Raw genomic sequence first — 72,089 nt, 5'->3', positions numbered from 1 at the left:
AAACTGATCCGGAATGAGACGCGCAGTGGTGAGGATTGTATCCAGGATCCCTGGTAAGGTGTACTAGAACTGGAAGGTGGGCCGACCGCGTTGGCCTCTCTAAAGGAGCTGGGTGTCGTGCAACCCAATTTTGCCGCAGGAGCCTAAGGTGGCGCTGCCAGTCACAGCGGGGCCTGGAGACCGGTCGGGTTCCGTTTATAGGGGCTGACTTGGGAGTGGTGGTGCGACTATTTCTTCATGATTTTGTGGCGTGTGAAGCGAGGCATTATTCTGTGGATGGCTAGATGTGGCGAAGAGTCAAGGCATTCGCTACGGTGTCAAATACTGCGAAGAAAAAGACAGAGTTGTGGTTATTTGGACCGGAGTGGAACGTCTCCCCGGCAGCACACCAATGTCGGTCCTACATTGGCCTAACATTTGCAAAGACCGGCATCAATATTGGACAATATTGGAAGCACTACCGTTTACAATGTTGGCCCAGTGATTGGTGCCAATGTTGGGCCACTGTGAAGCCATCGTTCCAGCCAATGTCGGCCCCATCATTGGTGCCAATGTTGGGCCATTGCTAAACCATGGTACCAGCCAAAGTGCTCCCACATTGGCGAAGACCGGCGTAATATTGGACAACACTGGAAGCGCGACCCGATCCAATGTTGGCCGTCATGCTGATTTTTGCCCATCGTTGCACTCGCCCAGCTTTTTGCAAGTGCACTCGCCAAGTTGTTTGCAAAAAGGAAGGTAAAGAGACACAAGGGATTGTTTTGAAATCTCCTAAACGTTTATTACACACAGTTTATTCTGTAGACAAGCACAATCTCAGCAATTTGTAATATGTGAAAAGGTACTACTCAGCTGTGATACAACTAAGAAGATTGCAAAGCAAGCAACAACCGGGGTAATTCTTGCGTAGTGTCCAGTCTCCCAGCAGCTGGCAGAATTTTTTCCCCAAAATTCTACCACTAGTCGTCCCTCATTGGCGGTGCAATCAGTTCATCGAACTACATTTCATAGACAGATCGTTTCATCAACACGCGATGTTTCATAAAAAAACTCAAAATATGTTTTCGTTTCTTCTTTTTTTGTTGTTGCAATGAACCGCTTCAGACTTAGCATGAAGCGGCGTGAAAAGGTGAACTGGTTCGGTGAGCACGCGCCTCAGGAATACACGCGTGACGAAATGCCCCTACTGCACGCAATTCGCGTAACGAATGTCGATGACACGTAAATGTCGACCAGAAAGGTGGCCACAAAACGTGTTTTTGCGAAACACAGGTAGAATAAAAAAGTCAGTATTTTACCTGCAGTTGTGACATTATTTCAGACAGCTAATGGCAGGCGACTGTCGGTAAGATTGCGGGAAAATTATTCTCCCAGCTGCCAGGAGATAGGCACTACCCGATTCTAGAGGTTATCCGGAAGATTACCTATACAAGAACGGACAATGATCACCAAGTAGGTTGCAGCACACTTACGTTGAAAATACCGGACTTGAAAGATGTAATCCGACTTATATGTCAACACGGGCACTGCAGAACAACCACTCAAACACAAAAACTAGAAGGGAGTGATCCGTGAAGATTCAACACGGTGTAGCACACGCTGCCATTTGCCGAACCGAACACTAAACTGTTCACAAGAATGTCTTGGGCTTTTTTGAAGAAATTGACACGGGTAGGACTTTTCGAACGAGATACCATTTACCACAGAAGCGAAATCCACAGTGGGCCTGCACCCCAGAGGCCGCATCACGCGCGAAACTAGGTCCGGTCTTTGCGACGCAGGCATTCCGAGTATGTCAATGGCTAATGCGTCATCCGTCAAACCACGTGATAACGCTTCTGCCGTTACCCGCGCACAGAGAGCGGATTCAAGTCCGGCGAGTACGCACCGTCACCGCTCCTTCAGCTTAGGGGGAGAGAGAAAAAAGAGAGAAGGAGTACAAAGCAAGCAGGCCAGAACGGGGGTGGGGTGCGCTTAAGGCGCATTCCCACCGGCGATGTAAGCAGTCGCGCGATGCGATAGATCGCATCGCAAAAAAAGCTAGATGGTCACATCGGCGTGCGCGATGAGCGAGTCCAACGCCTTCGTTGGCGAGTCGTTTCTCAAAAACTCGCTCCGAACGCAGTTCATTGGCTCAGCCGCTCCGCGACTAGATCGCATCGCAAAAAAAGTCGGGTCGAGTAGCGACTGCTCAAATCGCGTCGCTTTTTGCCCGCGATGGTCGCTTTTGCGATGAAAGTTATCGCGCGACTAGATCGCATCGCCGGTGGGAACGCGCCTTTACAAAGGCTAATCTTCAGGGGCATCTCAACAATGAACGGAGCGAGAGAATTTGTCACTTCTACCCAAGGTTGATAGATGTTATGCTTGACCTTGGGCTTTAGGCAGGTTCCGTGCTCTGCCTTATCACCAGCTTCGAGACAGTAGTCACGTGACCCTAACCGGAGACACGATTGGCCTTAAACACGCATAGCGTCTACCCTGCTGTCAATACCGATTGAACAGAACAGCTCTTTGAAGGTCAGCTTTCGAACTTCTAAAGAAACTGTCCAGTCCAAAAGTGGTTCTAAATGGGGCAAGTTTTACGTCGTATATACCACATTATAATTTAGAATGAAGAACTAAGCGTGACTATTTTTTGCGCACGATGTACACAAATATATCTATAAATATATAAATATATTTTTTATCAATAAATTTGAAACTGTTTGTACACTGTTAAATTCGCGTTTTTAAACTTCAAATTTTTTTACGAACGAGTTACACATAAAAGACACCCCGAACAGCACATCGTCCGACTTTCAACACACGATGAATCGCCGACGCTCGCCGTCAGAAGGTTGCGATGCTGCGTGAACGGTTTCTGAAAGATGCTGCGTAGGTTACGCCAGGCGCAACGGCTTCGCGACCGTTCGAAGGGCAAATGATTCGCGACAACAAAGTAGCGTCTTGCAGCTTCGGTAAGCTAACGGGGCTCGAGAATCCCACGCTCACATTTCCGCAGAGCGAGCGCGGTCGGCCAGATCGAGGCGCAGTATGCTCTCGCGTCGCGATTGCTACGTCGTTGCTCTGCCTACACTGATGACATGTGCACTGGCAGTCGAAGCAACCCTCTCAAGACTTCACTCGAGTTTAATATATGTCTTTATATCGCGATAGACTCTCGTAAAACTAAAAGTAGAAGTCACTTCCGTTGCGGCGTAAGCGGCGGCTTTATGTTTGTTGACACCTGCGTCGACAATGACTAAATATGCACAGAAACATTAAATATAAAAAATAGAGCACGCACAAAGAAATACTAACATGGGAGGGTCACAGACAAAGAGAAGACGTTAACGCTACGTATACATACAAAATACATTGGAAAAGACAAAAATACTTAAATCTAAAAAACGGAATTAAGTTGTCAACGCCGAGGTAAGGCAATGCGAAGGGAGAGCAGCCGGCAAAAAACTGCAATAGTCCTATAGGCAGCTAAGGACGTATTTGTGATCGCGGTTATAAAGCGCCGGCGACGTACGCCCCATGAAGTTGGCTAAATAAAATTCTCGCCCGAGCGAGCTCATGAATGACTCTTCCAATTTCCTACCTCTGCAATGCAAAAAAGAGGGTCGCGGGTCTACAGCCTAGGCGACGCAAATATCGATAAGCCATTGGCTATGGCAGTACAATATTGACCAGCCTGTACCAAGACATCACCAATATAGGAAAACTCTTGGCTTTGACAGATTAATATTACCCAGCTTAAGCCAGCGTCTATCCAATATCAGAAAACCATTGGCTCTGACAGTCCAATATTGTACAGGTTATGCCGGCGTATATCCCATATAGGAAAGCTATTGGCTTAGACAGTCCAATATTGGACAGCTTATGCCGGCGTATAGCCAATATCAGAAAGCTAGCGGCCCCGACAGTCCAATATTGGACAACTTATGCCGGCATATATCCAATATTGAAAAGCTATTGGCGTTGACAGTCCAATGTTGACCAGCCTATGCCAACGTATCACCAATATTGAAAAAAAAACATTGGCTTTGATAGTCCATTATTGTCCAATGTGTTTCCAATATTGGGAAACATATGGCTTTGTTGGGCCATTGTTGGGCCATTCTTTGCCGCCTCAAATCCAATGTTGGCCCAATACTGTGTGCTGCCTGGGTTATTACAAATCATGCAAACAGAAAAACGTGTTTCAGACGCCGAGCGACGCCTCTCTGTTTGCAAGATGAGATTGTCTGATTTACCAAAAAAATTGTAATGCATCACAGGATTGCATAATTTTCTGACGGGAGAAAGCAAAACTGATGCGGAGAAAAAATATTAAATGCCTAAGAAGAATATGTGACCTTTTTGACATGCCCGAGAAAAAAAATGTCTGCAAATGCGATTGCTCTTGAATAAAGACAGCAGTTGCAGTTACTCCATTTACCTTGCCAGTCATGGTGTTTATTTTCATGTGATGCATGCTCACTAGATGAGCTTGGTTCAGACAGTTTGTCTGGCACCCCTAGCAATTTCCATCCTAACGATTTACTAGTTCATAAGCTTTGACTGAGAATGCGGAACTCAAGAAAAGTTTGGTTTTATTAATTCATGATACACAAAAAAAGATGTGTTGTCACAAGAAAAAAAGCTAGGTATCTAAAGGTGTGCAATATGTACAGCTGCCGAAAAAAATATTTAAAATAGCTTTGACACCAAAGTGGAGAGGAATGTATCGTATATCATATCGTGGTCAAAGTTCTCTGTCTTGAAGGTTGTGTTTTTTGTTTTTTTTTAGGTCCCTCTACTAATAATCGCCGCCCGATCGGTACACATTTCACTCGTCACCCTGAGAGTGACATAACACAATAAGAAGACAGTGGATGGGTTTACTGTAACTCTCGGTTGCTTGTCGTCGAGAGCCGGCGGTCCAGACACGCCGACCCTTGCTGTTGCCTGTCGATCAGAGCTCGCAGTTGGAGTCCGTGTCCAGGCCTGCGGATCGCCCTTCCCACGCCAGCGCAGCGTAGGCTAGCTGTCCAAGGTTATCACAGCCCGAGTCTCACTGCGGAACCACCCAGGGGTCGTCATAGCCCAGGTCAGTATTGCCAGGGCTCGCCGTTTCCACCTGTCCGGACTTCGAAACTCGCTGGTGGACCGCTGCGGGGTTCGCCATGGGCCAGGCCAGGCAGCCCAGACCCGTCGCTCCTGCCCAGCTCCAGCCTTGCTCAGCACGCACTCTCTCGCGCCAGCTCGTGACTTCTCCGCCGACCGCCTGTCACGTGCCCTCTGCCTTCTCGGCTCTCACACTCCCCCCCCCCCCCCCCCTCAAGGCCCGCACTTCGGGGGGACTTCATGGGCCTCAGGGAGCCGCCGGGCTTCATGGGCGGCCGCTGTTGCTGTTGCCGGAGTTGCCGCGTTGGAGCGTCCGAAGGCGTCGTATGTGGTGGTGGGACCCTCGGCGTCGGTCTTTCTTGGTGCCGACATCAGCTGGTTCTTCTAACGAAGTCGGCAGGCAATGCCGACCTGTCCGTTGCTCGCTGTCCTACTCACCGCGATGCCAGATGGGGTCTGCTCTAAGCTGGTCCGGCCGATGCGGACGGACCTGCCCCGTTCCGCTTAGAGGTCGCAGCGGGCTTAGAACTGCCTGCCTGAACCGTTCGTTAGGCCGAACAACTGTCAGCCACCCTGAGCACTTGGGAAACGAATTGGCCCGTCTTCCCTCCCGGTAGGCTTCCTGAGTTACGCCGTCTATGGCCGTCTTTCAAAAATACTCTGCCGCAGACTGTGGCAGTGGCCATAGCCTCCACCGCCAAATTTCTTGCCGACGGGTTCGTGTACTATGCGGCTAACTCTGCGAGTCCGCATTCCAGAGTTCGCTCCTAGGTCGCCAGGAACAAGGGATTTCTCGTGTCCTACCTCAACCTCATGTTATACGTCTTCCCGATCGCGACGACGGTAATATCCTTTCAAGTCAGCGATGTGAACCGGGCAAGCCTCCTCGTTTGTATCTCGCCGAGTAAGCCTAGAAGTAAGACAGAACGCTCGCGTCTTTATACCTCGAGTGCCTTCCTCGCCTCGGAGCAAGCGATGCGTCAAAACCACTAGCTGCGTTGCTCAACGCGTGAGCTTCCTTCAGAACAGGTAACGATATTGTAAACCTAGTCAATCTTTTGCGCAAGCGAAGAAATCCCAAACCTGTGGCGGGATGGCCATATGCCATACCCGCGTTCCACAACGGCTACATATACCATGTGCTACTCGATGTAAGCGTCAGCGTCCCGTTCCGTTCACGTGCATACGCGCTCTGGTCGGTTTTCGGAGGTGGTGGCAGCTCAGCGAGCCAGCCCGCTTGAACCGTTCACGCCTCAAGGCAAGCTGGACAACTAAAAGACACCTAAATGTCTTCCGCCTCATCCCCGGCAGGGTCGTGACGCAACATAACTTATTAAACGTCTTGCTGCCACTGCCATGACCGGCCAGAGTGAAGTCGCAAAAGCATATTTTAAGTCGGCTCTGTAGTTTTCTACAGGGGTGAGTCGGGTGACCCCTGAAGGGAGAGCCGTTTTTCTGCCCTTCGTTAATTCTTGGATTGACACGAAGCAACTAGCCGTCTTGGCCCAGCAGTTACAAATCATAGTGCTAATTAACTCGCCTGCCAGCGTTCCTTGCGTCAACCGGTTTTCGCCAGTTTACCCGACGCCCGCTAACAATCTCGCCCGCCACTGTTCCTGGTGTCGAATGCCATTCCCGCAATCTTTCCGACACCCACTGACAAAAACCCATCTGCACCCCGGGCCTCGACAAGCACTTACTTGCCTACCGGATCACCCCAAGCCTAAATCCTAAATCTGCAATGAGTCCTGGCTCTTTTCCCTCCTGCCAGTTCCTACCCTGCCTTCCAGAGAACATGCCGTGGCTCTGCTCTGCCTCCAAAGACGACTTTCTTACATCTTAATCGCGCTCCTCGTCTTCCCCCCGGTAGCACTACCTTCTGCCAACCACTATTCCGGGGTACCCGAGAAAGCACGTGCGCAACCTCGTCTTTCGAGCCCTTTACGTACTCGATTCGAGGAGACACCTGCTGAGCTCTGCTGTGAGACAAGTCGACAAAATTCGAACATACTTTGTCTCAACGGGCATCGTTAGCGTTAGCGAACAACCTGCTCAAGGAATCCGTGAAACTCCCTGGGGACGACTAGAAGCAGAGGCATACGGAACGGGTCCCACGTTGGATGCGCCATTTTGATGTGGGTTTCTTTTTGGAGCTCCCTCTACTAATATTCGCCGCCCAAGCGGTATACGTTTCGCTCGTCACCCAGGCAGTGACATAACACAACGAGAAGACAGCTAATGGGTTTTCTGTACCTCCCGGTTGCCCGTCGTCGAGAGCCGGCAGTCCGGGCCCGCCGACCCTTGTCGTCGCCCGTCGATTAGAGCTCGCAGTCGGAGTCCGTGTCCAGGCCTGCGGGTCGGCCATCCCACGCCAGCGCTGCGTAGGCTGGCTATCCTGGACAATCACTGCCCGAGTCTCGCTGTGGAACCACCTCGGGATCGTCCTGGACTAGGCCAGATGGCCACGGCCCGCCGTTTCCACCGGTCTGGACTTCGAACCTCGATGGTGGACCGCTCCGGGGTTCGCCATGGGCCAGGGCAGGCAGCCCGGCTCCGTCGTTCCTGGCCAGCTCCAGCCTCGCTCAGCACGCACTCTCTAGTGCCAGCTCGTGACTTCTCCGCCGACCGCCTGTCACGTGCGCTCTGCGTCGTCTTTCACACTTGGCTCCCACAAGGTTCCCTGAGGAGGTTTTTAAGATCGCTTAAATATAGCGATAACTCACTCTGCGGCAGTGTTGGACAAATTACTCGATGTTTAAGTTAAGTTACTGAATACCTGTTTCATAATGTTTTAAAATAATATTCAAGTTACCTTCACTGTAAACTATATTGAGTAGAGTACAAATACTTAGAAAAGTAATTCAGTTACTTTTGAAGATACGTCCGCATTGCGTAATTTGTATGGACGTCTGCTTACTGCTGTATAATTGTTGTTGTCACAACGACAATTATACAGCTGGGCAAATCTTGGTTACCAGTATGGTTTATTAGCACGCAACAACACAAAACGGAAAAAGAAAAGAAAAAGTATTATAGGGCTATTTATGCAGTCCAACTATACGGAGTAGGATATTGTCACGAATGACAATTAATGAGGCAGCGAATAGCTGAAGAAACTAAAAGTTTAATGAGGTGAACTTGTGCCCAAAACAAAGTAGAAAAGGGTAGCGTCGCGGGCGTCGATGATGCGGAAACAGCAGGACCGAGGGCTAGGACGAGACTGACGGCGGGGTTTCTGGAACATTCGGCGTAGAAAGTTTCGCGCGTAGAACATTCGTAACTCAATCACACGTCAAGGTTCTCAAACTTACGAGAATGCCAGGTTGAAAGAATAAATCAAATAGGAGTCCGCTCCCTGGTATCGAACCCGGAGCCTCCGCGCGAGAACCTCCGCGCGAAAGCCAATCGCGGTAAGCATTCGGCCACGCGCTTGCTGGGCAACGCACGTGGCAAAATCACTGATAGACGTTACAAAACCTTTCTCGGACAACAAGAATGAGTACGCTTTAGCTGTTGGGGAGGAGATCAGACCGTGGTGCCTCAAGCGGTTAACTTTAGAGCTACATGGATGGGGACAACAAATACAATGACTCAGCGCTCGGCTGACTTAACCAAACGCGGCGTCAGCGCTCGGCTGGAGTTTGTGTTCCCCTGTGAGGGAGAAGAGGGGCTTTTTAGGGGCGAAGCTTTTTAAGGTCTAGCCTTGTCCGTCCGGCCGGCCGGCCGGCCGGCCGGCGTCCGTGCTCACATAAAAAAAAAATGTTTGCGCAGTCGTCAGGATTCGAACCTGCGCGGGGAGACCCCAGTGGATTTCTAGTCCATCGCCTTAACCACTCGGCCACGACTTTTTTTTTTTTTCTTTATTGCTTGATTTTGACAGGGACAATGCAATAACCTACACTCAAAATAAGAGGTTAAAAAAACATCAGCTCACCTGGCTGACGCAAAAATGTTAAAATTCTTTGAGGTTAGCAAGCCCCTCAAGAAGTGGCAACCATTCAGGCCAAGGTTGTTGGGCCTTATACACTTCCTTCATAAAGCACATTTGCTCTGCAAAATACTTTTGCACAGGACGCAGATCGACGTCTGCATGGCGCACGGCCATGCGACACCGCCACAAACTGTGAAGGCCCATCAGCATGACCATGTCTAGAGGTACGCCCTCGTCCCCTTTAACAGGTAAAAAACGAATTCCATGCGGCGTAAGAGGCAGGTCCTTTTTGAGCGTTCTTTGCAGTACGTCCCAGAAAAACACTGCACCCAGCAGTCTATAAAAACATGTTCGATTGTTTCCTGCTTTTTGCATAATATGCAGTTATCGGTCCACGCAATAGGCACTCCCTTTTCGGCTAGCCATGCTTCGACAGGTAAGGTTTGGCTGTGCAACTTGAAAAAAAAAAAAAAAAACGTTTTGGTTGAGGCGGGAATGACCATTCTTTTTACACGTTTTAATACGTCCTGCCCTGGGCCTTCACTGAAAAACATACAATACAAAGGAGTGGGAAAAATTAAATCAATAATGTCTTTTGTCAACCGTTTCCGCGAGACACCGCACAAGTATTCCAAAGATAAGCGCGTTGTTAAAGACTGATAAGAACCAACGACTTCTTTTAGATAACCGCGTACAGAACCACTGACGTCTATGCCAGACGACACAATGAACTCAGGAAGAGCGCTGCGCAGCCTCGCTTGAATGACCGTGCATAAAAAAGGATCTTTCTGGTCTCGAAGAAATAAAAATCTATTAACCAGCTGTCTGACAATCAAATTGGAAAGCCCCAGACCGCCAACACTGACCCTTCGGAAAAGATTCGTTCGGCTCGTCCTCTCCCATACCGAGCTCCAAATGAAGACGGCAAACACACGATGAATGCGGTGAACGTTAATACGTGAACAATGCAACACCTGCAACCCGTACCAAATCTTCGCAGCAAGAAATGTGTTACACACAGATGCACGCGCGAAGATTGATAAACCATGGCCTCCCCACTTGTTCGCCTTGGCGCGCAAAGCCTCCGTCTCATCGCGCCAGAATTCGTCAGTGTTGCGATAGTGATTCAATGGCACCCCAAGATACCGAGACGGCGAATCCGTCCACGTATTGCGTTCATACACAGTCGGCGTAGAAGGCCAATCGCCGTGCCGAAGACCCACACACTTTTCAAAGTTTACAAAACTGCACGTACGGTCGCAAAACATTTCTATCAACTCTATGGCTTTCTTTACACTGTCCTTGTCGCTACAAAAAATTGCTACGTCGTCCGCATATGACAAGATTCGGACTTCAACAGTTTGTATAACTTAAAACCTCGAATGTAACTACTATGAATAACGCTTAAACAAAACGGTTCAAGAAAAATACAAAAAAGCAACGGCGAAATCGGACAGCCTTGTCTCACGGAAGAAAGGAGAGGAACGCGCTCAGTCACACATTTGTTCACCACAAGTCGAGTGGCGCAATTTTTGTATGCCATACGTATACCATCAGACAAAACTGCCCCTACATTTACATGATCTAAAATAGCAAAAAGGATTTCATGGGACACGCGGTCGAAGGCCTTTTCCAGGTCGACCTGTAACATTGCCACTCTTCTTTCCATAGTGTCGCAACATTCCAAAACACTTCGTGCAACGTGCACGTTCGTTACAAAACTCCTTCCCTTTATACCACACGTCTGGTGCGGGCCGACGATAATGCTAATGACACTTTGTAATCGTTACAAGTTACAAAGTACAAGTTAAAGTAACAAAGTAACAAGTTAAAAATTACTTTCGGATGAATTTCCTTCCTTGCCTTCCCATTTTTACTTTAGTATTTCTTTTAAATATATGGTGTTATGAGTGAAGTCTGAATTTTGTCGGTGTATGACATGCGACATCATGCGATTTTTAAATATTTTTCATGACTTGGAGCATAGTAATTGGGTACTACTGTTACTTTGATACTCCAATTTGTGTGGCATGGTCTTCTTCATTTAGACCAAACTAGATTTCACTATTCACTGAAACATTGTGAACTCGAAGAGAAGGAAATTAGATTGCTACATGCAGGCGTCGATTTTTACGGTATATTTTAGCTCGAGCCTGGTGACTTGGGACGCACTATATGTAGTTACTGACGGCTTAAGAAATGCCAGGCGTGTGACTTACTACGCTCACTGTACTCGTGTTGTGATTTGTTCGTGGGCGTTGATATCAGAAAAAAATGTAATCGGTTTCGGAGCGGTAATAAGGCTATTGGATTCCGCCAAGCATTGTGTTGCATAGAACTTCATGTCCATAGTTAGCCACGTCGTATCTCGTTTCCTTGTTCCTGATCATAAATGTCCCACGCCAGTGCGAGCCGGGGTGGGATAAAAACTTTGGGTGATTGTCTTGATCTGGAATACGCCCATCCGCCGCACAATTAGTTTTTTTCTTCATCGCGTCAGTTAATTTTTGGGTTTATTCACACGTGTACGGCGAAATGTGAATGTCGTGTATGTCGCTTTAATGTTGTTACAGGCGTTTGTGTCTGCCGCAACCACAGACACCAAAGCAACGACGGCGTCGGTAAAAACGAAATTCATAATTGCTTTACGAAGTTACTTCTGGAATATTTTTTTTTGTATTCTGCTGTTTATGGCGAACACCTGTTTCATCGATTTTGTGAAATCGCTCCTGACGTAACCAACGGCGCTCTCTGAAGAATGCTTAGCTCTCAGCGGAGTCTTGTCAAACATGTCAGCTCTATCCGGTACAGCTGTATTTTAAAATGACAAAAAAAACAAACAAAAAAAACAATACAAATTTTTTATATTACTTAAGCACTGTTCAGTCGATCTCGAAGCTGTAGCGAATGTGAAAAGCCTCCTCTGCAATGGGCTTGCATTACGCTGTGCTGTTCGCGTGTGTCATCGCAACTATGGTGTGGCCTACGGTGGAGGACTGGGCACCCAGCTTTCACTGGACGAAAAATATGACCATAAGAAACCCAGATAACCGACCTACATTCAACTACCCAGGACTTGAGCCCCTGCAAGATGCATGGAAGGTATGTGATTAAGAAATACAGGCTGGTTTCTTTAAGGCCTTACAGATATGCTTTAAAAAAAAAAAAAAGACATGAAAGCTACACTAATGCGGACTGTACATGTGGGTTTTACGGTCGGGGGGACATATTATAGGTCGATAATTCTCAGGATCAATCAGTCATTTAACAAAAATATGTTGATGACCTTTTTAATGATTGAAGATAAATATATGATTCCAATCAGACACTCTCTGAATGTCATCGAACGACGAAAACCACTAAATGAGTAAATATTACAGGGTGATTCAAGAAGACGCTAGGCTCTTCAAAACGGCCGAAAATTCGGTTCGCGCTACGACTTTGTGCGGCGTTGCCCACAGATGGTGCTTTTTTTTTTTTTGTAAAATTTGTTAAGAGCGAATTTACCCGAGGAAAGAGTAAAGAAAGAAAAAGGCTTAGCTCCTATGAAAACGCAGCGACTCCACCTGTCTTCAAACAACACGGCACCATTTCGCAGGGGAGACAAGAGATGGCGCAAGCGGTCGCGACGCCAGCTGCCGCAAACGAACGAGCATACGACGCCGAGAGCCGGCGTCTTTAGCAGACAAAGAACTGCAGCTCTTTTACAGTGGCTTAAAGAGGGTAGTGTAACGAACGAAACCAGAGAAGCGGCACAGCGTTGGAAGACGGCCGCGGGTGGCGCTGGCGCTTGCAGCACCGTCGTTCCGGCTATGGCTCCGGCTTGGCCTCTTGGTCAGCCTGGCTCCGGCCAGCTCCGGCCGATTCGCAGCTGTCGACTACACTGTCGTTTGCTAGTTTCACAGTTTTATTCTCCTTCAAACACAAATCATGTCGTTGGAAGTTCGCTGGAAACAAATAATTGTTTTTGAGGTATTTATATTAGTTATGAAGCGTGTTAGGATGCCTCTATCTGCCGGCCGATGGAGGCACCCAACGGAGCTGCGGATCGAAGCGCCACCTACACCGTCTCCCAAGGAGCGGCAGTTCCAGATGCATGGTGGAGGCTACGCGATAACCACACTACCCGATTTAAGCCACTGTAGTTCCTTGTTGTTACCGCGCCTGTTTTTGTTTCTGCGACTGTCGCCGCCTACGGAACGCGCGCCGCTTTTGACTCACAAAGATCGTCTGCTAAGACGCCGGCTCTCGGCGCCGTATGCTCGGTCGTTGGCGGCAGAGCCGTGTATTGGGAGAGTTTGGCCAGTGGGTGTGGCGGCGAAGGCGCCGGAGAGGAGAAAAGTAAATGAAAAGGAGGAGAGCGCTGAAGGAGCGAGAGAGAAAGAAGGGAGGAGAGAAGAGACGACCGACAGTTTTTCGCAACGCTGTCGGAGACTGGTTGGAGACCCCAGAGAGCTATTTCAGCACTCTAAAGATTTTTCTCCGGGTTGTCATTGTTCGCTCGCATTACGAGTTTCGGGCAGCGAAAAAAGAGACGTGTACCCACAAACCCCTCCGGCGATTTCCCCGACTTCGTATTCAAGCAAAGCCCAGCCAGGCGTAGGTGCCCTTTGCTGACGCAGAAGAGAATGCTCCCGACCCTTTATTCCAAGTTGCCCTTCCCGCATGAATAGCAGACATTTTTTTTTTTTTTTGGGGGGGGGGGGGGGGGGGGGGAGGGGGGGGGGCAGGGGGGTATAAAAGGAAACTTTCTCCACCGCATTGTTCGCTCTTACTATTTCCGGAGTTATGAGCGGCACTGGTGGACCGTGGGGCGGGGGAATGTGTTCGGTGCTTGCCCGTCGTGGCTTCGTTGGTGGCGGACTCTCCTCTTGTCACTCGTACGCTGAACGAGACTACTTGTCTGATATTAAGTTCAAATATATGCCGTATGGATTTCTTATACATCGTCCTACAAGTACATTTTATTTCTTGAGTGGGTCTCCTTACTCCTTTTGGTTGTAGTAAACGTTACAGGTCGAGCTAGCGCAGGTGCCTTGCCAGATCCGTGGTAATGCGTTGGGTACGCTAATGGGCTCACGACGTCTCTCTTGGCCTTCGTGGTGCTCACGCACTGTGCCGAAGGCTTTAAGTAGTTCACGCAACTGTCTTAGTGGTCACAAAAGCTGCCATTTCGATCGATCGGGAGTGGGTTCCGATCTTCTACGGGCTAAGACTAACAAGGCAGAGGGCGACGAGCTTTAACACCTCGAATAAAAAAAAATTAAAAAAGAAAAACTCTTACCCGAACTTAAAGACCGGAGCGAAGACCGTTAAGATTACGAGTCAATTCTTTTCGCGGCGGATTCAAGCGACGGACGTCAACATCACGTTTCTTTGTTTCTTTATCTGCTTGAACGCTAGGACTACAGCACCTTGGACGCCTCCCCAGCGACAGATGCCATCGTGTTTCAAAAGCCACCGAAGTCACGTAAGCGTCGAGTTGAGATTTGTTGCCGCTTCGCACTTTGGGAAAGCGGTCGGGAGACATCGGTCCCGAAGCGGTCTGCAAAAGCGCGCCCCAACCGCTCAATCCCAGCCGCTTTGCGGTTGAGAACGCGCGGATCCGCTTTGCGGCTGCCGATCCGCTTCCAGTGCCATGATCCGCCATGACTTTAGTTCACAGAGGGCAGACGCCAGTTCACGAGACATCTAGTGCCACCTCGTCCTCTGCTCGCACAGACTCTTATGGCGCGTTCACACTGGAAGCGGATCCGCGTTCGCGAAGCGGATCCTCGCGTTCTCAACCGCAGAGCGGCTAGGATCGAGCGGTTGGAGCGCGTTTTTGCCAACCGCTTCGGGACCGATATCTGCCAACCGCTTTTACGAACCGCAAAGCGGCAACCAATCGCAACCCGACGTGACGTCAGTGACTTTCGAAACAAGATGGCACTTGTCGCTGGTGAGGCGTCCAAGGCGCTCTAGTCCTAGCGCTGTAGTCTTAGCTTTCGACAAATCAACGGAGAAACTTGATGTTCACGTCTGTCACTTGAATCCGCCGCAAAAAGAATTGACTCGTAATTTTAACGGGCTTCGCACCGGTGTTTTGGTTCGGGTAAGAGTCTGTTTATTATTCCGGGTGTCACAGCCCAAGCTGGCTGCCTTGTTAATCTCTGCCTGTAGAACGTCGGAGCCCGCCCCTGGTCGACCGAAATGTCAGCTTTTCTACCCACTAGGACATTCGCGTAAACTATTGAAAGCCTTCGACACCGTCCATGACCACCACGAAGGCCGATAGAGACGTCGTGAGCTTGATTGAGTAGCCAACGCATTACCGCGGAGGGGGCAGGGTACCTGCGCTAGCTCGACCTGTAACGGTTACTACTAAAATAAATAAAGGGAACCTACTCAAGGAATAAAGCGTACGTACCAGACAATGCTGAGGTAATCCATACGGCGTTTATTTGAGCTTAATGTCAAGCAAACAGTGGACTCGATCGACGAGCGAGTGACGAGAGGAGATTCCGCCACCAACGAAGCCACGACCGGCTAGCAACGAACACATTCCCCCGCACCACGGTTCACCCCACCGCTCACAACTTCGAAAATGATAAGAGCGAACAACGAGGGGGGGAAAACTGGCCCTCTATCCCGAAAACAAGGTCAGCTATTCATGCGGGTAGGGTCCGCTTCGAAGAAAAGGTCGGGGGCATCCTGTTCTGAGTCAGCAAGGCGCGCCTAGCTTGGCTTTGCTTGTGGGTGAAGTCGAGGGAATCAGAGGCGAGTTTGTCGGGTCCGTGCTTCTTTTTTCGCTGCCTGAACTCGTGATGCGCGCGAACATCCCGGAGAAAAATATTCCGAGTGCCAAAATAGCAAAACTTTGGCTTTGGATCTTGAATTAAAGTGGATTTTGGATTGTACAACAGGGTTGCCAAACGCAAGTCTCAAAAGATCACGCGTGATCGCCGAGAAACCGCCAACGGCCTCTCGGTGTGTCTGAACGGGGTCGCTCGCGGATCCGCTTCCAGTGTGAATGCGCCATGAGCGCGGTTGTTGCGCGTGCAGAAAGACTGCATGGTTAGCAAAAATCGGCACCTCTGGACGCGTAAACGGTTTTGACAGGGCGGGCACGTATGGCTTGGTGTATTTTTTATGCGCGAGCTCTTATGTGAAATAAACTCCTTTGAACGTGTACTTCCTTCCGCGGTCGCACATCTATACGGCTGCTTCTTGCGACGTCCTCATAAAATGGCGGCCGCTTGACGTGAGGCGGGAGCTAGGAGTGAGGCCCAGCGTATTAAATGTCTTTTCGCCAGCGTGAAAGCCTAGGTTGCACACGGCCATCCTTAGTCTTCCATGCGCGCTAAACCGCCGCAGGCACCCGCCCCGAAGCACCGACACCATATACAGTACGGCGATTACGCGACACTGGAAGAGACTGCATCAAGCCACGTCTTTCTCTGTACACAAGTTCCAATCGGCGTATCGGTTCACCCGACCTGCGGGACCTCATTCCGGCTGCATTTTCACCAAGACCGGTTAGTATTCAAATAAAGAAATATGTTATCGCCCATGGGCTTAAAAATTTGGAGCACGACAAATCGCTCCGACACCGACCCGGCCGTCGTTCCGGACTGTAACTCTCACCTCTTTCACGCAAGAAGCAGCGTTAGACACGAGAACGCGCGGTTTCGGCGTATCCATCAGTACTTCGTGTGTACGGAAGCAACGCGGCTTTCCTCATAGGAATCGGTATTTGAAAGAGGCAGCGAAAGAACTGAGTGGCTGTGTTAGCAGCGCCATTTTAGTGAGCGGTTACTTTCCTACTAGCCATAGTGGGTATGGTTTTTTTACGCAGTAAGTGGACGTATAAAAACGCTAAAATAAAACTGGACTGCTTCCGGCGCCACATAGTAAGCCTACTAAAAACCACCAAAAAAAGAAAAACGGGAGATTTGCGATTTCGGTAACAACATGCTCGAGCGGATGGCCACCACAGAGCTCGGGCGCCCATTAGTGTAGACGTGTAGACTCGGCACCACTGATCTCTCTTGCAATAGGCTGGATCGCGGACCGCGGCCTTGGCAGCTGGGGCCGAGTGCCGCTACCGGCGGCCATTGATTGACACCAGCCAATGCGTGGGACTCCATGGGAAGAACGAGAAAAAATGCCGTTTCTCCCGTTTCCAAGTTTTTGTCGGCAGTGAAACTTTTGGCTGCTTTTCGATAAGCCCGTCAAATAGCTTGCGTAAAAACATTAAAACTGACAGCCCCTTGCAGTTCTTATCAATAAATATTTTGTGGTGGAGAGTGGCTCCGCTGTAGTGCAGCTCAACGAGGCGAGAGTTTCAATAGTGACAGACCTAGAGTTACCGCGGAGTCGGTGGCGGTTTCGTTGTGTTGGGTTTAGCAGTCGACAAACTCGAAGGCTTTGCTACGCGGAATTCGCTCACTCCCCGAAAGTCGCTGTCGAGATGGAACTTCTTGGTCATACATCAACTTCTAGGCTGCCCCGAGGACGGTCTCCATGACGGAAAGTTCCTTTGTTTACTCCACTAGGAGAGCAAGCTTGCCAGCTCAGCCGTAGGTGCTCCGGTACGTTTGATTTTTTTAATCAGCGTCCGAACATTTGGCAAATACCAATTTGATTTCCAAATACCCGATATAAGGAACGCAGCGCACCATAAAATACTCGCCCCCGAGCACAGCGTACATGCTTCAGTATTCTTACTTTTGTGCGTTTCTCCGTTAGGCGGGCGTGTATTGCCTGGTGTCATGCAATGGCCGCCGGTGGCGACACCGACGGGCTCCCGACCCGCGATCCCGCCTACTACATTAGAGAGCGGTGCTCGGCACCAACGAACGCGACAGAGCTACTCATCGGCACGAGCTCCGGGGCACCAGAATAAACAGAATATTTTCACTTAAAGACCTGTTCACACTAGGGAACCTTCATGTGCGCTTTGCTTGGGGTGATGACATCTGGCCAATTTGTTTCGAAAGCTTATTTTTATTTTTTGTTCTCAAGCGCGTAAAAGAGCGTGTCCTTGCGCGCGCTCGTGGCGCTGACTGTGCTACAGCGTCATTTTGTTTCCTGCGATTTCTTTGTGTTTTCCCTGTGAGCGCGAGCTGTCGGCATCGGGTACTACAAGCGATGGCATCACCCTAAACAGAAGCACATTGAGGCACTCTAGTTCACACATACAGCGTAGCGCTACAAGCGTAGCGCTGACCTCGCGCTAAGCGTGTGCTGAGCGTTCACCAGCTTTGCATCCCACCGTCAAAACCGTTGCTCATGGCAGACGATAAGTAGCTGACAACACGTGAGCATCGCTGCATCAGCGCTTCGCTGCATGTGAGAACCGGCCTTAAGGCTGCGGTCCCACGGCAGCCATCTTGAACAAGGCGTTAGTTCAACCAATAGATGGCGACACGCACCCGTGGGGTGGCCGAAACATTGGTTCACAGTGGGATGGCTCGAGCACCATCACGTTCCCCTCGTGGCCTTGCTCGCGCCGCTGCCAGCTGTGCTCAGCTAGCTCAAGTAGCGTGGCCCAGCAAACGGATGTATGCGAGAATGTCAGGCTGGGTATAAATTGTTGTCTGATATAGGGAGATGCGGTCGGCGGTTGTAACGTGCTTTCGCAATAAATCTTACCAAGAAGGAATCAAATGTTGATTGACGTGTCAATATTCTATCAATGAAAATTTCCTCTGCAGGAATGCACGCTCAGTAAACTCAACCAGTGGAAGCGGACGTCGAGTAAACTGCTTCGCGATTTACGGTACTTACCTCACCATTTTAATGACGACTAAAATAACGTCACGAAATATTGTGTTTCACGGGATCCGGAAGATGTTGTAAAGGTTGTTACATTATAGTTCCCGGAAAACAAACGCCGTTGCAATATTTTCGGAAGTACCGACACACATTATGTTGTAAGTACAGCTTAGGGAAACCATCAGAAGAAATAGGAAGACGTTTATTTGCAATGAAGACGCTATGAATGAACGGCGTTTAGCGACGGCAAGTTATGAGCGTTCGGGAATTTATAAGTTGACGTGATTGCTAACCATGGACATGCGGACAATGAAGACCAGTTTTGACGGGAGATGGTGTTGTGGTGATGACCGGATATCGGACGACTCATGGCAGACGAACAAGCAAGTTTCTTCTGAGCGGTTGGTAAGTGTCCAGTTTCAAGCACAACACGTGGCAACCGACGTTGTCGACGTTTCGAACACTTACCGCTTTCGACAAAAGTCCTGGCACCTGGGCTAACTTTGTGGAAAGACTCGAACAGTAACTGAAAACGATCCACTATACAGTCGGTGGGTGGCGAAACGTATCCACATCTGCGGAGTCATGTACGATGCGTACTCTAAGTGGCTGGAAGTTTACACGATGTCTGCCACGACGTCCAAACACGTCATTGACGTTCTACGGTCTCTTTTACCTACTTTTGCCCTACCGAAAATACTTTTCTCTGATAACGTGCCAAATCTTGCTTCAAATAAAATAAACAAGTTTTTGAAGAAAAAAAAAAACGGCATCAGGCATCACATTAGTGCACCATACCATCCTGCAACTAATGGGCAAGCAGAACAGATGGTGTGCGAAACGAAAAAAAAAATCCCTTTTGAAGCTTACGGAAGAAGCAGTTCAGTGAAGAATCGCCAGGTTCTTGTTCCGGCAGCACGCGTCGGTCTCATCTTACACGGAAAAAAACCCGCCGAAGCAATATTCGGCGGAAGAATAGCCACACCCCTCGATCTCATGATACTATCGCTTACGAACAAAGATCGAGAGATACTCACATCGGGAGTAATGGCAGTTTATTCGGTCGGACAACTCGCCTACGTGAGGAATTTCAGCGGAAGTCTGGCCATGTAAAACTTGAGTAGAAAAGGCTCTATGTTGGTTGACCAGGAGGTGTCATCTCTCTGAATAGGTTGGATATCAATGCCCTTAAGTGTAAATATAACTAAATCACAAACCTTTCTTTGTGTATTGTGTAACAGTCCTTGTATTTGATAGTAGAAGCTATGGTGGTGACCTGGACCTTTCACACCAGACTCCTTTTTCTTATTTTTCGCCTCATACTCCTTTGCGTTTTAAGTATGCTTCAAGAATCTTTTGGAACGGGGACACTTTACGTCAACGAGGCCATTTGTTCCAAGTAGTCAATCAGGGAATGCTGCTAGAAATCCGTTCCTCATATTAACGAATAAGCCGCGCTTCTGCACAGTGCAGTTTTCCTGTTCCACGTACAGTTGTAAAGCAACATCCTCATTGATTCTACCATATACTGTTGCGGGTGAAGAAAGTCTTTGGGTACACGATACTTGAAACAAGTCTGGCACTGTACGTTGTGGTTCAACACCCATTAATGTCGTCGTTCTTATAGAGCCTCATCATTTAATCATTACCTCGTTACCTCATATTGCTCTTCATCAACAGTAAGTACAATAGGCTACCGCCACATTACAATCCAAGAATTGAAAAATTAAGTCGTTCAGTCCTTCAACCAGTTTATAATTTATATAATGTTATTACTTTACATTACCTCGAGACGATCGACGTCCATTGTCGATCTTCAAATACTTATACCTGTATATAAATTAGACGCACAAGGGGGGGTTGATTGCCGAGTGCATGGTCTAGCGCACACCAGCTCGGAGCACTGGGAGCGAAAGCTCGCGCTGCAGAACCCACCCCGCCCCTGCCCGTTTCGATGTGGAAGAGCATCGTACCGGCGTGCGGTCGTGCATCACTACTGCGTGGCGCACGTTGAAGACCCCAGGTTTTCGGTTGCACCGCACTGGCTAAATTGCTCATCTACAGCTGAGACACCAGACGCCCACTAAGGGAGACTAACTTCCGGCTGAATAAACATACACACAACAATCTGCAATTAGACGCATAATAACAAAGAACACAGTGTGCCGCCTCTTTTCTTTGGATGCCTTTTTTTCTAAACCAGCGCAAGCTCGTGCGTTCTCTCTTTTGAGACGGTAGAACGGTCGCGTATAAAACCCGCGTTTCTCCTACCCGCCCGCTTCCTCCTCTCATTATGTGTATTTGGTTATAACTAAATAAGCTATAATAATGGTGTATTATTCATATTTACTTTCAGTTTCAGTCAGGGAAAAAAAGTTTCGCGGCAACTAGAGCCAATAAATGAGCTGCGCTTAGAGTATGGGCACTCTCTTCCCCGACAGTGTTGTGAACGCCGCCATCTTGGTGCTTGTGCAGAGCAGGCGCAACTGCCGATCGTCATGATTCAAAAGTGCGACATCGTCAGCATTAGATTCGGTGTTAGGAAGCTCATGTAATGTTGCTTTGCTTTGTCGCAAACTGTTTAAAGTGGGGGACGGAAAAGCGTTTCTTGTGATTTCAGATAAAGCTTCAAATAACTGGCAACCATAATTTTAAGCCATACTAAGGCCAAGCGTGGCTACTCTGAAGCGTAGCTTATTTATTCATGCTCTTGTTCAAGAGGCTTGTAATACCTAGGGTGCCTCAATGTCCTTCTGTTTAAGGTGATGCCACCCTCTGTAGTACCTGATGCCGACAGCACGCGCTCACGGGGAAAATACAAAGAAATCGACGAAAACAAAATGTCGCCATAGCATAATCAGCGCCACGAGCGCGTACAGGGACACGCTCTTTCAGGCGCTTCTGAACAAAAAATAAAAATAAAAGTGTGGGACAAAATGGCCAGATGTCGTGCTCCAACCTAAGCAAAGAGCACATGAAGGCACCCTAGTAATACCTGAAGGGGCCATGACGTAAGCCCCGCGGATTCCACAAGCCTTTTGACACCTGCCTCTTCTTCATTGTTCCCGCTTGTGCCAGTAAATTAGCTACGGTTCAGAGTAACGACACTTGGCCATATTGTGGCTTAAAATCATGGTTGCCAGTTATATGAAGCTTTATCTAAAATCACAGGAAACGCTTTTCCCTCCCTCACAAATGTTTAAACAACCCGCGACAGAGCATTGCAATATTGCATCAGCTTCCTAGCACCGCATCTAATGCTGAGGAAGTCGAACTTTTAGATCACGATGATCGGCAGTTGCGTTTGCTCTGAGCAAGACCCAAAATGGCGGCGCCCAAAACAATTTTGGGGAACGGAGTGCCGATACTTTAAAGCTCATTTAGTGACTCTAGGCATAAAGTGAACTCGGGTGTATTCTTTTCCTCTTCGTCTTCATTCTTTATTGATTTCAATCATATCGAATAATGAACAGATTATATCACGCTACGCTTGTGTAAATGTTGGTCTTAGATTTATTAGCCTGACCCAGTACTTAAACCATTCAGTTATCGATAGTAAATCTTCCAATATATTTTTTAAATGTGAGGGTAAAAAGACACGGAGATTGATGATGATACAGACGCCAACGCCGCCCTCGGAAATTTTTTGAACATTAGAAATCAGCAGTTTGTCTGCCATCCGCCAGGTAGCGCAACAAAACACCCGAACCGTTTTTAATTGTTTTTAAAATTAGCTAAGCTCTACACCTATTAAGAAACCAAAGCAATATCATTGTGAAAATTTAATACATCACAATGTTATCTATTCCAAACTATAAATGTTATTGAATGCCAATAAATCTGTTTGATGTCCAAAACAGATATGCGTCAAAAACAGGTAAGTTTGAAGGGCTCCTGGAGCGTTATGACTTTGAAAATGACAAAAAGCCATCGTCCACCTCTTGGGCGACCATTGTAGCTCTAAATGTTATAAAAGATTTTATCATAGTTTAATTATTTCTTCAGCGGCATTTGAACTACCATGACACGAAGCACAAAAAAGTGCTAAGTTTGATATAAAATATCTAAACAAAAAAAATTTACACAACATTACATTTTTTTCTGCATATTACCAATTATAAGCACTACATCTGTAGCTAATTTCATTGCCCTAGCTCTTGTCATTAAAAACATATTTGTGCGGAAAAATGTCAATTTTAGGGCAATATTTGGAGGGATGAAAAAAACAAAGTAGTGCAAATATAAAAAAAGTGGATCGTTAGATTCTGCTCCGACATCATCTTAACAAAACTGCTATATTGGAACCGTGCTATCTTTAATGGATCGTTCATAAAACATGAACTAGCGGAGCAAGTGAGGGTCCGCGCCATCATATTCGCAACGCTACAAATGCGCATGAACAGTAAAAACCAACACATACATAATATCAAATGAAAGAGGATTGCATTGCCTTTCAAATGACATCAATCCCAAAAAACAGTATTTAAAAGGAGATGAGTAATGGCCTGCCGAAAAGTACCTAAACTGCCACATCCAGTGGGACCGTGGCCTGAAAGGGGTCATGAAACGATTTTCCGGCTTCTTCCTCCTTAGCTTTAATCCTCAACTCAAATGCGAATTGTCAAATCACGTGGTCGTGACATTCTTTCGGCACCGGTGCGATGACTCCTAGCTTCCACCGTGCTTTTTATGCACACCATAGAACTTGTCATTCCCCAGTGACGATAAGTTCTGTCTGGGCACTCATTGGCCACGAACGCAAATCCGAATATTCGTCGACGGATTTATTGTTGACGAGAGCATACGTCCGAGTGACGCAGTTCTCGTGTCCAATGCGTGAGCTGGGCTGTGCTTACGTCAGTTTGGCGCCAGTGACGCGCTTTTAGAACCGCGGATGTATCATAGTGAAAAGGCGGAGAGCTTTCGAAGGCAAGAAGGTACAAAATAGTCCGCTATATTTTCAAATTTTCGTACCGAAAAGCTGGCTTTTAACTTTCTAGCCTCTTTCTTTTGGCCAACTAAACGATATGCGATTAGTAAAGTCCCAATTTAAAATCATTCATCCCAACCCAAAATTCGTTTCATGAGCCCTTTAAAGGTGCCTTCAGGAGGCTTCTGAGATCGCCCAAATATGGTGACAACTTACTCTGCGGGCTATGCGCATCCTAGAAATCCATAGATCAGATCGATGCGCGACCGATTTTCCCATTGATTGAACACAACGAGATCATCTCCGGCGACGGGAGGAGCATTGTTCCGGCAGCCAGGATGACATGTGACCAATGAAAACACGACGTTTTGTTGAGATTGCAAAGGCTGTTATTACAAAACATGTGTGCATTTGTAGACGATAAAAGCAAAAAAGACTGGATAAAATCGTTCCCTTTTGGGAGGAGAGGGAACATAATATTGCAATAACCATCCCAAAAACAGCGCGTTAGGTTTTGTTTTTCTTCTTTTTTTCTTTTTTGCGAGTGATGATTCTGCTTGTTAGCGCTCGAGCGGGCGCTCGCTGGATTGAATCGTAGTCCGGGCTGTATGGGCAGCGAGCAGCGCGCATTCGAGATATCACTCCGCGGTTCCACCGGTCGTAGGCGCGAGGATCCTTCGCTTGCTATTGGTTGACAGTGGTCCTCGTTTCGGAACATGCTCCTTCCATTGTTGGAGATGAATTCGGTGTGATGCGATCTTTGATTACTTTTTAACGCGACAGCGTTTAGGCACTCGTGTAGCAGAAAATCCGGTGCCGGCGTCAGCGTCGGTGTCGCTGGGACGGAAAATCCTTATGGTCGACAAGGTCATGACGTCACAGTCACGTGAGACGTGACGTCAAACGTCACACCTGGTGTCACAAGACGCCAGACAAGATGCCGGCTACGCCACGCAGACGCGCTGCCCATCTTGGGAACGAGCGCGACTTTATATGTTTAGCAATCGCGTTCCACTCTTGAAGGCGAAGCTTAAACTGCCTAATGCAAATTTTTTTTAAACGGGAAATCTGCCACGCGTCGTCATGATCTGGGAATTCTTAAGATGCTTCGAGCCAACGAAGTGAGTTATCACCATATTTAGGCAATCTCAGACACCTCCCATTAACTAAAGAGCGTGTTGGTAAAATTTATTGACTCAGAAAGAATACAAACTAGGGACGAAGGGCGACGAGCATTTCTTTTCGAGTAGCAACGACATGAGTGAGCTTACAAGAACCTTCTGCAATTCAGGGCCGTCATGAATAAAGGAGAGAAAGGGTGAGCGGTGTATTATGTGTGTGTTCGCCACGTGTAGCAAACACGACCTCTTGAAACGTCCTCGGGGCACATGTAAACGCGGTGTCGGTCGCACCATATATCTTCCGTCTTCAGCATCAAACACGCTAGACTGAGACTAAGAAAGTGATACACTTCAGATGAATGTAAAAAATGCTCATATCAGACATACTGCGGATGTCCAGAGTTGTTCCTCATCCCCATTGCACAGTATTTTCCGGGCTATAGTCCGCAAAGGCAGGGGCAAATCTTGGGTCAGAAATAAAAGTTTTTGCTTATATAGTGCGCTTACCGTGCGTAGCTCGTACGCCGTGCATAGTCCGCATTTGGTGCTTAGTGGACACGAAAATCTTCTGATAGGCGGCACACCTTTAGAGGTTTCTGACAGAGCAGCTTGTATTACAAATAAATAATAGCTAACATACTCTCTCATTTAGAAGATCTGTCACGTCTGGTCATAATGAACGATCTTGAAAAACAAAAGTCTTGCACAGTCTGCACGCGTAGATAGTCCGCGCACCCTAATGTTTCAACTTTTAAACATGTATAGACCCCGGACCATAGCCCGGGAAATACGGTATTTTTTTTTTCATTCTAACTGAAGTCGAATGTCATGATTGCATGATTAAAATGAATACTGAAGAAATACGCGAGCCTTCCCCGGAGTTCAAGTGTTCACGTGGGGTTCGAATTGCGGGGGTGGCTGATGCAATTGCCCTGTGTTCTTTCAACGAGGTACAGACGAAACATGCCGTAACCGCTCTTGCCATGCTGCGGTGTCTGATCCAAGGTGTCGACGCTTTTGCCGTTCGAACTAAAACACAACACCGACAGACCCACACATACACATACAGACAAACACACGCACACCGGCGTTTCTCCTTGCAAGGGCTGGCGTTCACGATCCTCTCGTGGCTTCCGGAAGACTTTCTTTTTGTGTTTAAAGCCCTCAGAGAGGGCCACCACCGGCCCGGTGTCTCAATGGCTGGTTTCGGGGATCTGAGCGTGATTTCGCCTAGCGTCGTTGGCCCACGCCAAGCCGAACGCGGTAAGAAGCTTTGCTGCCGTTGACGACAAGAGAAGGCCAACTCCAGGACGGAGCCAGGAAGGTAGTCGCAACAACGAGCGCTAACTTGCAACTAAAAGGCTCACTGAAAAATTGCCCCGAGCAAAATTATAGCACGGATGTCACAGCTAGCTTGAAGAGTTTCGAAAAAAACTGCCCTTTCAAAAAAATATTTTTGTCTTTGTTTGAAAAACTGTATTGTATTACGAAACCCTAATACAATGAAGTCCCCTATGCGATGTGGAAATAAATGAAGTGGCAAAGCTAATGCGTGATTTCACAAGACATATTACACGTGAATTTGGTGCATCTAATTTCCTACAAAGCCCTTGATAGAGAAAGTCGATGCAATATCCGGAAAAAGAATGGCAAATGTCAAAACTTACAAAACTTCTTGACAAAACAAAATCTGCACTGTAGCTTCCGTTTTAAGGTCTATTCATACGATGCATCTTGTTGGCGAATCATGTCTCGCGAAACTAGGTTTCGGGAAACAGATGAACCGTGTTAAAGCGACCGAAAAGTTGCGCGCCTCCGAGAAAGGTTGCGTGTGCACCTCGCTTCGGGAGCAATATTTTCCTCGAACGTCCCCACGGCCTGTCAATCACCCGAAGAAGAAACGCGGACGCTGCCGATGGCCGCGCGGCTTCGCTCTGACGTCTGACCTTCGAGGCAGAGCGAGATTTTGAAGGAGTCTGAGCTTTGGCCCATTCCGTGACCGGGCCAAAGCCGAAAAGAGACAAGCAAATATGACGGCGAGCGACACGCAGAGGATCGGTGCGTTCCAGCGTATACAGGCCATATGTGCTAGAACTTAGCAATACGGGTTGGTGGCGTGGTACAGATTCATCAACAGCCGCGACGAGTGCAAGCACCGCATATAAACAGGATGGCTGGGGTAACTTTCTTTTAGGTGTTCAAAAACGTTTAAAATGCTTCGAGATCATCGGCTTGTTCTTTGACGTTCGCGGTCTTTCCCGGGTCTGGCAGGATATATAGGACACCTCGTGAACTGAATCCGACGACGACTGCCTCTTCACTCTGTGCGTACTTCATATCATTTTGATGCGAAACGCCTGATATTTCGGGTGCAGATGGCGAGGTTGGGCGAAATTCTCGTGATTCAGTACGTCACAGGTTTAGCTCGTCAAACTTTAGGTCTGAAAAAGCGCGATTTCGCGAAATCTCGATTTTCTCTAAACCGTGGCGCGATGAAAAGATACATCGTGCGATTAAGCCTTAGTGTCATTAAGTGGACGGTTTTTGTGCGCCCAGACATATCTTCCTCGTCATTTGCCGAGCGCCTCCCTAGAATGCAGCGATTAGCTTTACCAATTGCTTAACGGGAGAGTACGCGCATTGAATTTTGTGAAGTGTATTACACGTATAGCGTTAATCAGGCTTGTATATAACGCGGGAGGGTGTAGTTTTCTCGCACTACTGCTATACTGGCGGCATTCGCGGTAACTAATATAGTTACGTGGGGCGTCATGCAAGCGCTATGGGTTACCTTTGAAAGCCGGGAGCTGCTCGCACGCTCTTTTAAAACGCCAAAAATGTATAGCGATTGAAAGTAAAAATAAAAACAATCATTACGAAAAGAACAAAAATAAATTACGTCGAAATCGCTTCTGATTTTCGACAACATGATTTAGCATCTTGCTCAAGGGTTTCGACTTAGAGAAGGATGGGATTTTCAATCTCGCAACAGTCCGGACACGACTGTTTTCAGAGAGCCAGTCTGTTCTTCCGGGCATCGGCGGTTTCGGATGCAGCCGCCACACCTTCTGTCGATCGCCGCCTGCGGTTCGCATGCTGATGTCTTCGAAGAGCCAATCTTTCCTCCCGGGAGCAGGCAGTTTAGATCAAACGGTGTCGTCGCTGCCTTTGGCTTTTACGTTGTCGCGTAGGTAGTGCATACCGAGGAAAGGAAACTATGTGACGTCCCGGTGCCATCGTAAGATGAGTGCATGCCAACAGCGGCGGCTAATTGGAAATCTGCGGGACGACTTTTTGCATGGGCGCGCCATCCGGGGGGGGGTTAACACCTTACCCCCAGTTCTCAGAAAGGGGGCGGCAAGGCATGTGTTTTGCCCCCCCCCCCCCCCCCCCCCCCCCATTTCTGAAACAGCAGCCACAGGGCAGGGCAAACACTGGCCGGCGCGCCCAAGGGATACAAAGAGCACCGTCCACCCTCGGCCCTGAGGGGGGGAGGGGAGGGAAGGGATGGTTTGGTCCCCCCCCCCCCCCCCTCAAAACCAAGTGACTCTTTCGTTCTCAGGTAAGAGGGAAAGTGGGCGTAACGAGCGAAAGAACGGAGCGAAAGAACGACGGGAGCCGCGCATCGGCCTCAAGAGCCAGTCCAGTCCGGTCCAAACCAGTCCGTCCAAAGCAAAGACGGCCGCATGCATAAGGTCAATATAGGATGAAGCAATTAAGATGAATTAAGACCCAGGAAAAAGAAAAAGCGAGTGGTTCTTCGCATCGCGGATGCGCGGACCAGAGCAGGCAAAACAGGTGCGAGCAGTGTGCTGCGTTCGGCAGACCGTTCCATGTTGCCCCTGTGACAAGATTCTGTGCTGCAAGTGATACCAGCTTAGTAGTCACCGGAGGATGCTGCACTCCACCCCCGTTTTATGCAAGAGCGATAACCATTTCTTGTACACAGGATCGCCCATATTATTGACACAGACAACCAAAATAGACGCACAGTAACGAACACGAAATAAAAAAAAAAAGCTTCCATTATCGCCCGATCTTTTTCTGAACTACCATATTACTTTCTTACCCAAAAAGAACGAACAAACAACGAAAGTCTAGGCTAGGAGTAAGCATAATCAAGGGAGCGCTAGACACTCATTAACTGTCATTGCCTAGAAATATGGGATGGCCGAACGCAAATTAAATTTTGGGTTATACATTTAGTACTACGGAAAAATCGTACCTTTTTTGTGAGTCCTGGGGATGTTTAAGATTCGCTGCGTCTGTGCAGAATTTTTTCTTATAGCATATATTTATGTTGTATTGCCACACAAATACGCGCTTGTCAACACAGAAATGACCCGTCCACATTCACGTTGTAATCATGTTGAAACCAATGTAAGAGAAACATGTGTTCGATTCGCTCCTTACTTCGTGCATAAGCGTTACTTCGCTGTAATATAAAGTGGAGCAATGCCTGATTTTTACTGTCGACACTATACGAATGCTTAAATCTGAGTGAGTGCCTTTTTTTTGCGCTACCATGCGTCTTATTGTAATAATGGGAGAAATAATGACATGGTTTGTTTTGTCGTTTGCAGGTCCTGGAAGAAACATCGAAAGATACGTACTTCCTGATGTTTCGCAGCGGCGATTACGCTCATGAGAAATGTTTAAACGCAAGAGCAAATATCACAGACAAAACCAACAAGACCGCCACTTACAAAATCGGATTGTACAATCCAGAGAAAGAAATATAGTAAGTACTTTACTAATCTTAATAATAATAATCAAGAATCAAGAATAATTTTTATTAGGTGTCCAGGAACCAGAGCTGGCCAAATTACTCATATTTTGTAATTAAATTACACTACTAATTACTTTGCTGAAAATTGCTGAAATGTAATTAAATTACATTACAAATTACCACAGCCAGAAAGTAATTAATTACCATTACAAATTACTTTTAAAAGTAATGACATTACTTTCGCATTACTTTTGTATACTTTTACAGGCTGCGCCTAGGGTGCCTCAATGTCCTGTTTAGGGTGATGCCATCGTTTGTAGTACCCGATACCGACAGCACGCGCTCACAGGCAAAATACAAAGAAATCGCAGGAAACAAAATGTCGCTGTAGCACAGTCAGCGCCACGAGCGCGTGCAGGGACACGCTCTTTCACGCGCTTCAGAACAAAAAATAAAAATAAGCGTTCGAAACAAAATGGCCAGATGTCATCACCCCAAGCAAAGCGCACATGAAGGCACCCTAGCTGCGCCTACACAGGTGCAGCCTGTGTAGGCGCAGGTTCCAATACTGCTGGCGGCTAAATTCTCGTCTTTTCCCACTGCATTTTGTGTTTCATGGTGCATGTATTTTCCCGAGGACTGGGAAGCATTGTACTACATTTGAAAAAAAAAAGCAGTAAACTATTTTTGTTGGGTACGCGCGTGACAGAACGAATGCGACTGGAATGTTAGTTTTTTTTTTTTTTTTTTTTTTTACGGTAAGTTTTTACGGCGCCGTTCGATTAGCCGCGTGTCAAACGACAAAGCGTTTAGCTGTCGAAATTAATTAACAACAGAAGATAGCCGAAAGGCATGCATTTTTCACGCTCACAAATAACATGTTTACCGATAGACAGAGGAACGCCCGCCACTGATCCGTTTCCCACCCCAACCCGGACAACTATTTTTGGAGATGTTTGAGGGCCCTACGCGGATTATCTCTGGGAGGGGGGAGAACAATTGTCATTGTTCGCAAAATCGCGTCGAGGGCCGTTCCACCAGGGGCCTTAGTTCGACCTACTTCCCCTCCTTCGTTTCCCGAGAATGTCCAGCAGAAAAGCTCGAATGGCAGAAACTTACCAGCCCTATTTCTCACAGTGGAAGAAGAAAACATAAAATTAAAATTATATTATAATTATAAAAAATATAATGATAATAATATTAATTGCAAGCGTCGTGCTTAAGGAGGGCTGACGGCTACGGCAAATCCTATATTGGCTTGTAGGTCCCACCCGGGAAGTCACCAAAAAGCAAGCCAGCAATAAAACAGTACAAATCAAATACCACATGTTAAATAGCGATCTATAGAAACGCTGAGTCCAAGGCTGATTCAAAAACAAATTCAACATGAAGAAAAGCATTGAATTCAAGGTTGATTCAGAACCGAAAATTAAACGAGGAGAAACACTGTGTCTAAAATAGAGCAGCAGAGCCATTCTTTTAGTTTTGCCCTCGAATCTAGAAGGAAGGCAGACGCTGAGACCTGATTGAAAATATCCGGAACATAATAAGCTCCAGTTCCCATCCCATACTTCGTGAAACAGCGAGGACGCTTAAAACGGGCGGCCTGTATTAAAGAGCAAGACGTTTTATATGAAGCTACAGTTCTGGGTTCAGAAATACTGGAGTACGACTGCTTTCCGGAATAAGCAATAAAAATTCGACATTTCGATATCGCTAAAAATATTCGTGCAGTTAGAGAATACTGAGTTATATGCCACGCTTTTCAAAATGCATTTTTGAGAAGATTGTTCACCTCGGCATGCCGCAGCCCAGCACCGTGAGCAAACACAGTCGCCCCGTACCTGAGTACACTGTAGGCCAAGGCATGAACTAGAATTGTTGGGACGCCAAAGGAAACAAAAAAATGCTAATATTATATAACAGAAAAGATGCGTACCGGAAGGCACGACAGTTGTGGGCCATGTGCTTATTCCAGTATATCTGTCCAAACACAAGCCCTGCGTACATTGTGCTACCGTCCCATTGAATACTAACACAAATACAGGACATATTCTACACCGAGCAAGAAAAAGGGCGTGTCTAGGAAACCGAACTTTAGAGGATTACGGAAGTGCGTCAACATAGCTCTCGTATGCTTAACCTCGTTGACATTAGTTTCCAAATTATTAAGGGCGCTGTCAAAATTAATATGCCAAAAAAACAACAAAGTGTCGTTAGCGTTTTGATAGCGCATACATCCAGAAATGACAGAAACAAGATTGTCGACATACACGGCCGACATATATCCATACACGGCCGACGCTACGAGCTGATGGTACCACCCAGACATCGTTAAAAAGATAGCATCAAGATGTTCGTCGTGTTTCTTTACGTGTTCTATCATTGCTGAACCAATCACAAACAAAAAAGGCCCAGTGACTTGAGCTTTCCACGCGGCTTCTTTTGGTCCCATTAGCGAATAGCGTCGGCTGCGCCCGCACTTAAGCTGAAACGAAGCATAAATAAAAGGGGCGATGGCGCAGAACACCGTGGAACCCCCCCCCCCCCCCCCCCCCCTCGCAGAAAACAAAGGTTATTCACTTCCCGACGCACTTGCACACACGGTGATAGTCCAGATAACATGTCTGACAATAGTGAATAAAAGGGTCCCCAAAACTCAAACTTATAATTTACGCAGCGGAATAGAGTGATTAACGGGATCAAAGGCATTTGACACGCCCAAAAACAATAATCTTCCACGTCAACTAAGAACAGCAGCGTACCCTTCTCAGGTACAGAACCGTGTTGCCATTCGGATATCATGGGGTGGTTGTACAAAAATCTATTCATCACTGAAAATAGGTTGCTTCTCCAAAAGGTGCCCCAAGACAGGCGATATTTATATGGGGCGGTAATTCTCCATGAAAGTTAATATACCGCCCTTAAAAATATGTCACTTTCAACTCTTTCGTATGCTCACGTGCCCTTATAAAGCCATTAAAGGGGCACTGACATCCCAAAGGTCGTATTCTTTTTTATTGTCTAAAACAATGCAAGTTGTAGTCATACCCCACGCAAAAAAAAAAAACGCATCGCGAAAAAAAATTTCCCGCGCGCGCGCGCGCCTTTTTATTTTTGGCGTTTATATTTCCCGCGCTCACCTCCTCGCTTCTTTTGATCGGTGACGTCAAAAATCAGGAAATTTAGAAGCTTTGTAGGCGACATTTCTATAACATTTAATAACGGCAATCGTAAAACATGTTTTTTAACGCAATGACGAAAGCACTACGGCCTTTCTTTTTGAAATACCAAAAATCAGATTTCGGTGTGATGTCGCTTCCTGGATTTGTGTTCTCCCTCGGAAAACTTGGCGGCGCTCGAGCAGAGGCTTATCGCCGAGTCGAAGAAACCGGTTTTTTCCCGCGCCGGCTCCCTTCTATCCCGCCTTCTCACCTCCTCCTCTCTTCGGGTCGCGGTAGCAACGGCGCTTTGCTTCACAGCGTGGTGCGGAGGTCCGAAAGAAAGTCGAGTCGCAGGAGACCGCAAAATTTGACTCACTGCACTGGCGTGGATCGCGCGGGAACTTCAAATTCGGCATTTGGAAATTGTTTTTTTAATTCACGAATACTGAATTCCCAAGTTTCGAATTTTGAGGGTAATGTCCCGGCATCATTTTTAATCGTTTCGGATAATAAAATAAATTACGATTTTGATGTGTCAGTGCCCCTTTAAGCATAAAAAAAATAAAAACATGGTTTAAAGACGCACATTTTCTTTCGAGAAAACTAAAGGTACTTCCATCGGCTTAAATTGATATAGTCCACTTTATACTAAACAGAGCCGACTGGAAACCTTCATCCCGATCCTAAAGATAGCAGAAGGGTAATTGGCACATTTCAAGGTTACTTCCTGAACATCGCCACTGTGATATTTGTCTAGCGAGGTAGCAAAAAAAAAAACAAAAAACGTTAAGCTTTTTCAGTTTTCTTACTATTGTCGGGCAAAATTCTTGTACATGACGTCATGAATTGAGCGCTAGCTGTGGTCGCCTGTGAGACCTTTGGCAAATGATCAAGTTTGCGAAATAACGAAACGACTTTCTGATCACTTTTTTTTTTAAATCAAGCCGTTTAGCGAAGCGTATGAGGTTATTGGCCTTGTTCCTCGCAGTACAAAATTCGCCGAGCTATGTAAAATTTTTAGCAACTCGCGTACAACGCACCCAAAACATTTTTTTATCACCGATGGCGGCTTAAATATCCGCAATTAACGAAACGCAAATAAATCCTCGTTTTCTTATTTTGTTTTTATTAAAACGTGGCGCAGTGCCTTTGTGTTCAAAGAGTCGCGGACAGCAACAAGTGTTGAGTAAACATCAGAGTGGGATACTCCTTGGAGAGCGCACTTGACGGCAGTTCGAAAGTTGCTCGTAAGCATTGTTGGCGGTAACTCGTTATTTGTAACGGTGTTTCCGGTAATGCGCTACTTTTATCGGTAACGTCGTATCATACTCGTTACTTATTCAAAACGGTTACGCGTAACGTACTTAGGTTACTTATTCAGACTAATGGGTAACAGTTACCTTACACGGTAGATATCTTCCCAAAACTTAAGCAAAATTATACACTACTATTTTCGTCTTTCTAAGCGCCAAGCGTCTAAGTTATTTTGTTTGCTCTTTTGCGTTTTTTTTTTGCATTTCTTTTTGTGAGTATTTAGGTGCAACCGAAAAAGATATGGTCATTATATTGAATTTCGGGATTGACCTAATTTTTCTTGCATATGCATATGCATGCCTGTAACGTGAAAAGAGTAATACGCGTTAATTCATAATTAAAAAAGGTTACGTTAAACTATCCTGCGTTACTTCTAATAAATAGGAAGTTTTCGTAGACCGTTTTCTCACCTCCGCTCCGCTCTCTGCAACGAAGACGCCACTACTGCGCATGCGCGGCGCTAGCCTTGCCTGCAGAATCCCGGATCTCGTATCGGCTTGCGGAGAACATTGCGGTACAGCGGAAACCGTCTACGAAAGCTCCCTATTCACGGCAAAGTTTACGCGTTATTTTTATTTTGACGTAACGTAGGTCGGCAACGCGTTCTTTTCATTGCAAGTAACCTATTTTGTTGCTTCTTTTATTGGTACCGCATACAACACTGCTCATTAGCCTGCTCTGCGGCCCCGGTGACTGCATCTGGAAGGCGTCCGCATTGTGGTGCCCAGCGTTCCCGCGCTATAGCTTGAGCTTTCGGACGCCACAGTGCGGTGAAGGCAGGCCGACGACTGATAGAGGGACGGTGTGGAGCGCACTGTGAAGCTGTTCAAACGGGTTTCACACGGCTGCCGATGACTGCCGATGCGACCCTTTCGAAAGCCCGCCTGCGCGCTCATAGGCGACGACGGTCACCGCATTTGGCTCGCCCCTCGGTGGCTGGTCCGTCGTCCCTCAATGTCCGCAAAAAGAGCCTCGCTGAAGGCGCCAACCAACGGCGGCATCCTCGTAGAGTATAGTTGGGGAGGCGGTGCGCGCCGACAGGCCACGAGTCTTTTTGGAACAACAAAAACTAAATTTTTTTTTTATTGCTAAAGCGTATGATCTTGCGAGCGAATTGCTCTACCAGACACAAAGATTGTTTGGTGCAAGGTGTCGGCGTCAGACCCTTGAACAGAGTCACAATTAGTAAGGTACAGAAAGCAGAAAGAAGAAAACATTACGAATCAATTAAAAAAGTGAAAGCCGTTTACAACTCCCTGTAACGCCGAATTAGAGCGCAGCTCTTGCGGAGGAGGAGGGAAGGGTACTGGGGGGCGGGGGGCAACTGACCGGAGGGGGGGGGGGGGTCACGTGACATTGGGGGGCCACGTGACGATGACAATGCCGATGATGTCATCAGTGACGTCACTGATCACGTCATCAGTGACGATGACGATGCGGATACCGATGACGTCATTAGTGACGTCACTGATGACGTCACCAGTGATGATGACGATGACGATGCGGATGCCGGTGACGACATCAGTGACGTCACTGATGACGTCATTAGTGATGATGACGGTGACAATGCAGATGTGGGTGACGTCATCAGTGATGATGACGATGCGAATGCCGGTGACGTCATCAATGACGTCACTGACGTCATCAGTGACGATGACGATGCGGATGCCGGTGACGTCATCACTGACGATGAAATGCGGATGGCGGTGGCGTCATCAGTGACGATGACGTCGTCAGTAACGATGACGTCATCAGTGAAGATGACGATGACGATGTGGATGCTGGTGACGTCATCAGTGACGATGACGACATCGGGGGCTCACGTGACCTCGGCGGGGGGCGTCACGTGACCTCGGCGGGGGGGTCACGTGACCTTGGGGGTTCATGTGACCTCGGGGGTCACGTGACTTTGGGCGGGGTCACGTGACCTTGGGGGTCACAAGACCTGGGGGTCACGAGACCTTGGGGTCACCTTGGCTACGCCGACGGCGACGGCAGCGCTGCTCAAGCCGGAAAGGGGCGCCTAAGAGCAAAAAACATGATATTTCTGTCATGCAGTCAGAAATAATTCATTCGGCCGAACAAGGAGCGCGTGATATTGGCGACGTGCGCGACCGAAAGCGTCGCTGTGGTCGGCCTTCCACGATTGGCCCAAAAGCTGACTATGACGTCGGAAAGGGTATACCATTGACGGAAATAAGAGGAATGAAAGAACTTTGATTTCGACGGTGTTGACAGTGTTGCTTTGAGAGCGCAATGATTTCAGGCTTCCACGATGCTATTTACGAACACCATTGAACTTGTTGTTGGCAAGGTAATGACGTCACAAGGGGGAACCATAGGAGGGCGCCACCAAAACATCTCGCCGCTAATAGACGTTTGCAACCGGCCACGCTTCGAAAGCTAGTCTGGCCACGGTGGATGGAAAACGCCTTGTTGATATGCCACATCGTCTGGTGAGAGTTACGAAATTGCAGAAACATGGCAAATTGGCGAAGTGAAGAAATCATGCTTTTGGGTCTTAACTTCTCGGCTAGGTGGCGCATGGCGCAAGGTACCGCCCAAAATGAAGGGAACAGCCGTTAGCATTCATCCACGCATCTTGTTGGGCAACCAGTCTGGAAACCGTGGAAACGCCTCAGCAGTGCTTCACCATCAGTCGATCTGCCAACAATAGCAGCAAGATGGCGGCGCCCAGTGGCCGTACTTGCTAACGTCTACAGCGAGGTATTTTAGAGCGCAGCTCTTAGGCGCCCGTTTCTGGCTTGAGCGGCGTCGGCGTAACCATGAGGTCACGTGACCGCCCCCCTGAGATCATGTGACCGCCCTGAGGTCACGTAACCTCGCGGGGGCCGCGTGACCTCAAGGGGGTCACTTAACCTCAGGGGGGTCACGTGACCTCACGGGGGTCACGTGGGCCACGTGAGGCCACGTGTCCCTTGTGGCGGAGTAGCAGGCAGGATGACGGGGTGAGGAGTAGGGAGGAGGGGTATACCGTCCCCTCAGTACTCTTCCATCCTGCTCCTCAAGTGCTGCCGGCGTTACAGAGAGTTGTAAATGGCTTTAATTTTTTTCATTCTCCCATCACTAAATCGCAGCGAATAAATGGAAGGACGTGAACATGAGCAGGAGAGCGAGGTACACCTCTTGTCTTCGTCTCCTTATCGCACACATCCGCGGGTTGCGCTAGGAGGCGCCCACTCAGTGCGCCGTAGTCTTCACAACGCCTCTCAAGAGGAAGGAGCAGGCTGCACGAGGAGGAGATAGCCGAAGAGAAGCGGCGATGCGCTGAGTATATGTATGCGCTTGCTCGACGTGCCGAAAGAGCAATGCCACGTGGAACAAGAAGACAACGCCGGCGCACTACGTCACTGTGGACCCCCGAGCCTCCCTAGGCGGCAAATACGCTGACGCTCTCGCCGCAGGGCGCCAGATGGATCCATCTTAGGCCGTCATCGCGTGCTAGGGTGCGCTCGTTGTGAGATACTGCAAGCGGCGCTGGAGGTGATGCTCACTCGAGGCAAGCGGCATTGCGTGGGGCCACTGGCGATGACGTATGTCGGGAAAGATACAGGCGTTGTCATCTGGCTCGTATTGCAAAGAAACACTGGCTGAGGAAGAGAGAGGGACGTTAGAACAGGGAGAGAACCAATGTGGTTCTCGTCCGGCTGGGACCGAAATTCGTGCGATAAAACGAGGCGCTGACCCTACATACATTTTGAAATTTAACTTTCTCGTAATTATTTTTTCTTTACATTTCAGCGAGAATACCACAATACAAGTGAGAGCTCTAAGTCAAACTGACTACCCGCTTGAAAACGTTATACGGGCAAACTTGAAAGGTACGTAACGCTCGGAAGGGGAGGGTGGATACGGCTTGGGAGTGTAAACGTTTTAACCCTTCATCCAAGGTGATTCCAATTTTTAGGGCGATTTATTCCCCCCAATAGAAATGAATAAATTCAAAGCCTCAGCCTTATAGACCAATTCTATAGTATCCTGCGTTTCCTAAGTTTCTAAAAAAAGTGACTTCATTAAAAAATGTTTTAAAGAAATATTATAATTGCCTTCCACAAATGTTGTGTATTAATGTGAAGTCGAATGCCCATAGGGCAAGTTAAGCTAGATATCGAGAAAAGGCAATTCTATAGACAATACAATTACACATCAAAATAACAAAAAACATTTCAACGTTAAAAAATACATTTTCTCGTACAAAATTTTCTGCCAAAAGGAAATTAGAAAAGAAATGCAGATGATGTTTCCACCTTAGGTTTTTCTATTTTCTATAAATGCCAAGCCTGCAAAATTCACCTGGAGCATAGGTAACACCTCCCTCTTTGAGACTTCATTATCTCTTTGGCAATAAATACCAGCGTTTGTTTTTTGTGAGCACACTATCTCTGCTACCACGCAAGTCACGACAGATAAACTGCCGAGAACTAAGGGGCAAACGACGCTTAAGGAGGGCAGCAGAATACCAGCCTGATTTGAAGTGTAAGATTCTGTCGAAAGGGCACTGCTGAAAATAACACAATACCACGTCACTGGGCAGGACCAATCGAAAGCCCTGTTTTGCGTCCCAAGTTGTCCTCAGTTTCTGTCCGTCGCACGGTGCAATCTATCGTCTCTTTGTTGCGGAATCTGGTTTAGAGGCTGCTGTGAGCCCTCTTTGGATACGTGTATTCCGGTTAGTTACGCCTGACGTCATCGCTATCCTCCATGTCTTTCTTTGGTCTGCTTGGGTTCCTGTCTCTTGTTTGTGAATTGAAGGTTGTGTTTTGTAAAATAAACTCCAGCTGTGTTTGGAGATTCGTGTTGTCCTGTCTTTCTGTTTCCCTATACTCTCTAGGTTTAAACATGGCAGCTCTTAAGCGGCTCGCTGGCATCCTTGAATTAAAACTTGTTCAGATTCGCTCTATTTGAATCTAAATATGTTCTGTCATTTTGTTCTGCACTGGAAAACAGCTGCAGCGAAGAAGGTTTAGCGGGTTTCGCTCAACATCTTCGTACTTGCTGTATTTACTACACTGTGGTTATACCTTAGCCTGTTTCAGACAATCGTCGCATGCGTCAAATTTCTGAAAGTGGCAACCGTTTGCTTGAATTTCAAAACTAATGACCAGGAGGCTCCCCATTAATATTGTATTGTCATTTTCAGTCAAGTCAGGCTTTATATTTATCACTAAATATTAACAAAATTCGAGGGTCAAATAAAATGAATCTAGTAATAAGTCAAGCATTCGCACGAACAGCTGCTTCTCCAGATTTAAAGTGTTCGGCGATGTTGCTCAAAGTGAAAATTCGAAAACTAAATGTAACTATGCCAAGTTACAAGTTATAACGAAGTTATCGTTATAGTTACGAACAATTTATTCCAGCTTATTTAGTTTAGAAAGATGTTACTAATTACAGTAACGTACATAGTTGTAATTAGTTACTTTGCGGCTTTGCTTCACTGCCAGGTCAGTATTAGTGTGCAGTCTTGAAGATTTTAGCTGCGTAATCGTCTAAACTATTTTGAAAGTGCGATACAATGTTTTTGTACCCGAAAACCAGGAACACTCCCAAGTGCTACTCCAGATCCCCCAGGAAGCTACACGTACGTGCAGCATGATAACGCCACGTGCTATTCCAGAGGTACTCCATTTCCTGATAGGGGTAAGTTAAGGTTTCATGCTCGACAAACCTGGAGCATTTTTGTTTTTGTGCTATTTAGCAGTTTCATTGCAAAAATGATTTTCCCACGCAGGTGTTGCTGCGGAGCCTCAGTCGAGTACAGAAGAAGATGATTTAACCGAAAGTATCCTCGACAACTTCTTCCGTTCTCAGGAAAATCCTCAGTATATAGACATGTATGTGGTATACAGCGAGCCGCAATGTTACATTCTCAGGAGTCCCGCAGCCCTGGGAGGTAAGGAAATTAAAACTTCATCAAGGTTAATGTGACATTGTCTTGTTTTCCGCTACTTTAAGGGGTAAGAAAAGCAGTACAGTTTGCTTTATAGCGGAAGAAGGAACAGATCAATCAAAGTAGCCTAACACAGGAATCTAGAATAAAACAAGCTGCATAAGAGGCGTATTTCGACAGATTTATTTTGCGTTGCTTTTATTTATATTGGAATGTAGACACGTACTATATGTGTAAGATAAACGAAAAGTTATGTAGCATTTTCAGTTTACTGAGGTCGTGCTCTGAATTCGCTGCTAATCATCGGTGCCTCAAAGGCTTATATCCATTGGTACGTCCACGAAAACAGGGACACTCTTGGCACGAAAGTTTTGTTCCAACTAAAAAGGAGTGTTCCAAACAGAACCCAGTGTCGTGCACAATCAACATTTGTTTAATCTGGACAAAAAAGGTAAATTCACAGGACTGGAATGAAATGTCTTACCCTGCTAGTATCGTGCGTGATTTTTAATACAATAAGAATTTCAGTGCTACGTAATTTGAACGTAATTTGATGCTCAGTTGGAGACTCGCAAGTAAAAAAGGCCTATCCGAATGATTTACATCTGATTGATAATGACAGGTAGGCACTAGTGCAGAAAAATAGATGTTTTATGCATCACCTCTGCCAATAAACACCTAAAACTGAAAATCCCGTGTAGGCGATAACATGGAGATTTATTCCATGAAGAAACACCTTCCGCCATCGCAGCCTCCCGGCGTTCGAAAAATCTGCAACTATACACCGCCTCACTACACGTTGACAAACGGTGTGGGCTACGGTCCGAGTGAACCAATCAGCGCGTCGAAGCAAGACACGTGACTTTACTAGTTCTTAGTCTGTAGCGCGCAGTGCTGTCAAGGCTAGGAGCAGGAGAGAGAAAAAAGCCGCTTTTGAACAAATTTTGAGTAACGGGCTGATCTCCCAGGGCGACCACAGTGACGTCTGGGACACACAAGAGGGTTCGGCTTAAGAAGGCAGTTCCTCCTTCCCCTCTTCTTCATCTGCTTGGGTTACGCTCTCGCCCCCGTGTTTTTGTTAAAGGCCGACGTGCACTTCGCGCTTTCCTCTTGCTATCGCTACCTCCTTTCCCGTATCCAGTCTACCTTACGCAACATGCCCCAACATGGCACCCCTCGCAGTTTTCGAGAGTATGACGCTAAGAGGATCAATTTCCCTGCAGGGAACTAAGGCGGTACGTCGGCCTTTATGGGCCGTCAATCTTCACAACCATCACTCTGATTGGTTCGAAGGTGCCGTAGTTTTCGCTCTGCGACAAGCCAAGGTGAAACAATGTATAATACAGTTTGTTGCTGGGCTTCGCGGATGATAATCACCCACGCTTCGCACCGCCAGCCTTACAGCTGTTGCACAGGTGGTGACTTTAGCGAAGCCACGCACTTTAATTATGCAATACGTCCATCTAAATTTTTATAATTTAGTAGTGTTCGATGAAGCTCTGCAGGTTTCTAATTTGAAACATACTTTCATTATCACTTACTAAAAAGCTACCTAACAAGTTTTAGTTGATTATCTGGCTTGTTGTGACCTTTAGCCCATTATAATATGAGCCCCATAGTTTTAGAACTCATCCCCACAGGCAGCATTAGTGCACCTTTCACGCTTTTTTTTGGGTTTACATAAGTCTGTTCGAGTTAAAATCAAAATATTATGAATACTGACCGCATTCTGAAAACTGATTGAGAGCGTGGTAGAAGTGTACCTTTCTAGTTATTTCATATAAATATTAAATGACTCACAACACGGTTTTCTTGAGAGTAAAACTGTTGAAACCAAAAGTATTTCTGGCCCCATTGTGGCCAACCGTGGCCTGGTCAACGCCATTTATTTTGATTTTAGTAATGCATTTGACCTGGTGCCCCATGACTTTTTAGTGCACAAGGTGTCGGAAAGTCGCGTTGGCCGGTAGGTTTGTGGTTTCAGTCATATATTTAAGGGTTAGCGAGATCATATATATCATCTGGCGCTCCTCGGGGTTCTATTCTCGGACCCTTACTTGCTAACATTTTTACCATTAATCACTCTCTTTGTGTAAAACATTGAAAGTTGCTTCAGTTCCCTGATACTATTAAGATATTCAAACGGATTCAATCACATGTTGATTGCCAGCTGCTACAGGAGGAAATATCTTCTATCTTATTATGCTGGGTTCTACAAAAATTACGTCTAAACAATAGGAGAAAAAAGCTTTTTATTCCCTCATAACAAAATAATCGTGCGCCTTTTTATTTATTTGTTTCTTATAAACTATACAATGAAACACTGCGAGGGGAATATTTACCTGACTTACGGGTTTATAATGATTAACCTCTTAGTTTTATTAATCATGCGTTAAATTTAGTTAGTTCTTGCTTGCGACTTTTGGGTTTGTTTTTGCGTGTAAAATACTGCCCAAACACGAAACTTCCAGGACGCGCGAAACGACACATCTCCGCCATCCGTCTCTTTTTTTTTTTTTTTTTTTTTTTTGCCGAGATGAAAGTTCGTTTTTTGCTACTGTCCGCTTGTCTCCTTGACGGAGGCATAGTGCATGCTCATCATGTGGGTTCGAACATTCACGGGCAGGCTCTGCTGACAGTCGGTCAATCGCTCAAGGCCTCCGCTGCTGTTAAGTCTTATCCCAAAAGCAGGGAAGGGAAGGATACGAGGGCGCAGCAGAAACAGATGGACAGGCGCCGACGTCACACGAAAGCGGATGAGTTGAGGCGAGGAGGAAAGCCGTGATGTTTGCTTGGTGTATGTACACACCAGCTCATGTTTACAAACAAACCGGAGCGCCCCGACGCCGCGCATGCGCTATGGGGGTGTGGGCAGGAAGCTCGCCGTCACCCATAAACAAACCATAGGAATAGGATGTTGTCGGCGTCGGCCTGAGTCTCCGTGCTCTTTTTCGCGTTGAAATGGACATTTCCACATACCGACGTCACCAGGCGGTGGCTGCACGAACTTAAAATCGAGGAAGTGACCTACCTGCGCTACCAATCGATAATGGGAGCTACGCTACCAGTTTCTTCGCTCTCTGAGCAGTGGCGCCTGCCCAACGCGACTTGAAAGAGGTGCATCCGTGGCGTCCACCAAAACGTCGTGTTTTCCTTTCCGTCGACGTTCTTTTTTTTGTGTAACACAATGACATATATGCTACAGTTACGTGTTCTATTCGCTGATATTCAGCCTCCTTCCGAATTTCTTCGATTTTTCGGTCCGACTTCCGCCGCTTGGCATCGGGCGCTTGCGCGTGCGCAGAACGCTTCTCGGAAAAGGTCCATTGTTGATTCAACGTCTTCCTGGCGATGTCTAACTACTTGAGCAGCCTCAGCGAAATTAAACAGGCTTGTTACACCGCAAAACTTGGCGTAACATGCGACGATTCATTCCGCGCGGACGCCGCAGAATGGACGCTAAAACCTGATTCACAATGTGAGGTTCTGCTCGCTATTTGCAGTCATGGCGTCGCTCAGGCTGCAAAAGCCTGAACCGCAGCTCAGATGTCGAAGTCGATGCTGAAAATCGCAAGCAGAATCGGACCGAGTGAATCAGGCATAACAAGTCGGTGATGGTCACTGGTAACAATTGTCAACATCTCCTTAATTCTACTGTTTACATCGAGCCTACTTACGCGAAGCACCCTTCAAACTTAAACGTCTTTTAAGGTCTGCACTTCTTATCGGAATTACCGAGTCAATGTTTGGTCTACGGGCCACTGTCGTTTGAACGAGCAGACGACAGGCAGAAACGTTTGAGGAAGTAGACGACAACGCGAACGATGAGGGTGCCGTGTGAACTCGATGACGCACTGAACGTAGTCCGCAGGTGGTCCGTGCAACAAGGCGGTTTTCCCGCGTTCATGTTGGAACAAAACAAATAAATCTGACGACTACAAGTATCCTTCAATTCAATTCAAAGTGCTTCCCGCGCAAGTAATCGTGGTCCGACGGCGTCTGTGTTTCCTTTTTCACGACCACCATTCACGTTCTCGGACGAACCGATCAGGCAGAAAACGCATGAAAACTGACCTTCAAACATTTCCCGACTCTTTTGGTACAGCCCCAGTGGCGGAAATTAGACGAGAAGGCAGGGTTTTGTCCGGTTTCTTCCAAAGTAACACAGGAATGCACGTCGCCCATGGTGACTTCCGCCCACAGCCTGGACCGGAAGTGCGCCCGTCGCAACACCACCGCGGCGCGACGTAACAGAGATGAGTTCGTGTGCAAACAGAAGACGGATGACCGGACTTCAACTTCCAACTCATATGGCGAAGAAGTGTTGCTTTACTAGTTCTGAAGTATCCTGTTTGTACAACCTTTAACCCGTCCTTTTAAAGAGCTTTCATGTCTCGTCAGGTTTTACGCCTCTATTGTGCGTTCGTAACTATTGTTCGGCGTTGCAGTTTCAAACGGCCTGCAGGGGAAGCTCCTCCCAACTCTTTTTCCTTCAGCACAGCGAACGCTGGAGAGGATGGTCACCTCCTTGCCATCACTCAGCTGAAGTGAAAAGAAGGGGGGGGGGGGGGGCGTTTTTCCTGAACTCTTTAGCGCCGTTCACACACTTGCGACTGAGTAGGACGGAGAGATAGAAGACCGGTTTTCAAGCCTCTTACGACGTCTTAAAGGGACACTGACGGGGTATTTATGCTCGCCGAGGTTTTTAGATGTACGTGACATATGAGAGTCCAACTACCTACAACAGAAATGCCCGCTCAAAATTGGGTTTCCTTACGCCCGAAAACCGCGGATCGAGAACTGGTCGGTTTGAGTCGCGCTCACACTCTTTCTGTGGTCACGGGCCATTTTCTAAGGTTTTGACGCGACCACCAAATTTAATCAAAGTCGTGGGTCATTGAAGACGCACAGTCAATATTAAAAATAGAAAAGATATGAAACTCATTTTTTGAGGCTTCCAAAAAGCTGCAAATACGTTGATTGAAAAAAAATGGTAGCACAGAAAAACAGAAGCATTCTGCGCGTTCACTTGGTTCACTGCACAATTCTCGCCATGGTGTCGTTTCGCGTATCATGGGACTAGCGGATAGCAGCGGATTACAGGCAACCTCTACTTCAGAATTTTCCTTCACAGTAGTGGCGAATTCTATCGTCCTTCGAAAGAGAAATTTTGGAGCGATCAAAAGAACTGATATTGTCACGGGTAGTGACCAAAAAAAGAAGAAATGAACAGGAAGAAATAAACGTTTAATGTGGCGAACTTGTGCGACAAATAAAAGGGTACAAAAGATAATAACAGAGCGTCGCGGGCTTCGAAGTCGGCGTTGCAGCAGAGTCGAACGCTGAGGCGAAAACTGACTCCGCTCGCCTTGCGGTATCCCTTATGTACCCTCGTGGGTTTCTGGATCGTTCGGCGTAGAAGGTTCGGCGCGTAGAACCATTATGACCTCGAACAAGCAACATGTTTCTCGAATTTACCAGAACGTTACTTTACAGAGTCAACAAAAATGCGCCTCCGCGGCCAGGAATTGAACCCTGGCTTTCAGCATGGAAAGCACGCGCGATAACCGTTAGACCACGAGCGCGCTGCCTTCTTCGTCAGCTGCGCTCGCGGCATTATCCCACCATCGTCCCGATGCAGCACAAAACGAAAACACAGATCCACAGCAAAAGGATAGCAGACTCGCGAGTCGCACTTAACAGTTCACTCTTTGACGAAAGTCCAGAGTTCTATCGTTCGTAATACGGCTTGAGCCGGACGCTGTGCACCACCTCGGGTCGTGGCTGGCGTCTTGCGGATGGGCGCGTTTCGTCGGGTAGAACTTCGTAGTTCAGATCGCCGAGGCGTCGGATGATTTTGTAGGGTCCGAAGTAGCGTTTAAGAAGCTTCTCGCTGAGACCACGGCGACGAATGGGAGTCCAGACCCAAACCCTGTCTCCGGGCTGGAAGTGGACGTCCCGACGACGAAGGTTATAGCGTCCAGTGTTGACGCGTTGTTGGGCTTTAATCCGGAGTCTGGCGAGCTGACGGACCTCTTCTGCCCTTTAGGCAACCATCTGGGCGTCGTCGCGTACGTCGACAGCCGGTTCGATGGGCAAGATAGCGTCCAGCATTGTCGTTACCTTGCGCCCATGCACCAGTTGAAAGGGTGTCACTCCGGTGGTCTCTTGTACGGCCGTGTTGTAGGCAAATGCGACGTACGGCAACACCTCGTGCCATGTCTTGTGCTCCACGTCCACGTACATGGATATAATGTCGGCGATGGTTTTGTTGAGTGTCTCCGTCAGCTTGTTGGTCTGCGGGTGGTACGCCGTGGTGCGAGGATGGCTGGTGAGGCTGAGACGAAGGACTTCTTGCGTCAGCTGGGCCATGAATGAGGATCCACGGTCTGAGATCAGGACTTCGGGAGCGCCGTGCCGGAGGACAATAGACTCGATGAAAAACTTGGCGACTTCAACAGCCGTTCCTGATGGAAGGGCTTTTGTCTCGGCGTACCGCGTGAGATAATCGGTTGTGACGATTATCCATCGGTTTTCTTGCGTCGACGGTGGGAAAGGTCCCAGTAAATCCATACCGATTTGCTGGAATGGGGCAGATGGCGGCGCAATAGGCTGAAGAAGGCCTGCCGGTCTCGTCGGTGGCTTCTTCCATCGTTGACACTCGTGGCAAGATCGGGTGTAGTGATGTACACTCTTCGCAAGTTTGGGCTAGTAGTACTTTTCGCGTATCCTTGCAAGAGTCCTGCTGTAACCAAGGTGTCGCGCCTTAGGGTCATTGTGGCAGGCTTGAAAAAGTTCTTCTCCAAGACTGGAAGGGATCACCAACAGCCACGCCGTGTTGTTGTCGCTGAAGTTCTCCTTGTACAGTACGTCTTGTCGGATGGAGAAGTTTGGCAGTGTTCGTACAAAACCGCGGGGAACGGCGCTTCCTTGTCCCTCTAGGTGCTCGATGAGTGCTCGCAGTCCGAATGGCATCACTTTGAATTCGTACAGTCCGTCGAAAGCAACGAAGGCAGTTTTCTCCCGGTCACGTTTGTCGACTTCAATCTGCCAGTAACCACTCTTCAGGTCCATCGACGAAAAATATCGGGAGTGGCGCAGTCGGTCTAATGTATCGTCGATGCGGGGGAGCGGATAGACGTCCTTCTTCTTCACAGCGTCCAGTCAACGATAGTCCACGCAGAACCGCAGGGTTCCGTCCTTCTTCTTTACAAAGACGACTGGGGACGCCCATGGGCTCTTTGAGGGTTGAATGATGTCGTCGTCGAGCATCTCCTGGACTTGATCTTGAATCACTTTCCTTTCCTTTAAGGAGACTCGATACGGCGACTGGTGGACAGGAAGTGGGTCGACGTCGGTAACAATGCGATGTTTCGCCATTGGTGTTTGGCGAATCTTCGATGTCGTGGCAAAACAGTCACTGTATTCGGCAAGGCGATCAACCAATTGCCGGCGCTTCGTAGCTGGGAGCTCGGGGTCGATGTTGAGCGGCGGCGGCGTCGTGCTCTTCTGCTGTGGCGAAGAGGTTTCCTCGGAGATTGCGGTGACCACGGCTGGCGCCTGAAGCTCCCCGACGCGGCCCACGGTGGAACCCTTAGTTAGGTGCTGCGGCTCCTCTCGAAAGTTCGTCACAAGAACAGTTGTACGTTTTTCTTGGAGATCTGTTACGCCTCTTGCGACACCAATTCCTTTTTCGAGGAGCAGTTGGACGCTGCCTTCCAGAATAGCTTCACCGTGCATTGCTGAGTCGGTTATAACGGTGACGAAAACATTCGACCGCGGCGGTAGGTTCACATGGTCGGCGATAACTCGGATCACGGTTGACGTCGTGTTGGTCTCCACCGGCGGTAAAACAGGTTTTCGCAGCGTCAACTGGTTTGCCCCGAGGTCGATGACGGCGTCATTCTCGCAGAGCAAGTCCATTCCGAGGATAACGTCCCTCGAACACTCTTGCAGAACGACGAACTTAACAGGGCACGTTTCACCGTGGATCTCGACGCGAGCAGTGCATCTCCCGACTGGAGTGATGAGATGTCCTTCGGCGGTTCGTATTTGGGGTCCATCCCACGGCGTCATGACTTTTCGCAGGCGGCGAGAGAGCCTCCCACTCAAGACTGAGTAGTCTGCTCGGTGTCCACAAGTGCCGATGCGTCGTGGCGGTCGATTATAACGTTTAGGTTGTTGGACACCGATGCGGGGACGTCGTTGTGATCCGTAGCGTCGAGCGCTACGTCGTTCTTGGAGGCTCTTTACTACGGTCGTCTTCAGCAACGCCACTTCCAGGCGTTGCCGCACTTAGTTTTCCCGGCGACGCAGGGGAGACACGCTTTCTGGGCGGGGTCGTGACACTGGGGACGCTGATCGTCGTGGCGATGCGGAGCGGGCTTCACGGCGGGGAGGCGACACTGGGGAGGGCGAGCGTCGGAGGTACTCCTCGATATCGCGAGGGCGTTCGCCGTACCTCGGGCGTGGGTCGTTCGAGCGGAACCCACGCAGGCCCATTTGCCAGTAAAGACAACCGCGGTGGATATGGTCGGCCTCCCCACAGTGGTAGCAGATGGGTCGTCGATCCGCTGTCCTCCACACGTCGGTTTTCCTTGACGCCGGCTGTTCTCGGCGGTCGTAGTGACGTACTTTGTCGTTGCGTCGGGGGTACGCCTGCGTTGGTGGGTCTCGTCGTGGCGCCACCGGGTAATGTTGAGCAGTTGGCGGCGGTCGTCGGGCCACTGCGGCGTAGGTCACTGTCGGCTCATCGGCTGCGGCCACGCTGGCAGGAGTCTCCGGTTGAATTGCCCGCTGAACTTCTTCGCGTACCACTTCGGCCATCGACAGCGAAGCCAACTGGTTGGCAGCAGGCAGCAGCTTCCTGAGCTCTTCCCGGACGATGTCGCGGAAAATTGCACGAAGAGTGTCAGCGCTGATGCCGCCCTCGTCGAATCGGGAAGACATCAGCCTCGAAGCAGCAGGCGTGCCGGCGAGCCGGTTGTAGTGGGTGACTCGGATTGAGTGGGCCCGCTCGATGTTAGATGCCTCGGCGACGAATTCATCGACAGTAATTGGTGGGTTGCGAACAAGGCCACCGAAGATGTCACTCCTCACTCCTCTCATCAAGACGCGCAGCTTCTTCTCCTAGATGGACTGAGGGTCGGCGCGGCTGCTCAGGAGGAGGACGTCTTCAACGAAGCTGGTGACCGTTTCGTTGGGCCCTTGAGTTCGTACTTGAAGGAGGTCTTCCGCTCGCTGTCGTCGTGTCTGGTTCGTGAATGTCTCCTTCAGGCCAGCAAAACAGGTGTCCCACGACGTAAGCGACGCCTCGTGGTTTTCGAACCACTGCCTCGCGGTACCCTCCAAGGAGAAGTAGAGGTTTTGGGGGCGCTGCTCAGTGGTCCATCCAATATGGCGTGCTACACGTTCGTAGTGCAGAAGCCAGTCCTCTACGTCTTCGTGGGTCTCGCCATGGAAGGTCGTCGGGGTTCGCTGGGCAACAGGCAGGTAGATGACGGCGGCGGCGGTCGGAGACTGCGATTGCTAATCGTCCATCGTCGGCCTCGTTGACTGCCTGGTCCTGGGTGGCAGAAGTCCGTATTCCGGGTGTAGAACTTGGGTGCGGCGACTGGTCCGAGTTTCAGGTTCCGCGTTGAGTGGTCTTCTCACAAGGCTTGGAATCGGGCTTGCACTGCGGGCCCTGGGAGGGGAACGCTGCACGGGCATGCGGTACCCTGCACCTCCACCAAAATGTCACGGGTAGTGACAAAAAAAAACAAGAAATAAACAGGAATAAATAAACGTTTAATGTGGCGAACTTGTGCCAAAAATAAAAGGGTACAAAAAATAATAACAGAGCGTCGCGGGCGTCGAAGTCGGCGTTGCAGCAGAGTTGAACGCTGAGGCGAGAACTGACTCCGCTCGCCTTGCGGAATCCCTTATGTACCCTCGTGGGTTTCTGGATCGTTCGGCGTAGAAAGTTCGGCGCGTAGAACCATTCTGACCTCGATCAAGCAACGTGTTTCTCGAATTTACCAGAACATTACTTTACAGAGTCAACAAAAATGCGCCTCCGCGGCCAGGAATCGAACCCGGCTTTCAGCATGGAAAGCACGCGCGATAATCGTTAGACCACGAGTGCGCTACCTTCTTGGTCAGCTGCGCTTTTTTTTTTTTTTTTTTTTCTTTATTCAGCGTTTTAAAACAATAAAAACGACTACCCAGCACTTGTAGGCAGACGTACAATTAAAATTCTTTCATTTTCATCACATCATCAAATAGGTTTGCCCATTCCGGCAAACTCTCACTGTATTCATAGACACTCTTCACCTGGGTTACCAGTTCAATCAAAAATGCTCTTGCCCCTTTCGGTGGGTGCTCGGCATGTCTAACCGACATGCGAGATTTCCAGAGACTGAATATTGCTAGCAGCATAAAAAGATCATAGGGAACATTATCTTCACATTCAACAGCCAGAAAACGTATATTATAGGATGTTATGACAAATTCTTTCTTCAAAGTCCTCTTGAGAACATCCCATAGAAAAACAGCGTCCCAGCAGTACAAAAAGGAGTGCTCTACTGTCTCCGGGACTTTACATAGTGGGCAGTTAACGCCCCCAGGAACAGGCAAACCTCTTTCCCAAAGCCAGGTTTTTACCGGCAGCGTTTCAGAATGTAGGCGAAAGAAAAAAGATTTTGCGGATGGAGGTATTCTCATCTTCTTAACTCGGCATAACACATCATTTCCAGGTCCGTTTTCATATAGTGAACGATAAACAGGTACAGGAAAAACACTTTCTAGTAGGTGTCGGTACAGGGTCCGCCTTTTAACGGTGGCCAAGTATTCCAAAGAGTACCGTACACTCAAAAAACGAAAGGCGGCAACTACTTCCTTAACAAACCCAACCATCTTTGCTGGGGAACCGATAACGGACGATACAAAAAATTCTGGCAAATGACTGGTAAGTTTCGTTTGAAACATGACTTGTAATAATGGGTGTCTCTGGTCTCTCATAAAAATAAAACGCGATACTAACTGCCTAAGAAACAAATGAGACAGCCCAAGACCGCCTTTGAGCGGACGAAGAAAAAGGTTATCTCGTCGCATCGGTTCTCCAGCACATTGCCAAATGAACAGCGCAAAAACTCTATGCATTTTTTGAATATTGCAGCGCGCACAGTATAGCACTTGCAAAACGTACCAAAGCTTCGCGGTTAAAAAAATATTACAAGCAGAAGCCCTGGTGAAAATAGACATGTTACGACCCCTCCATTTCCTCGTGCGTTCCTTCAAATCCTCTATCACACCTTCCCAGTAAGGCGAACTCTTTTCCATGTGATCCAGAGGAGCTCCCAGGTATCTACCCGGGGAACATATCCAATGAATCCCTTCAAAAAAAACCGGCGCATCGCCCCCCTGCTTGTACCATATCCCGAGACATTTATTTTTGTTAATACTAGCACCTGTAGCATCACAGAAACTTTTGCACAAATCTAAAACTTTTGAAATGCTAGTCTTGTCCTGACAGAAAAAAGCAACATCATCAGCATATGCCAGTACTTTCACTTCCACGTTCCCCATTGTGTACCCCTCAACGTGCTCGCTTCTGATAACACTTAGACAGAGCGGCTCAAGGTAGAGACAAAATAATAAGGAAGACATGGGACACCCCTGTCGCACAGAAGATAGGACATTAATCTTTTCTGACAAGGAATTGTTAATGACAAGACGCGTCGTACAACCTGAGTACGCCATCTTGACTCCTTCAAAAACAATGTTACCTACATTGGCTTTATTTAGAACCTCCCACAGCACCCGGTGGCATACTCTGTCAAACGCCTTTTCCAGGTCAATTTGAATCATCGCTACCTGGCTTCCCTCTGCTCGAGAGTTTTCGAGAATAGTCCTCGCGACATGAATGTTCGTTTGAATTGCCCTCCCTTTAATTCCACAGGTCTGATGGTCCCCAACTAACTGGCATATAACGTGCTGAAGTCGTCTCGCCAACACCTTCGCAAAGATCTTATGGTCTACGTTGCTCAACGCAATAGGACGATAGCTCGATACCTTACGTCTCTGAGCTTCGTCTTTAGACTTGGGGATCAGTATCGTGTGCGATTGTAGGAACGAGGGCGGAAGCGCTTGACGTCGATAAGCCTCACGGATTACTTCGAAAAGGAAGACCGACAACTGGTCTCTGAAATGCTGATAGAATTCAGCGCAGAGGCCGTCTGGACCTGGCGTTTTATGAGCAGCGAGGCTCTCAATGGCTCGGTCAATCTCCGACTTTGTGATGGGTTGTTCCATCCAGTCCTTTGTTTCTGTGGATAGCTCAGGTGCTATCTGGAGAAGACCTTTCAAGGCGGCTGTTTCTTTCGGCTCACCTTTGTCTCCAAAGAGGTTCGTGTAATGTGCAACAAATGCTCTTTGAATGCCGTCTTTGTCATTGCAGATGACGCCTTCATGGTCCAAAACGGTTATCTCTTTGGCCAGCGCAAAGCATCTTTCATCCGCCAGTGCTCGCTTTGTGGGCTGTTCGCCGAGCAAAAACTTTTCCGCCCTCGCCCGCACAACCGCACCACGATACCGATTATTTTGAAAAAGTTGCAATTCACGCTTAACTACCTTTATCTCTTCAGCGTATCTACCAGGGCACTCGCTATCGTCTTTGAGAAGCGCGAGCAAGTACTGCTGCAAACCATTTTCTTCTTTCTTTGATACGTAGTTGGCGATGGACGACTTTTCTATAGCTAACAGTTTAACCTCCTCTTTAAATAATTCCCACTTCTCAGTGAAACTTAAGTATTTATTTTCGCCTAATTTATCTAAAATATTAATCACTCCATCAGTAAAGCTTTTATCCTTGAGGAGGTTGACATTAAATTTCCAGAGACCCCAGCTAAATTTTCGTGACGATTTACTTTTTTTTCCAACCGTTACGCCTACGAGACAGTGATCGCTGAAAAACACAGGTTTGACAGAGTATGCCACTGTAATAGGGCCTAATTCCGCGGACACATATATGCGATCTAATCGTGCATGCGATGACTGCTGAAAGTGTGTGAAACGAAGTTCCTCACGTTCGACGTGCATATCCGCAACGTCGGTCAACAAATACTCATCCAAAATATCTCTTAACAAGGTACTACTACTATCGCTAGGCGATTTCGCTGATGCCCTATCTCGGACATTACATACACAATTAAAATCTCCTAAAAAAATCATATATTTTTCGCAATTAATATATTCTGTTATCTGACGAAAAAAAAGCTCTCTCTCACAGTTTCTGTTTGGGGCGTAAATACACAATACACGCCACTGCAAACCCCCCAGCAAAAAGTCACAGAAAATCAGGCGACCCCCACTATCTGTAGTGACCTTAAGGTCAGTAAGCGCAATACGCTTCGAAAGAAACAAAAAACATCCCGCGGATGTACCGACAGCATGGCTGACACACACTTCGTACGCGCTTAAAAATGGTCTTAATGCGAGTGCAATTTGATCGTCCTCGTGCATTTTTGTTTCTTGGACGGCAAGGATATCGATGTTTTCCTCGTTTAAAAGCCTTTGCACCTGGTATTGTTTTTTTCTAGAGTTAAACCCTCGCACATTTAATGTGGCGCAACGAAAAGGTTGGTAACGTTCAGGTGTCATTTAAGAAAAAAGGCCTTTAAACGATCTTTTGCCAAAAGGAAAGGTTCACCCGTTTAAACCAGTTTTATAACTAAGCACATACGAAAGGGCCTGAGTGTCATTCACTCACAACGAGTCCTTGCGCTGGCGACCATCCGCGGGGATGCGGGGCTTGGGCGGTGCTCTTCGGTGCTTCTTGGGTCCCATGTGGTGCCAGGGCAGTTCGCCCCCGCCTTCGTCTTCGGGAGCGGTCTCGGCGAGAGCATCGTCCAGCTGCCGCTTGCCAGCCAGGATGGCTTCGGCATCCATGGCTTCCGTTGTTCTGCTGTCGTCTTCCTGGGGCTGCTGGTCGTCCCCGGCGTTGGCCCCGGACGTTACCGGACTCTCCGTCGTCCGGGAGGAGGGCTGGGTGGTGCTAGCCGCATTTCTCCCAGACTCAGCGGTCGACGCTAGTGGTAGGCGTTGCACTCGGGTGGATGCCTCGACCTGAGTGGCCGGGCGGACGTCCGGGCTCGTGTCCTTGGGATCTCCGGTGGGGGGTGTGATTCCTCCGGCCGCGTCTTCCGCCTCCGCCTCGTCCATTTGCAGGTCGCTCGTATCGTCGTCCACCCGTTTTTGCGCTATGGTAGCGTAAGTGCGGACGCAGTCTGCACTCTCGTGGCCAAACCGGTGGCACTCCGTGCACCGGGGGACGTGGCAGTCTCTCCTGATGTGCCCCTTGCGTCGACAGCGGAGGCACAGAGGAGCTCGTCCGGGAACTAGCACGAGGACTTTGCACCCCTCGAGACGAATCTCATGAGGGATGTCATCCACCGTGACGCCGTCTTTTAGGGTCATCTGGACGACCCTCGTGTTGGTCTCGACGCCCTCGAAGCCCCTCTCGCGGAAGTGTTCCCGGCTGACGTCCGAGACCTTCCCGTAGCGCTCGAGTTCTCGACGTACCTGGCAACTGGACACGTCGTAAGGGACCCAGTGAAGCCGCAACTTGACCTCGGTGTTGGCGGGGTCAAGGATCAGGCACCGCCCACCTTTCACTCGCAGCTCCTTGGCGTCGAGTAGGCACTGCTTCGCTGCCAACGTGTGCATGCGAAGCATCCACACGTGGTTCATCTGGTGGGCACCCGCCGACGCCAACTCAGGAAGCACCTTCAAACGCAGAAGTTCCTCTCGAAAATCTTGAATGCGATACGGCCGGTTGCGGACGTCGCAATGTAAAAAAACAGAATTTTTAGCGATGTATCCGTTGGGCAGGGGTGGCAAAATAATCTTATAGTCAGCGGAGCCTTCAACATCAGATAAGCCACGGCCAGATACGGCCGCTGATACCGCTCCTTGGGAGCTCGTCATCGTGCGTCCGAACACTTCGGTGGTCGGCCACAGACTTGGTCAGCTGCGCTCGCGGCATTATTCATCCCGTACAACACGCCCGACCAGGAAGCCGATTGTACGAAGACGTCGCCGAGCCGTCGTCCCTTCTCGTGGCTGAAGACATCGCTCGCTCAAGCGTCAAGCACGAAGTGCGTACTTTGAGTTGAATACGCACGCGTACGGTTTCTTCACGAGGTGAGAACGTGGCCTATGCGTGGTGCTGCCCGACTTCAAGCCGGGAGTGCATGCATTGAAGGGAAATTGGCAACAAACTTACGACATACAGTCGACTGGCTGCATTATTACGCATGAAAGTGGTCCTTCAGTAGCTCAGTGGAAAGCCGTCCGTTTCACACGCACCGGGCGCTGGTTCCATCCCTGGTGTGGGTGCACACATTTTTTTTTGTCAAGCATTTTGCTATGTTTACTTTTTTTTTTTTACAATTATCACTGAAAAAAAACAACAACAATTGTGGTACACGATACGTCGCTGAACTAAATGGTATGGGATTCCATTTTTGACACCGTCGAACTCAATGTAGTCACTTCCCACAAGATACAAAAAGCATATTGGCCCAGTGGTCCCGTGGTTACCGCGCTTGAATGTTGCACGGAAGGGGTAGGTTCGATTCCACTCAGGCGACTGTCCTTTTATTTATTGTTTCAACTTGGCCTTCTCGCAGGTTCGAGAACGTTGTTGTCTGACCGAATTCCGAATGTTCTACGCCGAATGATCCAGAAATCCACGAGTGTACTATCACGATCAATATGAGTGCGAACACTGCTCAGCCTGACCCGCGTAGAGTAACTGTATATGCTCCGCTTGCGGAGCAGAGTACCGCAATGGTGCCATTCTGGAGCCAAGCACTGCGGGAAGCCACGGTCGGTTTTTGCAGGGGCACGAAGGCACAGACGCGAGGCGGCGTGCTGCGGCGTTCTGTGGCGCGCTGCGGAAGGAAAATAGTGCGGCCTGCGGCGACGAGCCTTGCATGCGCCGTGATCGTTGTACCGTCGTTTCCTGTCTCCTTCCCACAAAAAGCGCACCCGCGTACCCACCCGCGGGTCCCGCGGGTCGCGTGTGAAGTGAAGTCGTCAAGTCGTTGTTGCTGGGACGCAGATAGCGTCGTGAGGCCGCTGTGTGCCCAACTTGTTGAGAACCTTTCCCCTCGAGCGATCGCAAGCAGCAAAAGAACGCAGGCCTGCTTATTTTCCTCTTGTGTTTAATCGAAAAGCAAGTGCCGCTGCTCAGCCTGTGACTTTTATTTTTTTTTTTCAGCAGACAGTTTTTGTGATATTATGTAGACGGAAAGGTGCTTTACCTTCGTGCGTTCCAATTATATGCGAATCTGAGGAATGTCGAGCACCCCCACTTTTATGCTAAAACAGTGTACAGCGTTTTTTTTTTGTTTTTTTTTTTTAAGTTTTTGTTATTTCACGAGTTCGAGACGCCCGAATTGAGAGCCCTTGGAGACTGGAATTTTCGCATGCTTTCAAGTTGGGCTAAATTTTAAATTTGCTTGAATCGCAAACATTAGGGGCTCGCGAATAATAAATGTTAGACGGTGGTCCGAACTCTGGGAGATGCCGCAAGGTGCAAACTGCCTAATATAAAAAAAAAGTCCACCGACGTTCCACTTTCATTACGAATAAGGCTTTGAAAACGCAGTTCAATTCGTTGCAGGGACCGGAATGATGCCGAAATTGACTGTTTTCCTATTGACCAGTTTATCCCGCCCCGAGAATAGGGCGATAGAGCTCTGTCTACTTTCAGTGTGTGACACCAACCTACATCTCGCTTTCTCTTCTATTTTGAACATTTTGCTGAACCTATTAAACTGTTTTACTACCACCGACATGGTCCATTGAAGAAATTGCGAACACGCACAGCACTAAGTCTCTAAAACATGTTTATCCACACAACTGCCTGCAGAAATCTTTTGGGGTATTGTAAAAGGGCAGACAATGATTAAAAATGATCTTCCCATACGAAAAAGCCAGACGAGGCGGCGTCTCACATCGTGTCTCGTCGTCGGAATCCGGTACAAGCTTTTGCCACTGTCTGCGCGTATTGTGCACTTGGTAACACTTCAGCCTGTCATTTTCACGGGGCTCGTTCTAAGCGCATGCAAAATTTAATGCGGCAAACGACGTAGCGGCTGACGAAAATGCCGTCCCCACGCTTTCAGACGAGAGCTCGGCGACTCGCCAAGATGGCCGGATGTGCCGGTCGCGTATCGGTATCGCGTATCACTCCGCGAGAGTTGCAGACGCAGAGAACGCGATCGCCGTCCGTGTCGTCTGCTTCACATACCCTGAAAACGAATGTCTCAGAACAGCGCTCACGTTATAAAAAAACGTGATTCTACTGTACCCAGTTGATACACATAATGTTCAATGACTTCGGAAGCTTTCGGTTTGTTCGATTTTGGTTTAGGATCTGTATATAGCGAACGGAAAGCGGAGAATATGTTCCCCCCGAAACTCGGCGCTCTGGAAGGCCTCTTTCCCTCACGAATCGGCTCGAGTTCTGCGCACGTGACCACTCCTCCGCCAATACGGAGATGGCGGCGAAAGGAAAAGGAACGCGCTACTCTGGCTCTGCAAGCAGAGCCTATAGGAAGCGAGCAAGCCGGCCGTGTCGCGGCGGTCGCCTATTGTTCGCCGCGACCTGGCGGTAGCCGCCGCAGGAGCATCGGGCAGCAATGGCGACGAACAGCACGGCGGACAGTGCCCCCATCGTGATTACGACGGAATTTAAGGCAGTTACGAGTTCGGAGAGTTCCTTCGGAAGCCGGTGCCGCCGGCTCAGAATCATCGCGAAGTAATAGCAACGAACAGCACAGAGGACAGTGGGCGACTAAGAATCCGGAAAGCTTCTTCGGTAGCCGGTGCAGAATCATCGGGGGGAAGCAGTGGCGATTAGCAGCACAGCGGACAGTGTTCCCGGGGTGATTACGACGGGGTTTAAGGCGGTTACGAATCCAGAAAGCTTCTTCCGTGGTGCCAATATGACGAAGAGAAAACTGTTTCATGAATCTGGCCGCGTGTGCGACGTGAAGGAGGTCCGTTTCGACGGACAAGTGGATGTCACGGAGCGCCGTACTCTGCAAACAAAATTAAGCGCGCCCGCAAAAAAATTTTGTTGGCGTTGAGTGGACTGCGGTAATTATGTACGTTTATTTCTGAATCAGCTTGAAAATAACTGGGCGATTTTTTTTCGCGCCGTTCCGCGATTCTCTTTACTATCTTCCTGTAGGCTGATGGAAACATCCAACGGTAGGCTTAGGAGGGCGACCGCATTCCGCTTCTCGATTCCGGTGAAGTATTTGCTGCATACTTTAGAGTTTGCCGTCGGTGTCGATGCTGTTCCATCGTCGCTAGAAGAGAAAAAAAGTTAATTGTATTATTCGTCTGCAGCTTAAACAAAGCGCGAACTGAAAGGTAAGAAACACCACTAACCTGTACGGACGCGCAAGTCGTACCCTCTGGTCGTACCCAGCTCGCGCAGTACTCCGCCTCGTACGGCTTCGAAGGGACGATGTAGTACTTCGTGCCGTGCGCGATCTTGCCGACCACGCAGCAATTGTTGCGGCTTTCTTGGTGCGGAATAACCATCTCAGAAATTACAACGCTAACCCACCACAACGCACAACCAATGCAGCGACTGGCAGAAGATGCCCGATGCAACCGACCCGTTTGCCGCTAGGGGCGCCCTGGTCGGGGCTTGAATTAGATCCGCACGGTTCCTATACAGTTACTCTAGACCCGCGGTACTATCAGTGCCCCCTGGCGATTGCTCTTTGAAGCACAAGTGCACCTTGAGGTCGAGACGTATTGCCTCTAGCGATCGCCGCACCACTCTGCACTTCCGGGTCGTCTGCTAGCAAAAAACGGTCGGCGAAACCGCGAAACTGTTCACCAGTGACAAAACGCATTTTTCGCTAGCAATAGAGAGTTTTAGTAGATCGTTCCCATGACTCCGATAACGATACCCGATACTCTGCCACCGCTTCCCTTGCGCATGCATAGTATCATTATCGGGACTTTAGGAGGTATCAAAACGATCTACTAAAACTCTCTAATAAGAGCCAGCAGAAAAAAAAAAAACTTGTATAAATATTTTTAGGGTCATCTTTTTTATCAGGGCGTTCTAGTAGATCATTCCCACTACTTTGATAACAAGACCCGATACTTCGACGACACGTGCCTAATATTGTTATCTCAGGTATCAACACAATCAACTAAAAGTGCCTATTATTTTCTTCGCGCGAGTTTTGGGAGAGCAAAGGACCACCGATGCTCAGAGAAAAGAAGTGAGCGCGGTGCGAGCGTGGGTGATTCCCTTCATTATGAAAAAAACAGCGCGAATAAAACGACGATGGCGTAGAAGAAACACGGGGGACGTCCTCATCTTTTTTTTTCGCGCTGTTTTCCATGATGAAGGATATCACCCACGCTCGCAACGCGCTAATTTCTTGCCGGTGCGTATTGGTGGTCTTTTGCTCCTGCAAAACTCACGTAAAGGCAGTAATAGGCAGTCTTAGTTGATTGTTTTGATAGCCCCACCCCTGCCCGTTTCGATCTGGATGAGCATCGTACCGGCGTGCGGTCGTGCAGCACTACTGCGTGGTGCACGTTAAAGACCCCAGGCTAGCGGTTGTACTGCACTGGCTAAATTGCTCATCTACAGCGTGTGACTCGTTGCAACTTTAATGGCTGACCAACTACACGCTGTATAGATATCCCCATAACCCAATTGTTTTGATACCTCGATAACTTTATGATGCATTCTAACCGCTCATTCCCACTGGAAGTGGAATCCGCGTTCGCAAAGCGGTTGCGAACGCGGTTGTATGAAGATACAGTTCAATTGCACGCGCACTCGATGATATCAAAAGCGCGTGCAATTGTACTGAATCTTTATGCACCCGTGTTCGCAACCACTTTGCGAACGCGGAGCCGCTTCCAGTGTGAATGAGCGGTTAGAGGCGTCCGCGAAGTGTCGGTTATTGTTATCGGAGTATTGGGAATAATCTGCTAAAACGGCTTAATAAAAAGGAAGAGCCTAAAAATAGTTATACAAGTTATTTTTGCTAGCGCACATTGCTAGCGAAAAATGCGCTTCGTCATTGGTAAACAGTTTAGCGGTTTTGCCGACCATTTTTCGCTAGCAGACAACCCGGAAGTGCAGAGTGGTGCGGCGATTGCTAGAGACGATATGTCTCGACCGCAAGGTGCACTTATACTTCTAAGAGCAATCGGCAGGGGGCACTGATAGTACCGCGGGCCACGCTGAGCGGTGTTCGCACTCATATTGATCGTGATAGTGCCGCGCGCGCACCTGGCCAGTAGGCAGAGCGCGCGTGGCCTGACCGCCGGACGTGACAGCGAACGGACGTGCGATGGAGCGCTCTTCAGCGACTACGACAACGGCGGTTTCTAGCCGTGGTGAGGCTGGCGTCGGCGGTTTGCCGAATGACTACGCAGTTATTTTGCCCTCGATTCCCTCCGGCGAAGCTATGAACCGCAGCGTTGTGCTGCACGCCGACACCCGGGGACGTCCGTATCGAGTAGAAGATTTTGTTCGGCCGCTGAACCAGGTGGGTGTCCGGGAAGAAGTGGAGGGCCTGGGCGCCTTTCAAATGGGACACGTGTGGCTACTAAAGCTGCATACTACTGCAGCCAAGGAGAAGCTCCTGGCGGCAGGGCACCTGCAAGTGAAAGACCGCTTGTGTCTGGTCATCGACCCCAACAAGCGGGAATTAAAAGCCAAAGTTCACTGGGTGGCGTTTGATGTGCCCGTGGAAACTATCCGTCGAGCCTTCGAAGCCTACGGAGAAGTCAAGGGAGTCACCCGCGAAAAGTGGTCAGTCGAGGGCCTGTCGGACGTGGACACCACGACAGTCATCATGCGCCTGGTGCTTCGGGATGGCATGACGCCAGAGTCCCTTCCTCACCAGCTCCGGTTCCTAGGAGGCACAGTACTTGTGGTCGTTCCCGGGCGCGCACCGGTTTGCCTTCGCTGTCGACGCTCGGGACACATACGACGTGAGTGCAGGGTGCCTAGGTGCGAGGAATATCGAGCATTCGGGCACGACGCAAAGGACTGCGTGCGGTCGTACGCCCGAGCCGTCGCCAGCCTTACCGCTGACGACACGGGTATGAACCACGTCATGGACGAGGCCGAGGCGGAGGAGGCAGCGTCACCCACGACGAAAGCTCCCTCACCAACAGAGCTTCAAACAACGGGAGAGGAGGCCAGCACGGCGCCGTTTGTCGCGCAAGATCAGGCGTCGACCACTCCTACGGCACTGGGAAACGGACTTAGCGGCGAACCTGCAAGCGAAGTGAAGTTGACGGCGCAGGAGACACCGGCCGCGAGCGACACAACAAAGGCCTCCGAGGGTGAAGACGCGAGTGAAATGAACTTCGAGGCCAAGGCTGCCAAGCGACCGTTCAACGAGACGACAGTGACGACCGACACAGCTGGCCCTCGTTCAGAGCCGGGGCTACAGGAGGCAGCGAGCAAGAGGAGATGCCGAAGGGGTGGCCGTGGCGGGTCGTCGGCTATACCCCGTGGCGGCTCGTCGGCTCTACCCCGAGACGACGGGCAGTGACTATCTGGTGCTGCGGCAGCTCCCTTTCAGGCACATAGGTGAGCGCTATGCTTGAGGTTTGAAACTTGCTCAATGGTAGTGTCCCTTGAAGGTTCATTGCGTGTCGCTACGCTGAACGTGCGAGGACTCGCAGCTAGGCGTAGGCAACAGCAGCTCTACCGACTGTTTACTGAGCATGAGTTAGATATCGTGGCCATTCAAGAGACCAAAGTAGAGAGGGAGGGTCAAACCTACAGTATGTTGCGGTTGTTTCTGTCGCTCTATGAAGTCTGCGTGAGCCACGCTGTTGGTTTGTCGGCAGGTTGCTGCTTGTTCGTTAAGAAAGCTGTTGGTGCTGTCGTCCACACTGTTACGACATGCCCGTCCGGGCGGTTTGTTACGTGTGATTTCACCGCTTACAGTCTTCAGTGGCGGGTAATTTGTGTTTATGCTCCCAATAAGCCCGATGAGCGCAGAATGTTTTTTGAAAATATTTATGGGTTCTGCCAGTGCGATCGACTTATTATATTTCTAGGAGACTTTAACTGTGTTTGCAAAAGTGAGGATCGCTCCAATGGAGGGCGCTACAGAGACGCCAGTGTTATGGCTTTAAATAACCTTATTGGGCACTGTGAGTTGGAAGATATTGCGTGTTGCGTGCCTCGTGCAAAGAGTCTGGTGTACACCCACTTCCAAGGTATACCAGTCACACCAGGTTGGACAGAATATACATTTCGTCGGATTTGGTTCCCCTTAGTGGTCGTTACTCGGTCGACTACGTCTCCTTTAGCGATCACTGCCTTGTTAGTGTTCAATTAGGTGTCAAAAAAACGGGCCACCTTTTTCGTGGAACAGTGGAAACTTAACGCGAAGCTGATGCGAGATGAGTCTTTTAGTAACTTAGTCAAGGAGAAATGGCATGAAGTAGAGATGAAGGGAGGGTGTGTCATCGAGATGTGGGAGACCTTCAAGCAGGAGGTAAAAATCAGCGCAATTGAGAAGGCGTGTTTCTTGAAGTTCCAAGAAAAGAAAAACGAAGATGTGTTGCGTGAAAACCTGAAGAAGCTTTTACGGGAAGAATGCCGAACTCCCGGCCTTTTTATGGATGATATTAATAACCTAAAAGCCCAACTCGAGATCATAGATCAGGAAAGATATAGGGGAGCCGCTATACGAGCCCGTTCCGAAAGATTCTTGGTAGGAGAAGCGCCCACAAAAAGGATGGTTGCCGCGGAAAAGAAATACGCGCGCGGCAACGAAATAGTCGAAATCGAACACCATGGCGTTCTGTCTGACGAGAAAAATTTCATAGAAAAGGCTTTCGTAGAACACTACACTGATCTTTTCAGTCGTCATGCCTCACAAAAGGCAGCGTTTGAAAGCGAGTTCTTGTCTTTACTGCAGACAGTAGATAGTAATTTAAAAGGTTTCCTTGAAGAACCGATATCGCTGTCGGAGATAATGAAGATTTGAAACCCGGGAAATCGCCAGGCCCAGATGGGTTGACCGCACTTTTATATAAGACGTTTAAGCATGAGGTTGCAGTCATTTTGTTAGATGTTTTTACTGAAGTGTATGACCAAAAATTCTTACCGCCATCGTTTCTGCGAACGCATACGATATTGATCCCTAAGTGTGACGACCCCGCTAAACTTCGCAGTGTAAAATCTTATCGTCCTATAACGCTTACTAACATAAGACTACAAAATACTAATGAAAGTCCTCGCTAGACGATTGTAATGCGTGATCACGAACGTGGTGGGGCCGCACCAGACGTGCGGCATACGGGGTCGAAGTATTTTAACTAACATTCATGTCGCTCGGAGTATTTTGGAGCGCTGCGACTCAGAGATAATGAAGGTAGCGATGTTACAGTTAGACTTAAAAAGAGCCTTCGACCGCGTATCTCATGATGTCCTCTTTAGTGTTTTGGAACATATAGGGGTAGGGTCTGTAATTTTAGAAGGAGTGCGGATGGGGGGCGTACCGAAACTGTACAACGAGCTTGATTGTCAATAAACGTGTAAGCGAACGCATCCCTGTCAGATCTTCCGTAAGGCAGGGATGCCCGCTGTCACCGCTATTGTTTGTTTTGTATGTAGAACCCTTTTGTTTCTGGATTATTCATAAACAGAGTGTTTGCGGTTTTACTCTAAACACGTGTGAAGTTCGAATACTGGCTTACGCCGATGATATCGCGATATTTTGCACTGATACAGAGAGTGTTAAACCGTAATCGAAATCACAAAGACCTGTCTGCAAACAGAGTGTTCAGTGAATTGGTTAAAGTGTTTGGGTTTCTGACATGGCGGGTGGCCATCCAAGCCGAGAGTGTACAAAAATATTGAATGGGAAGCTTTACCAACCCGTTATCTAAGCGTCCCACTAGAGGGTTACTGTGATAATGGCCATTTGTGGCGTGAAGAGACTGATAAGTTACATGATAAAGCAACGCAGAGCGGTTGCCGTCATATGTCAACGTTCTCACGCGCCACGGTGTGTAACCCATTTTTTGTTGCAAAGGTATGGTACCTACTTCAAGTACTGCACTGTTTTCGTATTTCCATTCAAAGGTAGCATCGTGTTTTCGCGGTATTCTTTTGGGCCTCCTCTTGGGAACGTACCAGCCGAGCGAACCTATTTCGACGTATCCGATCTGGTGGCCTCTCTTTGGCCCATCTCTTTATTCGACAAGTTGTTAACCGTTTTATCTTCCTGCGTGATCAAACCAGTCCCTTTTTGCGTACTGTTTTTCAGGTTCATTTGTGTGACGCCTTACCTGATTTTATTGTTTCGTCCTGTGACGGAGGGTCTGGGACACTAAGTCCCTATTTAAGAGAAGTAGTTGGTGCTTACAGATTTTTAGTTGCTCGCTTTTCGTTGGAATATTTATGCAATGTGTCACGAAAACGTCTAACGAAAGATTTAATAGAAATGTCTTTTTCACCTCCCATTTATCGAATGTTGTATAGCACTCTCCCTGGGCAGGATGTACTCTGTCGGGTTAAAAAAATGCTGGTGCCCGCAAATATGAAAACGTTTTTCTTTAAATTACATACTGGGACACTGCCGGTTAAAACATGGTTACATGAGAAAGGTGTGTACGTTCCCTGGTCTGTGAATTGTTTTTTTGTGTAAGCAACCCGAAACAATCGAGCATGTGTTTTTAAACTGCTGGGATGCAGTGTTTTACTGGGACGTCCTACAGCGAACGTTGAAAAAAGATCTCCCGTTGAATGGGCATGGGACACGGTTTCTGCCAGTTGATATCACAGAGTGTGTGCCATATGATTTAATCATGGTAGTAGGTCTACACAGCATCTGGAGGAGCCGCATGGCAGTGCGGCACGCGGACGTTGACGCGCGACCTGTGTGCCAGTATTTTACTGAGAGTATCCGGAAAATTAGGGAAGTGTTTAGCGTTTCAGGAGACGGCCCAGATTGGTTGCCAGTCCTGACAACCTGGCGACAATAAGATCTGTATAAGCACTCCACGCTCACCGAAGTTTCGCTGACGTGTTTGTGAACAACGTATCTGTATAATCCCATGTATACCTGGCAATAAATAAAAAAAATAAAATAAAAAAAAGCGCGCGTGGCCTAACGGTTATCTCGCTTGCCTTACACGCAGAAGGCCAGGGTTCGATTCCTGGCCGCGGCTACACATTTTTGTTGACACTGTAATGTGATGTTCTGGTGAATTCAAGAACCGTCTTGCTGATTCGAGGTTAGAATGTTCTACGCGCCGAACCTTCTACGCCGAACGATCCAGAAACCCACGAGGGTACATAAATGATTCCGCAAGGCGAGCGGAGTCAGTCTCGCCCCAGCGTTCGACTCTGCTGCTACGCCGACTTCGACGCCCGCGACGCTCTGTTATCTTTCTTTTTCCTTTTATCTTTGGCACAAGTTCGCCACATTAAACGTTTATTTCGTTCTGTGTATTTATTGTTCTTTTGGTCACCACCCGTGACAATAGTACGTAAGGAACTCTGCATGGCGAACGGAGTCGGTTTCGCCCAGCGTTCGATTCCGCTGTCACGCAGACTTCGACGCCCGCGACGCTCTGCTTTCTTCTGTTCCCTTTCTATTTTTGGCACATGTCCGCCCCATTAACGTTTAGTTTCTCTAGTTATTATCGCTTGTCATTCGTGACATAATGAATCGGGTAGCGTCCGCTATCCGAGGTTCGCGTAGCTGTTCTACAGGAATTGCAGCCAGCCATTGAGACCGACCCGTTGATCTTTCGGAAACTTGTGCTCTCTGCCGCACAATGCCACCTTCAGATGCACGACATGTGAGGCAGCTCTTCACGCAACATTTTGGGAGTATTCTTTCTGGAGCCGGTCACGGGAATTCACCATGGGCACTCACTACTAATTGGCAAGGCTTAAAAGAACAAAACTACTCATCTTGAAGTACAGAACAGCGAGCGGAACAAACATAACTGCGAAGGAATCGCACGGCGAACGGATCACGCAACGCAACGCATTTCGTCTGCTACGTGCAGAAAAAAAAAAGACCGCATGGTCAAGTGTAGCCACGTGACTTCCGCCACTCATTCTCTCCTCTCCACTTCTCCGTGCTGTGCGGGAGTTTCGGTTTCGGTTTCGAGCAGTTGCGTTTTTAGAGCGCAGCACTTTGGCGCCCGTGTCCGGCTTGAGCGGCGTCGCCGTCGCCGTCGCCGTAACCGCGCGGTGCATTATGGGTAAATTTCCCCGCTAAATTTAGCGAAAAAAGATCCCCACTAAATCTAGCGGAAAAATTTCCCCGCTCAACCTAGCGGAAAAGTTTCCCCGCTAGATTTAGCGGAAAATTTCCCCGCTAAATCTAGCGGAAAATTTCCCCGCTAAATCTACCGGAAACATTTCTCTGGGGGACCACGTGTCCTGGAGAGTCACCTGGCCCCCAGGACACGTGACCCCCCCCCCCCCCCCGAGGTCACGTGACCCCAAGGGTGACTAACACTCCCCCGGTCACTTGGGGGTCACATGACCTAGGGGGATCACGTGACCCCCACGTGGACTCCCTACCCCGAGGTCACGTGACCCCTCCAAGGTCACGTCCCACCCACGTCACGTGACCCCCCCGAGAACACGTGACCCTCAATACCTTTCCCACCTCCTCCTCCTCAAGCGCCTAACAAAAAAAAACAATTTTGGGAGTGTCAGTGTCCTTTTAAGCGCCGTTCACACATTTATAATCGAGTACGACTGAGAGAGACAAGACCGGTCTTTAAACCTCTTACGACGTCTTACGACCAGCTGTGCAGCAGCGCATCCGGTCCTAAGACGTCGCAAGAGGCTTAAAAACCGGTCTTGTCTCTCTCTGCTGTACTCGGTTACAAGCGTGTGACCGAGCCTTTAGGACTAACTCCGTAGCAACGAAACCGGTCCTAAGACGTCGCAAGAGGCTTAAAAACCGGTCTTGTCTCTCTCTGCTGTACTCGGTTACAAGCGTGTGACCGAGCCTTTAGGACTAACTCCGTAGCAACGAAACCGGTCCTAAGACGTCGCAAGAGGCTTAAAAACCGGTCTTGTCTCTCTCTGCTGTACTCGGTTACAAGCGTGTGACCGAGCCTTTAGGACTAACTCCGTAGCAACGAAACCGGTCCTAAGACGTCGCAAGAGGCTTAAAAACCGGTCTTGTCTCTCTCTGCTGTACTCGGTTACAAGCGTGTGACCGAGCCTTTAGGACTAACTCCGTAGCAACGAAACCGGTCCTAAGACGTCGCAAGAGGCTTAAAAACCGGTCTTGTCTCTCTCTGCTGTACTCGGTTACAAGCGTGTGACCGAGCCTTTAGGACTAACTCCGTAGCAACGAAACCGGTCCTAAGACGTCGCAAGAGGCTTAAAAACCGGTCTTGTCTCTCTCTGCTGTACTCGGTTACAAGCGTGTGACCGAGCCTTTAGGACTAACTCCGTAGCAACGAAACCGGTCCTAAGACGTCGCAAGAGGCTTAAAAACCGGTCTTGTCTCTCTCTGCTGTACTCGGTTACAAGCGTGTGACCGTGCCTTTAGGACTAACTCCGTAGCTCGAAACCGGTCCTAAGACGTCGCAAGAGGCTTAAAAACCGGTCTTGTCTCTCTCTGCTGTACTCGGTTACCACCGTGTGGCCGAGCCTTTAGGACTAACTCCGTAGCAACGAAACCGGTCCTAAGACGTCGCAAGAGGCTTAAAAACCGGTCTTGTCTCTCTCTGCTGTACTCGGTTACAAGCGTGTGACCGAGCCTTTAGGACTAACTCCGTAGCATCGAAAGCGGTCCTAAGACGTCGAGAGAGGCTTAAAAACCGGTCTTGTCTCTCTCTGCTGTACTCGGTTACAAGCGTGTGACCGAGCCTTTAGGACTAACTCCGTAGCAACGAAACCGGTCCTAAGACGTCGCAAGAGGCTTAAAAACCGGTCTTGTCTCTCTCTGCTGTACTCGGTTACAAGCGTGTGACCGAGCCTTTAGGACTAACTCCGTAGCAACGAAACCGGTCCTAAGACGTCGCAAGAGGCTTAAAAACCGGTCTTGTCTCTCTCTGCTGTACTCGGTTACAACCGTGTGGCCGAGCCTTTAGGACTAACTCCGTAGCAACGAAACCGGTCCTAAGACGTCGCAAGAGGCTTAAAAACCGGTCTTGTCTCTCTCTGCTGAACTCGGTTACAAGCGTGTGCCCGAGCCTTTAGGACTAACTCCGTAGCAACGAAACCGGTCCTAAGACGTCGCAAGAGGCTTAAAAACCGCTCTTGTCTCTCTCTGCTGTACTCGGTTACAAGCGTGTGACCGAGCCTTTAGGACTAACTCCGTAGCAACGAAACCGGTCCTAAGACGTCCCAAGAGGCTTAAAAACCGGTCTTCTCTCTCTCTGCTGTACTCGGTTACAACCGTGTGGCCGAGCCTTTAGGACTAACTCCGTAGCAACGAAACCGGTCCTAAGACGTCGCAAGAGGCTTAAAAACCGGTCTTGTCTCTCTCTGCTGTACTCGGTTACAAGCGTGTGACCGAGCCTTTAGGACTAACTCCGTAGCAACGAAAGCGGTCCTAAGACGTCGCAAGAGGCTTAAAAACCGGTCTTGTCTCTCTCTGCTGTACTCGGTTACAAGCGTGTGACCGAGCCTTTAGGACTAACTCCGTAGCAACGAAACCGGTCCTAAGACGTCGCAAGAGGCTTAAAAACCGGTCTTGTCTCTCTCTGCTGTACTTGGTTACAAGCGTGTGACCGAGCCTTTAGGACTAACTCCGTAGCAACGAAACCGGTCCTAAGACGTCGCAAGAGGCTTAAAAACCGGTCTTGTCTCTCTCTGCTGTACTCGGTTACAACCGTGTGGCCGAGCCTTTAGGACTAACTCCGTAGCAACGAAACCGGTCCTAAGACGTCGCAAGAGGCTTAAAAACCGGTCTTGTCTCTCTCTGCTGTACTCGGTTACAAGCGTGTGACCGAGCCTTTAGGACTAACTCCGTAGCAACGAAACCGGTCCTAAGACGTCGCAAGAGGCTTAAAAACCGGTCTTGTCTCTCTCTGCTGTACTCGGTTACAAGCGTGTGACCGAGCCTTTAGGACTAACTCCGTAGCAACGAAACCGGTCCTAAGACGTCGCAAGAGGCTTAAAAACCGGTCTTGTCTCTCTTGGTCGTACTCAGTTACAAGTCTGTGAACGAGCCTTGAATGTTATACGGCTAAGCTTGCAATCACTGGCGCCGGAATTTTGCGAGATTATGCATTTTTGTGTAAAAGTGTGCATAGCAGAATACGTTGCCCTATGCTTGTTTCACTGTTATTTATAGATGTACCTCGGGTGAATTGCCGTCTCCACAATACATGCAAGACATGTGTTCATTTCCCCCATTTTACGAATTCAGAGCAATTATAATGCAGTGAGATCGGTGGTTAACATTTTCGGGAGTGAGATGGATTTTAAAAGTGTACTAACCTTCCACATTTACTAACACCATTGGTCGGATTTTCTGCGATCTGTTATTTTGTGCGTTTTTTTCATGAAAGTGTATGTGTCTGTATGAGTGTGTACCAGTAGTATATGGCCTTGGTTATATCAAAACACAATACAAATAAATCTTGGAAAAAGAAAAAAACACGAAAAAATAATGTTTTCAAAGACTATACAAATTTAATTACGAAACGCTGTGTCAGAATAGTCAGCTGAGTTCTAATTATAAAATAAAATTATTCAATGCCTATTTTTGCCTCTCATCCTCAAGAGAAAATGGATACCCAGTCAATAATATATCCATGTTTTCTTTTGTCGTGTGGTGGAACGACACGATTTCGGGATATAAAAACATAAAAAAAAACACTTTACTTACCTAAAGCTTGTTCACCTTTGTAACAAGTAGTGTAACGACGCGATTAGGAAAATCAAAAACAACGCGCCAAAAACAGAGCCTAGCAGAGGGAGTTGACTGACAACTGAAAGTTTTATTTTACATTATACACTTTTACCAGCTCGTCTGCGCTGCCTCTGACTTTCGTTTTCATTTGGAGTTACTTGCTTTCGCACGTTTGAGTTCTTTCCCAGTCGCCCAAAACTGTCTGTACGATCTTCACAATTAATTGTTGTCTCTTCGTTTTCACAGGATGCGATTTGTGGCTGAGAAAAACCGAGTTGAAAAGTATAGTGGATTCCCTGAAAGAGGATATTATAAAAAAAGAAAAGGAAGTAATGGAGTACTGGAAGGTTAAATTTGGAATCGATGAAAACTCTACTCTGACAAGAAATCGAAAACAATTTCTAGAATCTACCGTAGGAAGTTTCATTGAAAGATGGTTTCAAGATGTCGTATTGAAACGGATTTCCCCCAATTGCGTTCTCGCCTTCATGATAACTTGTGGAAGCCCTTTGTTTCAAGTTTACAATCCGGTAACCTGTAATACCACACTAACAGAGCAATACGACTCAATTTCCTAGAATTGTCATTCGTGATCCTCAACTGCACGTCGGGTGGTGACGGAGCAGCCATATGTATGCAAACTTGAGATTAAAACAATATTCCACTGTGTCGTGTCTTGCATCTATAGAAATATAATGAGTCGGGGAAACCACCGATTTCATTCAGTTCTGACAGCAAACGAAGCAAAAGGACACACAGGGTATTTCAGCGAACTTGCGCCGAGACTTTGAAAAACCACGGTGCGCGCTACGCGTTTCCAACAGGCCCAATATTGTACAAATGAGCAAGTAAAGGTATTTTTATTCAATGGGCCAAATCGGCTAATGAGCGCAGAATAACTAGCAAACTTTTTAAATCCTATTTTTGTGCGCCTCCTTCCAATACAAATGTCGAGTTCAAAACCATACGATCTTGTCGTTTTCACGAAGGTAGCCTTATCGTGTCTAATGTTTTAAAACGTTAAAAAAAAAAACACATAGGTCTGTCTCCGCCGTCTGCGCATCCCGACTTGTAAGCGCTGAGACCTTCCTAGTCAAGGAGGTGTTGGGTCAGGGGTCCCGAAACGCGACCCGCGGCCCCGATCCATCTTGCGGAGCAGGTCCGGCGGCCCGCCTGCAGATGGCAGCAGTCTTTACAGTGACGCCCGGCCCGCGTTCTACTACAATTAACGTAAAAACATGCGCGCGTAAAAAAGAGATGTGAAAGAAACGGTGCCATGACGCGCACTAAAGGCGCAAGCGAGGACATTAAAAAATGAGAGTAATCTGCATCAAAATAGGTTTTCGTTCGCCTTATCATTTATCGTGTGTTGTGATTACCAGCAATGCTTCTTTGTCGTCCCTCGATTCATGTCTATGAAACTTTGTTAGAATTCTTTTGCATTCTTACGTGTATCGTTCTTAGTGTCCTGTATTGTTTATTATTATTATAAGACTTACGATTTTCCTTAGGCATTTACCCTGTGGGAATATGCAAAAGTTCTTGTGCGTTTTGATTTATGCCTGGCGAATTTGTCTCATAATTACTTTGAAATGTCATAACTAGCAACATATCAGATTTAAAGTTATGTATGTATATGTACTAGGCGTTATGTTTTCTTTCTAGTTTACCTGTTGGTATTTAAAAAAGTTATTTACGTTTATTTAATTTTTTATTTGACTCATTTATATCGCACTTCCCCCCCCCCCCCCCCCCCCCCCCCCCCCCCCGAGATTGCAACATCTTCCAAATCTCACCCCTGAGCGGAAACATTTGTAGACCCTTTTAGAGGACCTAGATTTAAGAGAGGGAGCAACTGAAACCACAAAGAACTTGCTAACATAACGCTAGAGCACAGTCGCACTGGCTGTTAAAACACCATCACTGAATTTAACTGGTTGCTGATGGTTCAGTTGTTTAAACGGCTCATGCTCCTTTAGGATTAAAATGACGCTCCCAATCTTGCAACCGAACCTGAACAGTTGAAGACGGAGAAGATGTCGTTCCTGACGCCCAAGAGGCGACAAAGCAACTGTTGCGACAATGGTGAATCACAGACATGGGTAATAAGCCACAAGGCAAGGACAAAGACACGCCGTCCGCCGTTCTTGAAAGCAGGTATTCACGCCTCAGAGGCGAGCGCTCTCATGTTCCTGTCACACATAGGGCCGCAAGC

At 48.3% G+C, this 72,089-nt stretch overlaps 1 protein-coding gene across 1 annotated transcript; it reads left to right on the top strand.

Annotated features, from left to right (window-relative positions):
• The first annotated feature begins 11,956 nt into the window (after positions 1–11,956).
• On the top strand, positions 11,957–70,452 carry LOC120843295. The gene is made up of 6 exons (XM_042293957.1): positions 11,957–12,130; positions 29,422–29,579; positions 37,808–37,887; positions 39,605–39,706; positions 39,798–39,959; positions 70,121–70,452. The coding sequence occupies exons 1-6, from the start codon at positions 11,957–11,959 to the stop codon at positions 70,450–70,452; spliced, it is 1,008 nt and encodes a 335-aa protein (XP_042149891.1).
• The last annotated feature ends 1,637 nt before the right edge of the window (positions 70,453–72,089 follow it).

The sequence above is a fragment of the Ixodes scapularis genome, unplaced genomic scaffold (genome assembly GCF_016920785.2).
Source record: "Ixodes scapularis isolate PalLabHiFi unplaced genomic scaffold, ASM1692078v2 PGA_scaffold5__190_contigs__length_132052651, whole genome shotgun sequence".
NCBI lineage: Eukaryota > Metazoa > Arthropoda > Arachnida > Ixodida > Ixodidae > Ixodes > Ixodes scapularis.
This window is presented reverse-complemented; position numbering and strand designations above follow the sequence as displayed.

Bases quoted from the DNA above. Each gene is read 5' to 3' on its own strand.
- LOC120843295 (XM_042293957.1), top strand. From the start codon at position 11,957: ATGGGCTTGCATTACGCTGTGCTGTTCGCGTGTGTCATCGCAACTATG. The intron at 29,580-37,807 runs GTAAGTACTTTA...TTTACATTTCAG, and splicing joins AATCCAGAGAAAGAAATATA to CGAGAATACCACAATACAAG. The intron at 39,960-70,120 runs GTAAGGAAATTA...TCGTTTTCACAG, and splicing joins GAGTCCCGCAGCCCTGGGAG to GATGCGATTTGTGGCTGAGA.